This window comes from Aegilops tauschii, chromosome 5 (genome assembly GCF_002575655.3).
Source record: "Aegilops tauschii subsp. strangulata cultivar AL8/78 chromosome 5, Aet v6.0, whole genome shotgun sequence".
Taxonomy (NCBI): Eukaryota; Viridiplantae; Streptophyta; class Magnoliopsida; order Poales; family Poaceae; genus Aegilops; species Aegilops tauschii.
In genome coordinates this window covers 568,613,108-568,681,197 of record NC_053039.3, presented here as the reverse complement: position 1 = coordinate 568,681,197, position 68,090 = coordinate 568,613,108, and the positions used below count along the sequence as shown (strand labels likewise).

Here is a 68,090-nt window from a genome sequence, read left to right as displayed (position 1 = left end):
ACAAGGTAATCTCATAAATCACAACACTTGTATGCAAGAGGAAAAAGAAGTATTGGAGCAAGAGCATGCATGAAGAGTCTAGAATAGAGGATGATAGTAAAATGGGCAACTACATCACACACTAGAATTGGGTCACATCAGATTTTTCTATTCATTCATTGGAAACTTCTAGATAGTAGTACACATGTCACAATCTAATGAATGAATAGGAAATCGAACGGTCATTAACGTTCGGATTTGCCACCTCTGCCATTGGATCTAGTTCATCTGACGATCCCTATTCAAAATTATTCCTACACAATATAGCAGTATAAAAGTATAGATACGACCGATTGCATGCTCTAGATGGTCTTTGCTTGACAATTAATGGCTAACCCTCGCGTGACAGCAAAGCAGGGTGGTGAGTGGGGCTTGCCGGTGACGGTGATGGAGAATGGGATGGAAGAGGACTGGAAGGTCAGGTGAGGTCGCCGTCGACTAGAAACACATACTTTTTCTGGTATATCTGCAGTTACAGCGTGTTGTACGGGGGCCGTTAGCTGCGGGGTCGCTGCCTCCCAGTCTCCAACCAACACCATGCACCACAACCCGGCGTCTCCGATAAGCTGCTTGGCCTCAAACGGCGGCCGGTCAAAGGCAGCGTGCGCGTGGGCGTACGGCGGTGGATCATCGACGCAGAGCAGTTTTTTTACTGGGTTCCGGCGAGGCCTCCTGGCTCCTAGTCAAGGCGTAGAGCGATCGGAACACACCAATCGAGACCTTCTTCTTCGACACGTGAAAGCCAGTGCGAATGGGCCGGCCAAATACTGGCGAGCTTCACCTGTGCGATTCTTTTAAAAAAATACTAGTTGTTGGCTGTTTTCTCATCGGGTTTGTTTTCTTTTTTTCAGCGTACATTAAAAAATAGTTCAACCTGCATTAACAAAGTTAGATTTGTATTAATAAAATATTAATTGTACAGTGAACTTTTTTTAATTGTATAGAAAGCTAGAAAAAAAACTAACCCAACTGGGCAAGCTGGCCTCGCTCGCTTTCAGGATAAAAAATATTTCCCATAAAAATCATGATTTTTTCTGAAAAGTTTGAGTTTTTTTATGAGACTCGTAGATGATCATGAATTTGAAAAACTTGTCACAGATTTGAAAAATGTTCTCTAAGATCAAACTAGTCGTGCATTTGAAAATTGTTTCCGTATTTAAAAAATGATTTTAATTATTTTTCATGAATTTTATAAATGATTTACAGTTTTCAGTTTTTTTGTGAATTTAAAAATTGTTCTGCATTCCCAAAAAAATCAATTTGAATTTAAAACTGTTCTCTATTTCAAAAAATGTTTGAAATTCGAAATAAATCTAACATTCTGAAATATTCCCATTTTTTAGAAATGTTTGCAAAATGGAAATGAGAAAACATAGATAGAAACAAAACAAGAAAAAATGAAAGAAAGAAAACACTGCTGGAAATGATAATGAACACTCTGAAAAAATCAACAATGCTATGTGATGTCGGAAAAAAAAGATACGAAACACTTATATCAATGCCATCCACAGGGCTAAACAAATCTTGGGGTATGGTAAAGAGAATGAAGCGCCGGATATGCTCTCGTTTCTCCGTCAAAAATTCGTAGCGGCACGCAAGTGCATGGACACGCATCTACCAAGCCCTGCCCAGCCGCTCAATTGCCTCGCGATTCACAAAATAGTTGAATGCCACACAAGGGCACAATAAGTTTTGAATATTGGCCGACGCGGAGAGAGGCGTTGTTACCCATCAACATTGGCCGACGTGGAGTGAGCTCGAGCTCAGAAGGGTACTTCCATTCTCTAGGGCTTATGTAGTTGTTTTACCTTTCTCTCGAAAGGCTTTATGAAAGGTTCATAGCAAGTTTTGATGGACGACTATGGGTACGTATCAGATATGATCATTTATGAAAGCCCGCTCCGGTATGGGAGCGGTGACAGCGCCGCATCGGCGGCTCGTTCTGGCGGCGGCAATGGTCATTCGGTTGTCCATGGCCTCGATGTAATTTTTATTATTTAGGGATGCTTTGTACTTCTGATGAATCTTTATAATTGATCTGATATTTTCGTTAAAAAAACCTGTAGATATGTGCCCGCGAATAGATAGACAGAGACAATGGCCACACTTGTCCCCGCCTCCCGCCTCAGCTCACCCTTATCGACGACGTTGCATCTCGGCCTTGGGGAACTCAGGCAAATCGACGCATTTTATAATTCAGGCAACTGACAAATAGCAAAAGCAGAAGAATAATTGTTCGATGCCCGCCCTTTATTTTCGTATACATGAGTACAAAATCAGCACACATGACACCATACAAGTGCACATTGATCTAGGACTTGAAAGAACGAAGCACGTACGGCCTTTTATTTTGGTTATTAGGAATTAATTTTCGCTCGCTGTGTCACGTAGCATCGCGCGTACGTTGGAGGAGGCTAGGCGGCGGTGACGGCGATCTTCATGTCGGACTGGCAGTGGCCGGGGATGCTGCAGATGAAGTAGTTTGTGCTGGAATTTTGTCTATTTTAGGCCTAGCTCAATAGCAGTTTTAGAAATTCCTAATAAATTCTAGAGGCCCATGCAGCCCATTTATGCAAGGCAAGAGGTGGAACTAAAGTTTAGTGCCACATTGCTAGTTTAGAGGGAGTTAGACCTAAAATAGACACTAAACTTTCCCTCGTAAGCCGCCTCCTTCGCACGACGCGTGTCTAGCGTGTGCCTCACCACTCGCAGGCCTCATCACGTGCCTTTCGTTCTCCATCGCAGAAATCTTATCTCCTCTTCCTCTCTTCCTATCGTCTCCTCCCCATCTCACCGAGGCAGCAAGCAATGCAGCATGTGTGTGCACGGAGACGCCGGAGGCGATGCCCAGCCGCGACCCGATGCGAGATCCCGCCACCCTGTCTTATCGACGCTGCGGGAGGAGCCTCCGCTGGCGAGCGGCGCTGGCCGCGGGCACTGCTAGGCAGTGGCTCAGCTGCTGCTAGCCTGCACGAGCTGCTCCATAGGGCAGGCCAGGTTCCAATAGCCCCGAGGCCCCGGCGAGCGTGCGGAATCAAGCTGCCGCAAACCCAGCGTCGACGACCACTGCATCGCAGCTACGGCGGCGTCATTGCCACTGCATAGCAGCTCCAACTGTCGGTGCATCGCAACTCAGTCGCGTCGTGGCCGTTGCATTGCAGCTCCGGCGACGTCGACTTCCGCTGCATTGCAGCTCCGACGACGGCCGCTACATCGCAGCTCTGGCGGCGAAGCTCCGGCAGCATCGACTCCTATGGCCACTACATCACAGCTCTGGCGACGTCGTGTCTGCTGCATAGCAGCTCCGGCAGCGTCGGCGACTGCTGCATCACAGCTCTGGCAGCGTCATGGCCGCTGCAATGCAGCTCTGGCGGCGTTGAGGACCGCAGCTCCGGCAGCATCGACTCCGATGGGCACTACTTCACAGCTCCGACGGCGTCATGGCTGATGCATAGCAGCTCCGACAGCGTCGATGATCGGTGTCGTCGTGGCCGCCGCAATGTAGCTCCGGCGGCGTCGAGGACTGCAGCTCCGGCGGCGGCGTGGCCATTGCATCGCAGCTCCGGCGGCGTCGACGCCTGCTACATCACAACTCCGACGGCCGTTGCATTGAAGCTTCGACGGTGTCGGTCCACTGCGGCCGTGTTGCCGGTGGTAGCTGTGCTTGGAGCGCGACAGGAAGCGCTGCATGGGTGGTGCCTATGTTTGACGGCTACGATGTACTCGATCAGACGGTTATTAAGGCGGCTGATCACTGCGAGATATAAGTCGGCTTACGCCTAGCATCCGCCTGGACCGCTTTAGCTAGATTTCAGTCAGCTGAATTTTTGTTTTGTGGTCAATCGATTTTCTGGGCCTTGGATTGTGCTTTAAGATTTGTGTAGTTTTTTCTTTTTCCTGTGATGTTTTGATGGTGGTATTGGGCTGTTTGGATTCGATTGACACTTATTTTGGGTCAGTGGATTTCGATCTTGGGCTGAATTTTGGTGTGTGCATGCTTTTTCCCCATGTGTTTGCTTTTGTTTTCTGCACGTGTAGATTTTTTTATTTTCCTGTTCAGTTTTTTTCTTTACGTAAATTTTTGGATGTCGAGTGTGTGAAAATGTATACATGCAAGTACTATATGTACAAATTACATTATAGTACGGAAACTTCACTCTTATATATTTATTCTACATATTATAAAAAGTGCATTTTGTGCTAATTGTGTGGAAAATTTTGTTTTTTATTTTCTTTATTCTTTAAGGGTAATATCAATGCTAATTGTTTTGTGCTATTTTTTGTAAATTAAATGCAATTTTCTATTATTATGTGTATGTATGCATTAAAGTACTATAAAATATGTTTGTAAATTATACTAGACTGCTAAAATTGCATTATTATATGTGTATTCGCTGCATATTATAAAAAGTGCAATTTCACTGCAAAGTTGTGTGCAAGTTTTTTCTTTATTTCTTTCTTCTTAAGAGTAATACCAATGTCGTTAATTTATTCCATCTTAGAAAACTTTATTTGTTTTATTATGTTTAGTTTTTAATTCATTTCCTGTTTTTAAGGACGATACCAATGCCATTTATTCGTTCCTTATTTAAAAACTTTGTTTTTATGTAAAATTCACTATTATATGTTTATTCTAAGACTTAAAAACTGCAATTTATGTGTAAATTGTGTGCAAATTGCATCATTATTATTTTTGAATCCCTTTCTTCTTAAAGGGTGGTACCAATGCCACTATACTACATTTCTTCTTAGAAAATTTTACTTGTATTCTTGTGTTTGTAAGTAAGTATACACGCAAGTATGATACACCATGTGTGTAAATTATAGTAGAGGGCAAAAATTGCATTGTATATGCTTATTTTTGGCATATTACGAAAGTGCAATTTCAGGGCATACTTGTGTGCAAGTTATTTTTTATTTTTTTCTTCTTAAAGGGTTTCATTCTTCCATAGAAAATTTAATTATTTTGTTTTTGTTTTTCTTTCTTCTTAAAGGGTTTCATTCTTCCCTAGAAAACTTCATTATTTTGTTTTGTTTGTTTTTTATTTTCTTTCTTCTTAAAGGGTTTCAATCTTCCCTAGAAAGTTTCATTATTTTGTTTTTGATTTATTTTCTTTCTTCTTAAAGGTTTTTATTCTTCTCTAGAAAAGTTTATTATTTTGTTTTCATTTTCATTTCAATTTTATTTAATTTTCTTTCTTTAATGGTAATACCTTTATTTTGCATATTATAACAAAGCGCAATTTCTGTGTAATTGCGTGAAAATTTTGCCATTACTTTTTTTTATTGCCTTTCTTCTTAAAGGGTACAGTCAATATTCAGATTTTTTTATTTTCTTTCTTCTTCAAGGGTAATATTCAATGCCAATGATAGTCTCGCGTATTATACATACACGCAATTTGTGTGTAAATTGTGTGCAAATTGTGTCATTATTTATTTTATTTTCTTTATTCTTAAATGATAAACAAATGACACTAATTCATTCTTTCTTAGAAATTTTCATTATTTTGATTTTATTTTTATTGCAAATTCATTTCTTCTTAGAAAACTTATTTTTTGTAAAAATTTCACTATTATATTTTTAATCTTTCGTATTATAGAAGCGCAATTTGTGTGTAGATTATGTGCAAATTTTGTCATTATTTTGTTTAAGGTGACACCACCGTAATTATTAGAATATTAGGCAACGGACGACTACATTTCTGCATGATTAGTGTGCATGAATGTAGATCAACTGAAACATTTTACGGTCAGTCGACTAGTGCAAATTCCTGTAGTCGGTCCGTATTTCAATTTGGGCATGTGTGTAGCGTTCGTCTCGAGGGTCTTGGTAATCCACCATGCTTTTTACGGGATACTCCCATATGCCTTTTTTTTTTGAGAAATTCCCATATGCATGTACTACACTGGTTTACTTTGAAACTATCCATGTACATTGCTTGTTGGGCCATTATGTTGCTACGTTCGCCCCAATTATTCAGACAGCCATGCATGTGTCTGATAATGCTGGAATTTTATCTATTTATGGGCCTAGCCCAATAACAATTTCAGAAATTCCTAATAAATTCTAAAGGCCCATTTAGCCCATTCGTGCAAGGCAAGGGACACTACTAAAGTTTAGTCCCACATTGCTAGTTTAGAGAGAGTTGGACCTTTTTATAAGGGAGGTTCTTTCCCCATATGTATGAGCATGAGAACAAGAGGGACATCCACGCCCGCTCCTCCTGCGCCGCGCCGCGCTAAGAGGTGGCGCGTGAGAGCAGTCTTATGGTTTCAAACCATGAGTTGCTATGACGCCACTCTTGGCAAACCTGAAGGAGAGCTTGATGCTCAACAGGCACAAGCTTTTCAGAAAATGGATACTCTGTTTAAGACGGCTCTCTTGAGTGAACGGGCTGTGCAACACACGAACTTCAAGAAGAAGAATGACAAGAAGAAAGGTGCTTGTCATGTGTGTGGGGATCCTGATCAGTGGGCTCCTAGTTGCCCTAATCGCTATGACAAGCGTCATCCTGGGAAAGGCGGCAAGACCGCTAATGTTGTCATTGGAGACACTGACATAAAGGTGTTGGGGATCAATCTATGGAGTCATCTAGCAACGAGAGAGAGGAGTGCATCTACATACCCTTGTAGATCGCGAGCGGAAGCGTTCAAGAGAACGGCGTTGATGGAGTCGTACTCGTCGTGATCCAAATCGCCGAACGGACGGCACCTCCGCGTTCAACACACGTACGGTTGGGAGAGATGTCTCCTCTTTCTTGATCCAGCAAGGGGAAGGAGAGGTTGATGGCGATCCAGCAGCACGACGGCCCTCCCTCCCCTCCACTATATATAGGGGTCCTGGGGGGGGGGGGGGGGGCGCCGGCCCCCTGGAGATCCCATCTCAAGGGGGGGCGGCGGCCAAGGGGGGGACTTGCCCCCCAAGTCAGGTGGGGCCCCCCACCCCCAGGGTTTCCAACCCTAGGCGCAGGGGAGGCCCATGGGGGGGGCGCACCAGCCCACCAGGGGCTGGTTCCCTTCCCACTTCAGCCCATGGGGCCCTCCGGGATAGGTGGCCCCACCCGGTGGACCCCCGGGACCCTTCCGGTGGTCCTGGTACAATACCGGTGACCCCCGAAACTTTCCCGATGGCCGAAACTGGACTTCCTATATACAAATCTTTACCTCCGGACCATTCCGGAACTCCTCGTGATGTCCGGGATCTCATCCGGGACTCCGAACAACTTTCGGGTTACCGCATACTAATATCTCTACAACCCTAGCGTCACCGAACCTTAAGTGTGTAGACCCTACGGGTTCGGGAGACATGCAGACATGACCGAGACGACTCTCCGGTCAATAACCAACAGCGGGATCTGGATACCCATGTTGGCTCCCACATGTTCCTCGATGATCTCGTCGGATGAACCACGATGTCGAGGATTCAAGTAATCCTGTATACAATTCCCTTTGTCAATCGGTACTTTACTTGCCCGAGATTCGATCGTCGGTATCCCAATACCTCGTTCAATCTCGTTACCGGCAAGTCACTTTACTCGTTCCGTAATGCATGATCCCATGACTGACTACTTAGTCACATTGAGCTCATTATGATGATGCAATACCGAGTGGGCCCAGAGATACCTCTCCGTCATACGGAGTGACAAATCCCAGTCTCGATCTGTGCCAACCCAACAGACACTTTCGGAGATACCTGTAGTGCACCTTTATAGCCACCCAGTTACGTTGTGACGTTTGGTACACCCAAAGCATTCCTACGGTATCCGGGAGTTGCACGATCTCATGGTCTAAGGAAATGATACTTGACATAAGAAAAGCTTTAGCAAACGAACTACACGATCTAGTGCTATGCTTAGGATTGGGTCTTGTCCATCACATCATTCTCCCAATGATGTGATCCCGTTATCAATGACATCCAATGTCCATGGTCAGGAAACCGTAACCATCTATTGATCAACGAGCTAGTTAACTAGAGGCTCACTAGGGACATGTTATGGTCTATGTGTTCACACATGTATTACGATTTCCGGATAACACAATTATAACATGAACAATAGAAAATTATCATGAACAAGGAAATATAATAATAACCATTTTATTATTGCCTCTAGGGCATATTTCCAACAGTCTCCCACTTGCACTAGAGTCAATAATCTAGTTACATTGTGATGAATCGTACACCCATAGCGTTCTGGTGTTGATCATGTTTCGCTCGTGGAAGAGGTTTAGTCAACGGATCTGCGACATTCATATCCGTATGCACTTTACAAATATCTATGTCTCCATTTTGAACATTTTCGCGAATGGAGTTGAAGCGACGCTTGATGTGCCTAGTCTTCTTGTGAAACCTGGGCTCCTTGGCAAGGGCAATAGCTCCAGTGTTGTCACAGAAGAGAGTCATCGGCCCCGATGCATTGGGAATAACTCTTAGGTCACCAATGAACTCCTTCATCCAGATTGCTTCATGTGCTGCCTCCGAGGCTGCCATATACTCCGCTTCACATGTAGATCCCGCCACGACGCTTTGCTTGCAACTGCACCAGCTGACTGCCCCACCATTCAAAATATACACGTATCCGGTTTGTGACTTAGAGTCATCCAGATCTGTGTCGAAGCTAGCATCGACGTAACCCTTTACGACGAGCTCTTCGTCACCTCCATAAACGAGAAACATATCCTTAGTCCTTTTCAGGTACTTCAGGATATTCTTGACCGCTGTCCAGTGTTCCATGCCGGGATTACTTTGGTACCTTCCTACCAAACTTACGGCAAGGTTTACATCAGGTCTGGTACACAGCATGGCATACATAATAGACCCTATGGCCGAGGCATAGGGGACGACACTCATCTTTTCTCTATCTTCTGCCGTGGTCGGGCATTGAGCCGTGCTCAATCCACACCTTGCAATACAGGCAAGAACCCCTTCTTGGACTGATCCATATTGAACTTCTTCAATATCTTGTCAAGGTATGTGCTTTGTGAAAGACCTATGAGGCGTCTCGATCTATCTCTATAGATCTTGATGCCTAATATGTAAGAAGCTTCTCCAAGGTCCTTCATTGAAAAACACTTATTCAAGTAGGCCTTTATACTTTCCAAGAATTCTATATCATTTCCCATCAATAGTATGTCATCCACATATAATATGAGAAATGCTACAGAGCTCCCACTCACTTTCTTGTAAACACAGGCTCCTCCATAAGTCTGCGTAAACCCAAACGCTTTGATCATCTCATCAAAGCGAATGTTCCAACTCCGAGATGCCTGCACCAGCCCATAGATTGAGCGCTGGAGCTTGCATACTTTGTTAGCATTCTTAGGATCGACAAAAACTTCCGGCTGCATCATATACAATTCTTCCTTAAGGAAGCCGTTAAGGAATGCCGTTTTGACGTCCATTTGCCATATTTCATAATCATAGAATGCGGCAATTGCTAACATGATTCGGACGGAGTTCAGCTTCGCTACGGGTGAGAAGGTCTCATCGTAGTCAACACCTTGAACTTGTCGATAACCCTTAGCGACAAGTCGAGCTTTATAGATGGTAACATTTCCATCCGCGTCCGTCATCTTCTTAAAGATCCATTTATTTTCTATCGCTCGCCGATCATCGGGCAAGTCTGTCAAAGTCCATACTTTGTTTTCATACATGGATCCTATCTCGGATTGCATGGCTTCAAGCCATTTGTTGGAATCTGGACCCGCCATTGCTTCTTCATAGTTCGAAGGTTCACCGTTGTCCAACAACATGATTTCCAGAACAGGGCTGCCGTACCACTCTGGTGCAGAACGTGTCCTCGTGGACCTACGAAGTTCAGTGGCAACTTGATCATGATCGTCATCATTAACTTCCTCTCTAGTCGGTGTAGGCACCACAGAAACATTTTCTTGTGCTGTGCTACTTTCTGGTTCGAGAGGGGTCATCTCATCAAGTTCCACTTTCCTCCCACTTACTTCTTTCGAGAGAAACTCTTTCTCCAGAAAGGACCCATTCTTGGCAACGAAGGTCTTGCCTTCGGATCTGAGGTAGAAGGTATACCCAATGGTTTCCTTAGGGTATCCTATGAAGACGCATTTTTCCGACTTGGGTTCGAGCTTTTCAGGTTGAAGTTTCTTGACATAAGCATCATATCCCCAAACTTTAAGAAACGACAGCTTAGGTTTCTTTCCAAACCATAATTCATACGGTGTCGTCTCAACGGATTTAGACGGAGCCCTATTTAAAGTGAATGCGACAGTCTCTAAAGCATAACCCCAGAATGATAGCGGTAGATCGGTAAGAGACATCATAGATCGCACCATATCCAATAGAGTGCGATTACGACATTCGGACACACCATTACGCTGAGGTGTTCCAGGCGGCGTGAGTTGTGAGACAATTCCACATTTCCTTAAGTGTGTGCCAAATTCGTGACTCAAATATTCCCCTCCACGATCTGATCGTATGAACTTTATTTTCCTGTCACGTTGATTCTCAACCTCACTCTGAAATTCCTTGAACTTTTCAAAGGTCTCAGACTTGTGTTTCATTAAGTAGACATACCCATATCTACTCAAGTCATCAGTGAGGGTGAGAACATAACGATAGCCACCGCGAGCCTCAACGCTCATTGGACCGCACACATCAGTATGTATGATTTCCAATAAGTTGGTTGCTCGCTCGATTGTTCTGGAGAACGGAGTCTTGGTCATTTTGCCCATGAGGCATGGTTCGCACGTGTCAAATGATTCATAATCAAGAGACTCCAAAAGTCCATCTGCATGGAGTTTCTTCATGCGTTTGACACCAATGTGACCAAGTCGGCAGTGCCACAAGTATGTGGGACTATCATTATCAACCTTACATTTCTTGGCATTCACACTATGAATATGTGTAACATCACGTTCGAGATTCATCAAGAATAAACCATTGACCAGCGGGGCATGACCATAAAACATATCTCTCATATAAATAGAACAACCATTATTCTCGGATTTAAATGAGTAGCCATCTCGCATTAAACAAGATCCAGATACAATGTTCATGCTCAAAGCTGGCACTAAATAACAATTATTGAGGTTTAAAACTAATCCCATAGGTAAATGTAGAGGTAGCGTGCCGACGGCGATCACATCGACCTTGGAACCATTCCCGACGCGCATCGTCACCTCGTCCTTCGCCAGTCTCCGCTTATTCCGCAGCTCCTGCTTTGAGTTACAAATATGAGCAACCGCACCGGTATCGAATACCCAGGAGCTACTACGAGCGCTGGTTAGGTACACATCAATAACATGTATATCACATATACCTTTGGTATTGCCGGTCTTCTTATCCGCTAAGTACTTGGGGCAGTTCCGCTTCCAGTGACCGTTTCCCTTGCAATAAAAGCACTCAGTCTCAGGCTTAGGTCCATTCTTTGTCTTCTTCCCGGCAGCTTGCTTACCGGGCGCGGCAACTCCCTTGCCGTCTTTCTTAAAGTTCTTCTTACCCTTGCCTTTCTTGAACTTAGTGGTTTTATTCACCATCAACACTTGATGTTCCTTCTTGATCTCCACCTCCGCTGATTTCAGCATTGAATATACCTCAGGGATGGTCTTTTCCATCCCCTGCATATTGAAGTTCATCACAAAGCTCTTGTAGCTAGGTGGGAGCGATTGAAGGATTCTGTCAACGACTGCGTCATCCGGGAGATTAACTCCCAGCTGAGACAAGCGGTTGTGCAACCCAGACATTTTGAGTATGAGTTCGCTGACGAAACTATTCTCCTCCATCTTACAACTGTAGAACTTGTCGGAGAATTCATATCTCTCGACCCGGGCATGAGCTTGGAAAACCATTTTCAGCTCTTGGAACATCTCATATGCTCCGTGCTGCTCAAAACGCTTTTGGAGCCCCGGTTCTAAGCTGTAAAGCATGCCGCACTGAACCAGGGAGTAATCATCAACACGTGTTTGCCAGGCGTTCATAACGTCTTGGTGTGCTGGGACGGGTGCTTCACCTAGCGGTGCTTCAAGGACATATGCTTTCTTGGCAGCTATGAGGATGATCCTCAAGTTCCGGACCCAGTCCGTATAGTTGCTACCATCGTCTTTCAGCTTGGTTTTCTCTAGGAACGCGTTGAAGTTGAGGTTGACATTAGCATGGGCCATTTGATCTACAAGACATATTGTAAAGATTTTAGACTAAGTTCATGATAATTAAGTTCATCTAATCAAATTATTAATGAACTCCCACTCAGACAGACATCCCTCTAGTCATCTAAGTGATGCATGATCCGAGTCAACTAGGCCGTGTCCGATCATCACTGAGACGGACTAGTCATCATCGGTGAACATCTTCATGTTGATCGTATCTGCTATACGACTCATGTTCGACCTTTCGGTCTCTTGTGTTCCGAGGCCATGTCTGTACATGCTAGGCTCGTCAAGTCAACCTAAGTGTATTGCGTGTGTAAATCTGGCTTACACCCGTTGTATGCGAACGTTAGAACCTATCACACGCGATCATCACGTGGTGCTTCGGGACAACGAACCTTCGCAACGGTGCACAGTTAGGGGGAACACTTTCTTGAAATTTTAGCGAGGGATCATCTTATTTATGCTACCGTCGTTCTAAGCAAATAAGATGTAAAACATGATAAACATCACATGCAATCAAATAGTGACATGATATGGCCAATATCATTTTGCTCCTTTTGATCTCCATCTTCGGGGCGCCATGTTCATCATCGTCACCGGCATGACACCATGATCTCCATCATCGTGTCTTCATGAAGTTGTCTCGCCAACTATTACTTCTACTACTATGGCTAACGGTTAGCAATAAAGTAAAGTAATTACATGACGTTCCAGTTGACACGCAGGTCATAAATAAATTAAGGCAACTCCTATGGCTCCTGCCGGTTGTCATACTCATCGACATGCAAGTCGTGATTCCTATTACAAGAACATGATCAATCTCATACATCACATATATCATTCATCACATCTTCTGGCCATATCACATCACATGACACTTGCTGCAAAAACAAGTTAGACGTCCTCTAATTGTTGTTGCAAACTTTTACGTGGCTGCTATAGGTTTCTAGCAAGAACGATTCTTACCTACGCCAAAACCACAACGTGATATGCCAATTTCTATTTACCCTTCATAAGGACCCTTTTCATCGAATCCGATCCGACTAAAGTGGGAGAGACAGACACCCGCTAGCCACCTTATGCAACTAGTGCATGTCAGTCGGTGGAACCTGTCTCACGTAAGCGTACGTGTAAGGTCGGTCCGGGCCGCTTTATCCCACGATGCCGCTGAATCAGGATAAGACTAGTAACGGCAAGTAAATTTACAAAATCGACGCCCACAACAACTTGTGTTCTACCCGTGCATAGAAACTACGCATAAACCTGGGTCATGATGCCATTGTTGGGGATCGTAGCAGAAATTTAAAATTTTCTACACATCACCAAGATCAATCTATGGAGTCATCTAGCAACGAGAGAGAGGAGTGCATCTACATACCCTTGTAGATCGCGAGCGAAAGCGTTCAAGAGAACGGGGTTGATGGAGTCGTACTCGTCGTGATCCAAATCACCGATGATCCTAGCGCCGAACGGACGGCACCTCCGCGTTCAACACACGTACGGTTGGGAGAGATGTCTCCTCTTTCTTGATCCAGCAAGGGGAAGGAGAGGTTGATGGAGATCCAGCAGCACGACGGCGTGGTGGTGGAAGCAGCGGGGATCTCGGCAGGGCTTCGCCAAGCTCAGCGAGAGGAAGAGGTGTTACGGGAGGGACAGGGAGGCGCCAGGGCTTAGGGTCCGGCTGCCCTCCCTCCCCTCCACTATATATAGGGGTCCTGGGGGGGGGGGGGGCGCCGGGCCCCTGGAGATCCCATCTCAAGGGGGTGGCGGCCAAGGGGGGACTTGCCCCCCAAGTCAGGTGGGGTGCCCCCCACCCCCAGGGTTTCCAACCCTAGGCGCAGGGGAGGCCCATGGGGGGGCGCACCAGCCCACCAGGGGCTGGTTCCCTTCCCACTTCAGCCCATGGGGCCCTCCGGGATAGGTGGACCCACCCGATAGACCCCCGGGACCCTTCCGGTGGTCCTGGTACAATACCGGTGACCCCCGAAACTTTCCCGGTGGCCGAAACTGGACTTCCTATATACAAATCTTTACCTCCGGACCATTCCGGAACTCCTTGTGATGTCCGGGATCTCATCCGGGACTCCGAACAACTTTCGGGTTACCGCATACTAATATCTCTACAACCCTAGCGTCACCGAACCTTAAGTGTGTAGACCCTACGGGTTCGGGAGACATGCAGACATGACCGAGACGACTCTCCGGTCAATAACCAACAACGGGATCTGGATACCCATGTTGGCTCCCACATGTTCCTCGATGATCTCATCGGATGAACCACGATGTCGAGGATTCAAGTAATCCTGTATACAATTCCCTTTGTCAATTGGTACTTTACTTGCCCGAGATTCGATCGTCGGTATCCCGATACCTCGTTCAATCTCGTTACCGGCAAGTCACTTTACTCGTTCCGTAATGCATGATCCCGTGACTAACTACTTAGTCACATTGAGCTCATTATGATGATGCAATACCGAGTGGGCCCAGAGATACCTCTCCGTCATACGGAGTGACAAATCCCAGTCTCGATCTGTGCCAACCCAACAGACACTTTCGGAGATACCTGTAGTGCACCTTTATTGCCACCCAGTTACGTTGTGATGTTTGGTATACCCAAAGCATTCCTACGGTATCCGGGAGTTGCACGATCTCATGGTCTAAGGAAATGATACTTGACATAAGAAAAGCTTTAGCAAACGAACTACACGATCTAGTGCTATGCTTAGGATTGGGTCTTGTCCATCACATCATTGTCCCAATGATGTGATCCCGTTATCAATGACATCCAATGTCCATGGTCAGGAAACCGTAACCATCTATTGATCAACGAGCTAGTTAACTAGAGGCTCACTAGGGACATGTTATGGTCTATGTGTTCACACATGTGTTACGATTTCCGGATAACACAATTATAGCATGAACAATAGACAATTATCATGAACAAGGAAATATAATAATAACCATTTTATTATTGCCTCTAGGGCATATTTCCAACAAAAGGATGCTGGACCGCAGGGACTTCAACCATGCTGATGGGCAACGGTTCAAGTGCTTCTGTTCGTGGTGTTGGCACGGTCGATCTGAAGTTTACTTCGGGGAAGATCGTGCGGCTGAAGAACGTGCATTATGTCCCCTCCGTAAATAAAAATCTTGTTAGCGGATCTCTTCTGTGTAGAGATGGCTACAAGCTTGTCTTTGAGTCGAATAAATTTGTAATATCCAAGTATGACCTTCGTTGGTAAAGGCTATGAGTCAGGAGGCCTGTTTCGTTTATCCTTATCAGACGTTTGCAATAAAGTTGTTAATCATATTTGCAACAATAGTGAATCAAATGTGTGGCATTCACGTCTTTGTCATGTTAACTTTGGTTGCATGTCGCGACTAGCGAAGTTGAACTTAATCCCTAGTTTCACCATTGTCAAGGGATCTAAGTGTCAAGTGTGTGTGCAAGCTAAGCAACCTCGTAAGTCTCACACGACTGCGGAAACGAGAAATCTTGCACCACTCGAGCTCATACATTCAGATCTATGTGAAATGAATGGTGTTTTGACAAAAGGTGGAAAGAAATATTTCATGACATTAATTGACGACTCCACTAGATACTGCCGTGTGTATCTTCTAAAATCTAAGGATGAGGCTTTGAACTTTTTCAAGATCTATAAAGCTGAAGTGGAAAACCAACTTGATCGAAAAATCAAGAGGCTTAGGTCCGACCGTGGTGGAGAGTATTTTTCCAATGAATTTGATGCTTTTTGTGCGGAACATGGTATAATCCATGAGAGGACGCTTCCCTACTCACCTCAGTCAAATGGGGTGGCCGAAAGAAAGAACCGTACTCTAACTGATTTGGTTAACGCCATGTTAGACACATTGGGTCTCTCCAAGGCATGGTGGGGGGAGGCGATATTGACGGCATGTCATGTCCTAAACCGAGTCCCCACAAAGAACAAAGAGATAACTCCATTCGAGGAATGGGAGAAGAAAAGGTTAAAACTCTCTTATCTGCGAATATGGGGTTATTTGGCGAAAGTCAATGTTCCAATTCCAAAGAAGCGGAAGCTTGGACCAAAGACTGTGGATTGTGTTTTCCTGTGATATGCTTTTCATAGCATTGGCTATAGATTCTTGGTTGTAAAATCTGAGGTACCTGACATGCATGTCGGTACGATCATGGAGTCAAATGATGCGACTTTCTTTGAAGATATCTTTCCCATGAAGGATATGTCTACCTCGTCTAATCAGGAGATACCTAGTTCATCGAATCAAGAACTAGTTACAATTACCGAACCTGCCATTTCGATGGAACACTTTGAAAATTCTGTGGAGGAGAACAATGAAGTTCCTACTAGGAGCAAGAGACAGAGGATTGCAAAGTCCTTTGGTGATGATTTTCTTGTGTATTTCATAGATGACACTCCCAGTTCTATTTCAGAGGCCTATGCATCTGAAGATGCTGACTACTGGAAGGAAGCGGTTCGTAGCGAGATGGATTCCATCTTGGCGAATGAAACTTGGGAGATAACTGATCGTCCTTATGGGTGCAAACCTATAGGATGCAAATGAGTATTCAAGAAGAAGCTTAGGCCTGATGGTACTATTGAAAAGTACAAGGCTCGGCTCGTGGCTCAGGGTTATACCCAAAAGGAAGGTGAAGACTTCTTTGATACTTACTCACCTGTGGTTCAACTGACCACTATTCGAGTTCTACTTTCACTAGCTGCCTCACATGGTCTTCTCGTTCATCAAATGGATGTTAAGACTGCTTTCCTAAATGGAGAGTTGGACGAGGAAATTTATATGAAACAACCAGATGGGTTTGTACTAGATGGTCAGGAAGGAAAAATGTGCAAGTTGCTGAAGTCTTTGTATGGACTCAAGCAAGCACCCAAACAGTGGCATGAGAAGTTTGAAAGAACTTTAACCACTGCAGGCTTCGTTGTAAACGAAGCTGATAAATGTGTGTACTATCGCCATGGTGGGGGCGAAGGAGTTATTCTTTGCTTGTATGTTGGTGACATACTGATTTTCGGAACAAATCTGAATGTTATTAAGGAGGTCAAGGATTTCCTATCTCGTTGTTTTGAGATGAAGGATTTTAGAAGTGGCTGATGTCATTTTGAACATCAAGTTGTTGAGAGACGATGATGGTGGGATTACATTGCTTCAATCTCACTATGTGGAAAAGATCTTGAGTCGCTTTGGCTATAGTGACTGCAAGCCCTCTCCAACACCATATGATGCGAGTGTGTTACTTCGAAAGAATCGAAGAATTGCTAGAGATCAATTGAAATATTCTCAGATTATTGGCTCGCTTATGTACTTAGCCAGTGCTACAAGACCTGACATCTCTTTTGCTGTTAGCAAACTGAGTCGGTTTGTCTCAAAACCAGGAGATGTGCATTGGAAAGCTCTAGAGAGAGTTTTGCGTTATTTGAAAGGCACTACGAATTATGGAATTCACTACACTGGGCACCCAAAGGTGCTTGAAGGGTATAGTGACTCAAACTGGATCTCAGATGCTGATGAGATAAAGGCCACGAGCGGTTATGTATTCACTCATGGAGGTGGCGCTGTTTCTTGGAAGTCTTGCAAGCATACCATCTTAACGAGGTCAACAATGGAAGCAGAACTCACAGCACTAGATACAGCTACGGTCGAAGCAGATTGGCTTCACCGGCTCTTGAATGACTTGCCGGTTGTTGAGAAACCTGTACCGGGTATTCTTATGAACTGCGACAATCAAACTGTGATCACGAAAGTGAGCAGCTCAAAGGATAACATGAAGTCATCAAGACACGTTCAGAGAAGGTTAAAGTCTGTCAGGAAAATGAGAAACTCCGGAGTTATTGCATTGGATTATATCCAAACGTCTAAAAATCTGGCAGATTCCTTTTACTAAGGGTCTATCACGTAATGTGATAGATAATGCATCGAGGGAGATGGGTATGAGACCCACAATATGAGTTGTTCACAGTGGTAACCTATTCTTTGTGATCGGAGATCCCGTGAATTAGATGTGGAAGACAAGCTGTTGATCAACTGAGAGGAGAGTATCCTTACTATTAACAATACCACTCCATGAAGATGCAATACTCTCCTAAAACTGTATGGTAGGTTGATGTATATCTTAATGTGTTCTAAGTGGCTCATTTAAGCAGAGATGTTGTCCTGCAGAACATCTTTTGAAGAACACACCTATACGAGTCTGATTGTTAAACGTTGCAATCTATGAGAGTAGGGTTCTCTCTAGTAAACTCATGAAAGGTCTCGGAGTATGACGCATAAGCTCCACCCGCAGGGAAGACCCACGGTAGCCACGTATCGGCCAAGGCTTTATGTGAAGCTAGATTCGCAGAAAACTTGCAGTTCAAGGCCCAGTCCACTGTTCAAGTTGCTTACTAGTGTAGCATAGAGTTCTAGGTGGAAGTTCAACTTAACAGTCTCCACTGCAGTACCGGTATATAAAACAGTGTTTTGGAACTAAAGACAAATTCTATGTGGCTCTAGGATCTGGTGGGGGATTGATGGAATTTTATCTATTTATGGGCCTAGCCCAATAACAATTTTAGAAATTCCTAATAAATCCTAGAGGCCCACTTAGCCCATTCGTGCAAGGCAAGGGACACTACTAAAGTTTAGTCCCACATTGCTAGTTTAGAGGGAGTTGGACCTCTTTATAAGGGAGGTTCTTTCCCCATATGTACGAGCATGAGAACAAGAGGGACATCCACGCGCGCTCCTCCTCCGCCGCCCGCCTCGCCACGCCTCGCCTCGCCTCGTCACGACGCGCCGCGGGTTGCCTTCGGCTGCTATCTGTTCGTTTCATCTCCCTCGTTCCCTTCAGCGCCCGACACAGCCTCTCGCCTCCTTCTCTTGCGCCTATAAAAGGGAGGTCACTCCTCTCAGAGAGTTGTACCAGAACTCATTCTTCCTCTCGCCACCAGTTTCTGAACACTGCGCTGCTGCTACGATCTTCCTCATCCCGGCTTGCGGCGTGCACCGCAGGTCGGGACAGTAGGCCTCCGAAACCGCACCTCTTTGAGTCCTGTACGGGAGAAGGGTGATCAGGTTTTTGGGGAGCGCTCTGCGCGACTACTGACTTCTTCGTCACGGACACCCCGGACTCCGACGACTACTTTCCCGACGTCGACAACCTCCTCCACGACATGGCTACCGAGGACACCGACCCCAAGTCCAGTGCTACTGTTGAAGCTGCTGTCCCGTACGTGTTCTTGTTTTTCCTGTTAGAGGTTCTGCCACAGTTCCTTGTTCTAGTCCTTGCCCTACACATGATAGGTTCTACTTCATATATGCTACTTGGTCTACTGTCTATTCTAGAGATGTTCGGTTCTAGTTTATATTTGCAGATGTTATCTACCTTCTCTTTGTCAGATCGCATGACTTGCTTTATCTCTGTTACTTTAGTCATGCTTTATCTAGTATTTCCGTTAATAAAATCATATGATAAATTGCTCATATTTCCAACAGATAACACGTGTGTATGTGTGTGTGATGGAAACAGATGGCTGAGAAGCCACAGGGTGACGGAAGAAGTGTATGGATGTGCAGGCCATCGTTGGGACTTGGCCCAGGTTTCCGAGAATGAAAAGTGTGATGCAAGTGCGATGTCGAGGGCAGGCTCAATCGACTGAAACAACTTTGGGTCAGTCGACTGACCCAAATTATGTTTTCAGTTGATTGACCTGTAGCCGGTCCCGACATCAAAACAGGGTGGTGTGTAGTGCTTGCTTGCCGATGGATGAAAGTGGAAGACGACCGGCGGAAGGTCGGGTCGCAGGTGAGGTCGCCGTCGACTAGAAACACAAGTACAAAGGTTTCAGGCACGTCTGCACTTCCAACGTGTTGTACGGGCTGGGACAGTTAGCTGCGGGCTCGCTGCCTCCATATCTCCAACCAACACCGAGCACTAGGGTCAGGTCGCAGGCGTGTTTGGTAGGTCGCATAGAGACCAATCAGGGCCGCGCGAAAAGAAAATGAGTAGTTTGATTACCTGCGTTTACTGTTGGATCTGCATCCCAAGAAACTTAAAGCAATTCTTAGCCAGGCCCGCTAGGAACTACTGAATCGGCAGTTTCCAGTCAGCCAGGCTGAATTGAGCCACATAGAGCACACATAGTAGGCCCCCTTCCATGAGAGTATGCTAGTGCACTAAGCTCCTCTCTAATCTCCTTCCTTCCTCGTCCCTTCTAATCTACACAACGGTGCTTTGATTTGAGATAAGTTCTATACGAAAAAGATGCACATCAATGTTATGTTTCTATTCAGACGATCGGTTCGTAGTTTCATCAATCGTAAATGCTCAATTTTGTGTTCATGTATGGAGCTATTTTGGATGAATTTTGTCAAATTCGTCGCGCATGGTCATCCATTTAAAATTTCCTTTGACAACAGTAGCTTCATTTCGCAGTTTCACATGATTTTTCTGTTGAATATTTTCTGTTTCGATGATCATAGACGAGTAGATCTACATCTTCCTCATGAACTGTATATATGCATATGTGCGATATGTTTTAAGGACACTCCTTAGGGCATCTCCAACAAGGACCCTAATTTCATCCAACTATCTGTCTATCTATGTACGGAAAAATGTTGACCATGCATCAATCGAGTGACACATTTAATAATCAATGTTGTTAAATTTCAATCGACCGAGACTTGATTATGTCTCAGTCGATGCTATATTTATAAGACCTTGCTTCGTGCAAAAAATTATTTTTAGATTTTTTCTTTTTTATATGGTATGTCACATAATTGAGATTTTTTTTAACACGGTATAGACGGAAGCGCTCATACATAACCCATATGAATGCACACATGCACACCCTACCCCTATGAGCACCTTCGAGAGACTGAGCCACCATATCATCTTCTGATTTATGAAGTCACCGTAGACGCCTCGTCGTCGACGGGAACGTCTCCTCCCACTAAAAGTTTATCGTCGAAAATCCTGAAATAAGTCCAGAAATAATGCGAGCACCAGGACAGGACTTGAACTCTGGTGGGCTGGGGTACCATGTCTCTCTAACCATCCAACCACAGATAAGTCTCAGTAGTCAAGTGAGAATAATTGTCGATGCCTTTTATTCTTGTATATATGAGTACAAAACTGCACACATGGCACCATACAACAGCAAGTACGATCGGTCGAGTGGAAATCAAACAGTACACATTGATCGAGGACTTGTGAAAGACCGAAGCACGTACGCTCGGCCTTTTATTTTGGTCAGAAATTAAGTTTCGCTCGTCGTGTCACGTAACATCGCGCGTACGATGGAGCAGGCTAGGCGGCGGTGACGGCGATCTTCATGCCGGACTGGCAGTGTCCGGGAATGCTGCATATGAAATAGTTTGTGCCGCGGTTGAGAGTGACGCGGTCGGCGCCGGACTTGTAGACCTTGGCGCCCTTGGCCGGCTTGGCGCAGGCCTTGTACGGTTGTACCCCGCCGCGCTCACGGCCACCACGTCGTGCGCCGTCGCGTCGTACTTGAACACTGCAAGCAACCAGATTCACATGCATCAAAACTTCTTGTCATCTGTCTGCATGCAGAACACTATCCATCCATGCATGCACGTATACAGGTACGTACCTAGGACGTCGCCGGCCTTGAAGCGCTTGCCGGTGGGCCAGGAGTTGGTGTTGAAGGACCAGCCGCCGCGGTCGCCGACGTTGAACACTGCCGCCTCCGCCACCGCCGCGGCGCTCAGCAGCACGCAGACGAGCAGCACGCCCACGACCACGGCTGCACTGCCTCTTCCCTGGGCCGCCATTGCTAGCTAGCTTAGAAGCGCCTACCGATCACTTGTCTCGAAAATGGATGTATCTAGAACTAAAATACATCTAGATACATCCATTTCTGTGACAAGTAATTCCGAACGGAGGGAGTAAGAGAAGAAGCAGAGGAGATATGTGGGAGTGAGGTGCGGTGGTGGTTGGCAATGGAGTAGCCGGTGCGGTTTTATAGGCCCGCCGGAGTGGAGGCGTGAGGGCAAGTAGGCCAAAAGGTATGTGGAAATACTGGTTTTCTCGGCAGTGCAGGAGTATTTTCATGCCGAACTGGCAGTGGCCGGGGATGCTGCAGATGAAGTAGTTTGTGCCGCGTGCGAGGGTGATGCGGTCCGCGCCGGACTTGTACACCTTGGCGCCCTTGGCTGGCTTGGCGCATGCTTTGTACCCCGCCGCGCTCACCGCCACCACGTCGTGCGCCGTCGCGTCGTACTTGAACACTGCAAGCAGCCAGATTCACATGCATCAAAACTTCTTATCCGTTTTGTTTGAGAAAACTTCTTATCCGTTTGCATGCGGAACACTATCGATCCATGCATGCACGTATATAGGTACGTACCTAGGACGTCGCCGGCCTTGAAGCGCTTGCCGGTGGGCCAGGAATTGGTGTTGAAGGACCAGCCGCCGCGGTCGCCGACGTTGAACACCGCCGCCTCCGCCACGAGCGTGCAGAGAAGAAGCACCCCAAGGATCACGGCCACGTTGACACTGCCTCTTCCCCGTGCCGCCATTGCTAGCTAGCTTAGGACCGCCTACCGATCAATTGCCAACTCAAGAGCTAGCACGTACGACAGGCAGGCAGAGGAGATATCTTGAGAGTGAGGTGCGGTGGTGGTTGGCGATGGAGTCGCCGGTGCGGTTTTATAGGCCCGCCGGAGTGGAGGCGTGAGGGCAAGTAGGCCGGGTCGCACGGCAGAAAGGAGTGTGGAAATACTGGTAGTTTTCTCCGGGAGGCAAGAGCACTGGAGACCCAGAAACTTGCGTTCTATGTGATGGTTTAGTTCATAAACTTGCAAAAGGTGATCAACTCATACACAAAGTTGCAAACTATGTGATGGTTTAGTCCACAGCCAATCAGAGACGGACAATTGGCGCCCAGCTGGCTGCTGCATGGCACACCTGGTCGGACCGGCTCTTTTGCGGAAAACCCCTCAATGTTTCAGGAAATCACGTGCGCAGTCCCTGTCTGGCCCTCCCTTGGTTATTTAATATTGCGGCCCCTCCCACCTGGTCGGGAAATCACTTCGCCTCTGTTGCGGGAGCCGCGGGGAGTGGCGCCGGCGCCCGTTCCCCTGACGTCAGCGACGACGGCGACATCGCCGGCCATCGCGGCGGCGATGGAGCCACCAGAATCCGTCAGCTTCGTCCGCGAACCGGGCACATTTCCGCCGGATTACGGTAAGGCCCGCCCTCCTGCACCTCTACTTCCCGTCTGCTTTTTGGCACTCGCCGTGGTTGGTCGCCGGGGTTGATCGGCACTGTTACTCGCCGGGGTTGGTTGCCCGGGTAGATTAGAAGCTTGCTGTGGAGTGGGGTTGGAGGTTCGGTTCGGTTGCTAGGGTTTATGTTGTTGGAGCAGAGGAAAGTAGGGGTTTAGGGCTCTAAAGTTGATGTTTTGTGTCATGAAGTTCAGTTATTTTGCTAGGAAAGATGTGGTTTTAGGCCTGTACTGGTTGTAATGTTGAAGTTGATCACAAACATGTTGATTCTGAAGATTGTGCCATAAAGTTGGGGTTTTGGGACATAAAGTTGGGGTTTTGGGCCATAAAGTTGGGGTTTTGGGGTAGGATAGATGAAAATGTGTGGTTTTGGGTAGGATAGATGAAACTGTGTGATTTTGGGGTAGGGTAGGTCTGGAATCTTTGTAGTTGATGTCACTATTCTGGATATTGTAGTGCTATGGAAGTCCAAATAATGTTGACACTTCTGAATATTTTCATTGTCTGAGTATTGCTGATCATGCCCTGAATTTGTTGTGCAGTGTGTGATGCAGCAATGGGCATGGCTGTGGAATCTACATTCTTCACTTTGCAAATTGAGCATAATGGCATTTTTTGTGGACCAAGTAGTAACCTGGAGTATGCAAGTGCTAGTGTAGAGATTCTGGACTATTGCTCTGCTGCTAATTTCTCATATTCATTTATTGAGAAGCATCTGCAATGGTTGAGCTATCCTGTGTGGGAGCACCACATCCATTGGTGTAGGCCTGGGTGCCTATTGTCAGAAGGGCTGGTGCCAATTAGAGGAGATGTTGATGTCCAGTACATGATCACAGCAAGTGCAGTCCATAAGGTGCTGGAGATATTGATTGACCATTCAGACTTTATTCCGATTTGCAGGAATGATGTCATATATACAATGCCTAGCTCAATGTCCAGATCATTGGTTGAAATATCTCTCTCAGAGCCAGCAGCTAGTGGAAGTCAGCACATGGAAGTTTCAGTTCAAGCAGCTGGCACATCAAGTGCAAACATGCAAATTGTAGTTTCAGAGCAAGCAGAATTGACAGATTCAGACTTTAGTGATAGTGATTTCAGCATTGATGAGGGAGATGATGATTTGTTTGATGAATACATTGATTGTGGTGTGGATGAAGAGAAGCAAGAAGAGATAGATGATGAGTCTGAATATGTACTTGAGGATGAGTACCTTGATTTGTCAAGAGAAGAAGAAGATAACCTGAAATACAAGTTCAGTGCTTTCAATGCAAAGGTGGACATGGACTCTCCTATATTCAGAGTACGCATGGTCTTTGCAGATGTCAAGCAACTGAGGCAAGCTCTGAATGCATATTCAATAAGGAATAGAGTTGAGATCAAGAAGATAAAGAATGAAAAAACCAGATTGGAGGCAATGTACAAGCCTGGTTGTCCATGGCTTCTTAAAGCTAGATTGGACAATAGGACAGGAAGCTTTGTCATAAAGGTTTATGATGCAGTCCACAAGTGTCAGAAGGCATGGGAGTTGAAAGCACTAACAGCCAATTTCCTTACAAAATTTTTCATTGATGAATTCAGGCATGACCAAAAGATGGGCCTTGGCACATTTTCAAGAAAGGTTACAAAGGAGCTTCACATTACGGTCAACAGATAGAAGTTAGCTAGGGCTAGGAAACAAGCTCTGAAGATAATTCATGGGGATGAGGATGAACAGTTTAGTAAGTTGTGGGACTATGGTCAGGAACTGAGGACATGTAACCCTGGCTCCACATTTCTTGTGTCTACTCATGTTGTGACAAATGAATAGTACCCAATGGGCAGAAAATGTTTGAAATCAGTGTATTTGTCTTATGATGCTTGCAAAAGAGGTTGGCTTCATGGATGCAAGCCTATTATATTTGTTGATGAGTGTTATATGAAGACAAAGTACAAAGGGGTGTTGCTGACTGCTGTTGACATAGATCCTAATGACTTGCATATTCCCTCTGGCCATGGGTTGGGTTGAAGTTGAGTGTACTAGTGCTTGGGAACGGTTTTGGACCATTCTTAGAGATGATTTTAATATAATAAACACTTCACCTTTCACAATCATGAGTGACAAGCAGAAGGGATTAATAAATGCAGTGATAAAAGTGTGGCCAGATGCAGAACACAGGTTTTGTGTGAGGCACATTTATCAAAACTTCCATGAGAAGCACAAAGTAGAAGTGCTAAAACAAGACTTATGGGCCATAGCAAGATCTACTAACAAGCAGAAGTGGAGAGCAAATTGTCAGAAGATGGATGGACATAGTGCTGCAGCTTTTAATTGGACTGAGAGATTGAATCCAAAGACTTGGGTGAAAGTTCTTCAGTGAGTTTCCTAAATGTGACATAGTGTTGAACAACAATTCTGAAGTTTTCAACAGTTACATCTTGGATGCTAGGGAGATGTCAGTGCTTTGAATGTTAGAAAATATTTTCTACAAGCTTATGCACAGAATGCAGAGCAAACAATGAGAAGCAATTGAAAAATGGACAGGACATAGAATCTGTCCCAAGATTCTCAAAAAGCTTGAAAAAAATATTGAATATGCAGCTAACTGGCATGTTGCTAGTGCTGGACAGGAAATGTTCAAGGTACATTCAGGTCCTAATAGTTACAATGTGGACCTTGCCTTGTTCAGGTGTGACTGTGGTAGATGGCAGCTGTCAGGAATACCTTCTAGTCATGGAGTTGCATGTATATATGAGAGAGGAGAGGATTGATTCAAAGGAAATGGTCCATGAGTGCTACTCTGTCCAAACATATCTGAAAGCCTATGGATACAATCTGATGCCTCTTAGAGACCCTGAAATGTGGGAGAAGATGGATGGGGATAAAGTGTATCCACCTATCTTCACTAAACAACTAGGAAGGCCCAAAAAAATAGGAAAAAGACACCAGAGGAAAAGATGAAAGGTGGTGTTAGAGTGCTAAACAAAAATGGAGTGACAATGCACTGCTCCATATGTGGCAGACCTGATCACAACAGGAAGGGGCACTACAAGTACCAGGAAGCTCAAATGGGACCTAGAGATCGAATAGAAGATGAGGACTATGATGATCCAACATTTGTAGAAGTACATAACTTATTTCTTGCATTTTACATAAATCTTTCTGAACTTCTTTGCTCATCTCATAACTCATCTCACAAGGCTTATTTCTTGCATTTATTTATTGTGCAGAACATTTTTCCTCACTTGGCAAACCGTAGCATGGATCCAAGCTAGTTGCCAGACAGCATGGTTTCAAGCATGGCCAGGAGGGAGAGATCTCACAGGGCTCCACAAAGGTTCCATGGCCCCCTACTAGAACAATCAGCATTTGTTGCAGCTGCGGGTGCTGCAATTCCCCAGCCAATAGTCACAACACAGATGAACATTGGAAGAACAACAAGAAGAACTGAAAGAGGAGAAGGCTCACAACCTGCTAGCAGAGGAAAAAGAAAGAATGCAGCAGCTGGCACAACTTCAGGTGCAGGGAGGGGCAGAGGAAGAAATGCAGCTGGCACAACTTCAGGTGCAGGGAGGGGCAGAGGAAGAAATGCAGCTGGCACAACTTCAGGTGCAGGGAGGGGCAGAGGAAGAAATGCAGCTGGCACAACTTCAGGTGCAGGGAGGGGCAGAGGAAGAAATGCAGCAGCTGGCACAACTTCAGGTGCAGGGAGGGGCAGAGGAAGAAATGCAGCATTGAAGGATCTTCAAGTGCAGGGAGGGGCAGAGGAAGAAATGCACCATCTTCAGTTGCAGGAACATCTTCAGGTGAAGCAGGGAGGGGCTTCTTATGGTTGTTGTGTAGAGATGACAGACCTACACAGTTTCCAGATCTGAATGCAGCACCTGAAGCATGAATTTTGTTATGTTACATTTTTTGTTTCAAGTTCAGTAATGAACTGTATCTTGGTATTAGTTCATGGGTGAACTTTTTAGGGGCATAAACTTGTAACTTGTTGAATTTGCTGAATTTTGCACCTGAGGCATCTTGTAACTTGTTGATTTTACTGAATTTTGCTATGAATTAATGGGCATTTGCTGCCATGTGCATTTGCTGAATTTTACTGGGGCCAAAAACTGAATTTTGTCATGTGCATTTGCTGAATTTTACTGGGGCCAAAAACTGAATTTGCTGAATGTTTGCACCTCCACTTTACTGAATTTGCTCATGAAGCACATGTGTACTAACTGAATTAACTGAATTTTATTGAACTAACTGAATATGCTGATGAAGCACATTTGCTCCATTTTACTGAACTAACTGAATTTGGGTGAACTAAATATGTTGAACTCCATTTATTGTGCGCTGGAGATGCCCAAAAAAATGTTTGGCTTGGGTCTCAAACCCAGGACCTGTGGTTAGGGAAGTAGAGTGCAATGCCAGTGCGGTAAGAGTAGGAACTTGTTAGTTGTAGATGCAGAAAGTTAGTTGTACTCTTCACAGAGACGCCAACTCCCACTCGCCCACTCCACTCTGGAAGGTCCGCGTTCCCACCCACCGCATCAATAAAACGCCCACCCACCGCGCCGCCCACCACTCACCACTCACCACTCCCCACCCACCGACCGCGTCGCCTCCACTCCCCACTCCACTCCTCACTCACCACCGCAGGCCACCACCGCCGTGGTGAACATCGAGGGTTGGAAGCTCGCACTGGAGGATCTGGCCGGCAACGACCAGTCGTTCTGCGTGCAGATCAGAGAGGTGTGCACCTGGTTCCCGAGCGCAAAGCTCATGCTCAGTCACGCGCGCGGGTTGGCCAAGCAGCTGAAGGACGGCGAGAAGGTGCGTGCCTTCCCCAGAGGCCTCACAGTGCCGCCGCCGTCCTTGCTCATTGCGCCGGTCGCCGTTGAGGGTGGCAGAAACATGCCCATCAACGTCGAGCTCCTGCCAGATGAGGTGAAGGTCGAAGAAGCAGAAGAGGTGAAGGAGCCAGAGCAAAAGAAGAAGAAGGGAGCAGTGAAGAAGGAGCTGAAGAAGGAGCCAGTGCGCCGCTCCATCCGCCTGCAACAACTGAAGAAGTGAAGATGTCTGCAACTGAAGAAGGGAGAAGTGAAGAAGATGTAGTTAGGTATGCTGATCTATATATTGGCATATAAGTTACCAACTATTTTGAGCTACTGCTGATCTATCTATGTTGAACTGCTGTTATCTATGTTGCTATGTTGAACTGCTGGTATCAGTTATGCCCTATGTTGAACGGAAGATGTAGTTTATGGCCTATGTTGCAGTGTTTCTTGTTGTGTGTTGTTATGTGTGTTGCATGTTTTCTGCCCATGGTGTGCCCATGTGCACACATTCAAAAATAGAATGTACCAGGCGCTCACTTTCTGCCAAATATGCAACATTCCAAACTGTACTACCTGAAGATCCCTGGGCCCCTTCCAAATAAAGTGGTCTGAATTTTGCTTACAGTTATCTGAATTTAACTTAACTGAAATTTGCTTGCAATATCTGCATTTTTTTGCACTGTTAAGTTAATTGAAATTTGCTTGATCTGAATTTTGCTTACAGTTAAGTTAACTGAAATTTGCTTGCATTATCTGAATTTTGCTGCAACTATCTGAATTTTGGTACAATGCACACTTTCAGTTCTCTGAAAATCTATTTCATCATCATTTCTTCATGAGGCAAAAACAATTTCATCATCATCACTATGTGCACAATTTCAGTTGTCTAAAAAACAATTTCAGTTCATCATTTCTTCATTTGGTCACTACTACATCAACATTTCTCAGCACACTAAAAACACCCTACTTGCTAACAATGGCAGCTATCAGAATGGCAAACAGGCCAACATACAGAAGAGCTCCAAAAAGAAAATCTTATCCCTAAATTGCTCTCTTTCCTTCTGCATCTTAACAATTGCTCTCTTTTCTTTCTCATTCCTTTTAGTTTCTGCTTCAAGTACTTTAATCCTGGCCTCCAACTCCATGTTCTTCATGGCTAGATCCTTAATCACTGACTTGGTTCTGCCATCCCACTCCCCAGCCCACGGCTGGAAAAATGATGAGCAATTCAAGTCCCCAAAGTCAAGAACTGCAGTGATCCAATGGCCTTGATCATCCTATAAAAATGGAATTTTTCATACACCCAAAGTCAAGTGATTTATGTACTTACCTTCTTGCCACTGAAGTCAAGAACTGCAGTGACCCTGGCGCTAGGTTCTCCCGGCCCGCCGCCGCCCAGGAACCCGTCGGCGTCGGCACCTACTCCATGGGATCGGAAGCCACTACCACCCCCGCTCTTCTTCTTCTCCATGGGACCGGACGCTCTCATTCTCTCGCCGTTAGGACAGGGGAAAGGGGATTTGGGCAGGGGAAAGGGGAAATGGGAGAGAGCTAGGGATTTGGACAGGGATAAAGAAGACAAGGGAAACAGGGACCGCGGGTGTGATTTCCTGAAACATTGAGGGGTTTTCCGCAAAAGAGCCGGTCCGACCAGGTGTGCCACGCAGCAGCCAGCTGGGCGCCAATTTTCTGTCTCTGATTGGCTGTGGACTAAACCATCACATAGTTTGCAAGTTTGTGGATGAGTTGATCACCTTTTACAAATTTATGGACTAAATCATCACATACAACGCAAGTTTCTGGGTCTCTAGTACTCTTGCCTCTTTCTTCAGAGTTCTCCATTGCTGTATTCCTCTTCCAAGAAGGCGTGGAGTAGAGTGGAATGGGGTAGGCCAACGACCCACAGCAATGGAGGCGCCATTAAATTGCTTAACTTTGGACCCTTCGACCAATATTCATGCATCACTTGATGCAGAGGCCATGGATGATCCTCCTTTTTTTAAAAAATGTTTTGCTGGACGGGGACAAGTCGTACATGAGTTGAATTACAAGTGAACGCTGGACAAAAGGATGTGGGACGTGACGATGCCAACCCGGCCACTAAACATGTGAAGTTGGCAAAGGTGTGGAAAACAACACACCACGCGCGCAAAGGTGGAGTCCAAGTACAATTGGACTGCGCACCGCACGTATAATCAAAGATCAAATCTCCCAAGTCCCTCTCAACACCTTCAGATTAATCTTAACAACAACTTTGCATTGGAGAACTGTGTGTATACATATTCAGTTGGCGTGTGAAACTCGACGTGTATATGATACTCGATCCGTAACTCATACGCAGTAGTGACTAGCGCTAATTAATGACCCTATCTGGCCGCTGGCGTAGCATCAAAGCTGGGTAGCGACTAGCGAGTGGGGCTTGGCGATGGATGGACCGGAAGAGGAAGCCGACAGGAAGGTCGGATCGCAGGTGAGGTCGCCGTCGACTAGAAACACATGCAAGTACATAGGTTTCTGGTGCATCTGCACTTCCGTGTTCCGTCATCCAACGTGCTGTGCGGGAGCCGGTAGCTGTGGGGTCGCCACTCGCCAACCAACAGCAAGGACCATAAACCTAAAGTGGCAAGAAAGTGGCGAGGAAGGGGCCCTTAACACATCTAAAAACTTGAAATTAAAGTGAAGAAAGCGGATCTTCACCACTTCCTCGCCGGCCCTTTCCTCTTCCGATCAACAACGCAGCTGTAGGCGTCGGCGGGTGGTGGAGGATCATTCGAGTCGTCGAACGAGGCGCCATGGTCGTCGCCGTCGTCGTCGTCGGAGGAGCCGATGATGTTCCCTTTGAGACGTCGGATGACCCTGTCGTACTGCCGCTTGAGCTTCGCCAGCCGAGCCGCCTCCGCTGCCTCACGCTCGGACTGCTCAATGGCAAGCCAGAGCGCCTTGGCGTTCTTCCGACAGAGCCGCCGAGCGTCCGTCTCCGCCGACGTAAGCGACCGGCAGTAGACCCAAGTGAGGAGCCAATTGTCCTCGTCGGGCTCCGTCGGGAACCCGTGGTGGTGGCGCACAAATTTCTCCACTGCGTCCCTCTCCCTTGCCCGCTGCCTCTCAGGTGGGCGGCGGCGCCTCCGATTCCGGCATGCGCGTCCGGGCCGATGGGGCGGGCAGAAGCACCCACCACTGCCCACGTGGGGGAGTAGTAGCCGACGGGGGAAGAGACGGCGTGGGGGGGGGGGGGGGGGAGGCGTGGACTGCGCAGCCCTCGCGGAGCTATGCGCTGGCCGGGAGGGGCCAGCACTGGCGGGAGAAAGGCGAGACGGCAGATGCGGAACTACTCCCCGTGTCCATCTTGGACCTCTCGAGGGCAATGCGGAGGGCCAGCTGATGAAGCTATGTACCTAGGGTAGAGTCATTGGCCTGACTTAGACACCCTCCCCTAGGACATCACCCTAAAGTCAGAAGCATTCAAAGGATAGCATCATCCACTCGGAAGATTCAATGTCACTCGACCGTAACAGAAACCATTCGACAGACAGAAGATCTAAAGTCACTCTGCATAGCAACGGTCGGACGTTTACTCCATAAACTTAATGGTCATTTATGTCACTTTATTATAGGCGTTACCTGTAACGCCCTCTCTTTATGTACATTGAACCCCTTGTGACGTGGGCTGGCTGGGGTCCTGGCGCACTCTATATAAGCCACCCCCCTCCACTGGCGCAGGGGTTCGGACCCCCTGTAACATCCACACGCATAATCCAGTCGACCGCCTCCGGGCTCCGAGACGTAGGGCTATTACTTCCTCCGCGAAGGGCCTGAACTCGTAAAACTCGTGTGTACAATTTCGCCATAGCTAGGATCTTGCCTCCTCATACATACCCCCCATTCTACTGTCAGTCTTAGAACCACGACAGTTGGCGCCCACCTTGGGGCAGGTGTCATAGCGACTTTTTGGTGAAGTTGCGTTTTTCTCGATTCCCATCATCATGGTTTCTGGCGGTGGATTGGCTGAGGGCCGCGAGATCCGTCTCGGCGCGCTCGTCTTTGTTGCCGACGACTCCGCCTGGCTCCAGGAAGCTCCACTCGACGTCGAGGCGCTCCCCGTCCGCGGGGCGACGCACTTTCGCGCGTGCGTCCGCGGCGTCCTTCTCCGGCAGCCGTCGACCTAGTATCGGTCGGCTCCCGTGGTGTCCTCACTCCCCGCTGTACGCCGGCGTAAGTGATCCGGTCGGTCGCGGCTTCAGCGATGGGTGAGACATGCGGTGGCCCGTCAGTCGGCCACCCCACAAGTCGCGGAAATCGAGCCCGACGAAACTCTCTACGGCCTGTTCGACTGGCTCCGTCGAGACCGCATCTGAGTGCGATAGCAGCGATCCCGCGGCTGAAGTCTTGATGGTCGATGGACCACGCAGTCCTCGTGGCTTCCCCCGCGATGACGGCGGTGATGGTGGCGGCGATCCGTCACGCGTTCACGAGGAGTACCGCCCCGAGCCCCTTTCTTCGCAGCAGAGGGAAGAGCTTCGCCGCCGCAATAAGGATGCACTTCACACTCCCATCATTGGAGAAACCTCCGAGGCCCGGGCCTTGGAGGAGGCGCGCCTGGCCAACTTGGCTGAGCACACTCGACTGGAGAACCTCTAGCACGCTCTCGATGAGTGTGCTCGGCAGCGGATTCCTGAATCCAGTCGACGACAACTTGTTCCACCTCAACCGCAGGTATACCGCACTCCGATTCAAAATCTCACTGCTGCAGCCCGTATAGCAGAGTCAATTCAGCCTTCCCAGTCGGAGGCTGGCCGAGGTTTGATGCAGATTCGGGCCTTACTCCGGGCAGCAGGAGAACAGAACACAACAGTATCTCAGTCGCGGAATAGGATTCCGTTGATTTTATTGATATGAAAGAAGGAAACATTAGAGTTCAATTTCCGTTAAGGAAGGGCATGGAACACTTTCCATGAAAGAAAATTAAGTTTCCATATAAATCTATTATGAGAGCTACATATGGATTGCATACCAAAGATGACAATACCTAGATCTATGTTCAACAATAGTGCTTATTGGGAGGCAACCCAATTTTATTTTTATGGTTTTTGTTTTTGGTACTGTTCTTGAATAAATACACATTCCTCTGTACTAATTGTGTCTTGGTGTTTTTAGTTAGTGTTTGAGCCAAGTAAATCCTTTGGGATAATTTGGTGTATCGTTGATTTGATCTTGCTGAAAAACAGAAACTTTTGCGCCCATTGCCAGAATTGTTAAAAATCACAGAAGCCTGATAAAATCCTGATTTTGCCACACAAGCGTTTTTTTGACATCGTATGCAAAAGATATGGTTGTTTTACTTTTTCCTAACACTTTTTTGCAAAACATGTCGAAATTTATGTTTCTAAATTTCCCTAACTACTCGATGTAGTAACATAACTACATCTCGAATGATTTTAATTTTTGAAGTTTTTATCAAATTTTTTAGGTTTTTTTTAACAGAAAAGGCAATAGGGGGGGGGGGTAGAGTTTGAAAATTGCCCTTTAGTCCCGGTTTGTGTCTCTAACCGGGACTAAAGGTTAGACTATAGGTTGGCCCACAAACCGGGACTAAAGGGGCTCGTGGGGCCCCAGCCTGACGCCAGCCTGCCACCACCCCTTTAGTCCCGGTTTGTGATACAAACCGGGACTATAGGTCACAACTGAACCGGCACTAATGCATAGCCGTTCGAACCGGCACTAATGGTCACATTAGTGCCAGTTCATTTACAAACCGGGACTAAAGGGCTGAACATCAGACCCTTTTTCTACTAGTGATTCATAATAGATATAATTACACTGGCTATAATTCGAACGGCTACTTTCCAATCTCGTTATTTTCAATGATAGAATTCCCTTGTCTATATAGCATATACCCTCACTCCCATCCTACTACAAGTCTACAACAAATATATAGCACGGAAATACAGCTTATGATGCATCCAATGAAATACAGCTTACAGATAGTAGATGTTAACATCTTTTTTCATATATTTCATCCAACTTCAAAAAGTTTGACTTGAGACAAAGGTACAATTTCATTTAATTTAGAATAGAGATCTGAAGTGGAATCTAGGTGGGGGAATTGACTAGCCGGCCTTCTGCAGAAATATTTCTTCATTCCTTGCATGAAATTTTTTGTGCCACAGAAACTGGAAGAGAAATAGAATCTGACAAGACAATGTAACTGGCGGAGAGGGTTAAAAAAACAGACTGAGTACCCGAGACGTACAAATTGACCCAAAGATTAGTCTCTGTACCAAAACATAGTTTTTAAAGCACTGTACAAATTTATGTAGGGATCCAATTCCGGATACATCTATCATTCACAATATGTAATTCTTCAATTTTTTTTCTTGCTAGCATCCTCCTAAATCAGTTGATTTCCATGATGGCAAATCCATCATCAAATCCGATGACCAGGCTGCACATATAAGATAATCAGGTGAGGCATTTGAACTGTCGGAAACAGTTCCAGTATATAAAAATATAGAGCAAATTCCATATAACGTCAATCTTTAAAGAAAAGGGAATACATATTAAAGAACCTTAAATCTTAAAATTATCTGCATCAAGTTTGTGGGACCCGTATGAAAGAAACCCCAATTCTGTCACCTGTCTACTATTACTGTTGTTATTTCAAGCAAAGCTCAGCCGGACCACTTCTTTGCTAAACTAAATACTATACTAATAAGCGCTCATCTTCAATTTATCTATATATGCGCTCTGTCACAACTCTTGGCCACGAAGGCAACAACAACTCCTGCTCGTCTGCTGCACCCTCACCTTTGTATCCACCACTTCGTCCATGCTCTCGTCACTGCTTGTATCACGCTACCTCATCTTGTAGGTGGGCGGAAAGTCGAGGAAGACATGTTGCTCACCATTGCTTGCATCCACGTGGTAAAGGCAGCATAGAGTGCAACTCAGATCTCTATCTACTATCCCATTTCCTTCACCTGATTGACTTTCATCTGATTTGTGCAAGGCTTGACGTATGCATATTTCTTATCTTGGTGTTGATGTTTTCGGACTTTATTTACTGTTCTTTTACATATATATACTTTGATGTGTTCTTCAAAAAGAGTAGCCAAAGCAATTGAATAGTAACGAGAAAATTATTCATTACATACCTCCTTATGCGCTCAAGGTATGCAAAACCACCGCGAACCATGTCGAGCTTAAAGTCAAATGTGCGTTCATACCTGCAAAATATTCAAACCTCACATAATTTCTAAAAATTAGACAATCTTTAGAATACATACTCTCCGCCACAAAACATGGTTGAAGTCTTCGCCAATGTCATTTATGGCAATGCATGGCAGCACTTAACCCGACAGGAGGACTGCTCCCAAGGAAGCAGACTTGTGGAGTTTTACTCCCTCCGTCCCATAATGTACTAGAGTCAAAAAACGTCTTACATTATGGATAGGAGGGAGTAGTGTTTGTCATCATGTAAGATGACATGTGGATCGAGTAGCAGAATAGAGAAAATGGCACAAAAGGAACAATTGTGATTGTATCTACCACGATAAAAGATCAATGGGAGGGCAGCACGGTGTACGAGAGCATTAGGATGTAAAGGCACACCTTAGAGCTCACTAATCAAAAGAGACATATGAGGTCTAGATGGTCGTGGCCTGTCTAAATTTGGTTCTTTTTTTTAGTATAACTGAGTAGTGATATTAAGGTTCTCTCCTCCCTACTATGCTATGAGCCGGCACTTATAAACACATTTGTCCCAGTCGGTTTTCCTACTATAAGATTGTTGTTTAGCTATCAAGGTGCGTCACACATGTTTACATAACCATGATTACATGAGATTGGTTACACGGGGAACTCACACTCTGATATGTACTATATGTATTACCTATTATATTATATTAACCCACATCATCATAAGTATTGTTGAATATATTGTGCATGTATATTATGTCGTAGGCTCACCTCCTAGTTTTCCTGTATAGTTGAGGTTGTGGCCCCCAGCTTGTACATCATATATACGTGCCCAGTGCAGCAATCAATGCAATTGTGTTGCACGGACTAAACCTTGTCTTCCACATGATATCTATGGCAGGTCGACCCTAGCCCTACCCTAGCCGCCGCCGCCGCTAACCCCGCCCGCCGCCGCCGCCGCCCTCCTCACCCGACGCCGCCGCCACCCGCCGCCGCCGCCGGCTCCTCTTTAGCCGCCGCCACCGGTCGCCACCGTCTCCTTCCTTCCCGCTTCTCCACCCCCACCCGCGCCGCCCCACCCCGCCCTAGCCGCGCCACCCCCACTCCCTAGCCACGCCACCTCCTAGCCACGCCCCCCCTAAACCCTAATCGGCCGCCGCCACCTCTCTCATTCCCCGCCACCACCATGAGCTCCACGGGATCCTCTACCGCCACTAATCCCTTTGTCGGTCCGGACGTCATCCTCGTCCGCGATCTGAACATCCACGAACGTGTCTTGGTGGTTCTTGATCAATCCACCGTCTCCTACTCTGCTTGGAAGCGATACTTTTCCTTGGTGTTTCGCGAGTACCTGCTCCACGGCCACGTCGATGGCACCGTGGACTCCAGCCTCATGGTGAACAACGAGGAGTGGATGACACTCGACACCACCATCATCCGCTGGTTCTACCTCACCATCTCCAAGGACCTCTTCGACACGGTGGTGGATGATGATGACGACGCCTACGCCGTCTGGACCAAGCTCAAGGGCCTCTTCACCGACAACAAACTGCAGCTCAAGGTCCTCCTCCACGACGAGTTTTATGGCTGCCAGCAGCTTGACTCGTCCATCGATGATTTTTTGCATGCGGCTCAAAAAGCATGCCGATGAGCTCCGCGATCTCGGCGAGACGGTCGGCGGCGAGCTTCTCATCAGCACCCTCACCGCCGGTCTCAACGAGGATTTTGGGAACGCCGCCTCCAACCTTACCCTCATCCCGGGGCTCACCTTTGCCAAGGTGGTGGCGTATCTCAAGTTGGAGGAGAGGCGGATGAAGATGGCCCGGACTCGAGCGACCCACACCACCCTCATCGCCGGCACTCGTGGGGGCTCGGCGCCGCCTCCGCCGCATTTCGTGTCGGCCCTCCCGCCCCCGTCGGCCTTCCCACAGGCGTCGGCCGCACCCTTCCCACCACCCCCGCCGGCCGCTAACGGGGGTCAGCACGGTGGCCGCCGCGGTGGTCGCAAGCAGCAGCAGGGCAACGGGGCTCAGGGAGGAGGAGCCCGCCCCCAGCAGTGGCACCAGCCGGCCCCGTAGTACGTCGGCCAGAACCCGTGGACTAGCATTGTGCACGCTTACTCCATGTCGGTTCCCCGCGCCCCTGCCCCAGGTGTCCTCGACGCGCGGCCTCCCTCCCATCAGGTGTTTTACGCCGTGCTGCAGCCATACGCGGCGCCCTACGGGCCTCTCTCCTACGGACAGCCACCACAGCCAGGAGGGCTGCCGCCGCTGCCCCTGACGGCCCCGCCCCAGCAGTCCGCGCTCCCGCCCGCGTCGTGGAACCCAGCTCTCTTGGCCACTCTGCACTCCGGCCCCACTCCAACCACCTACACCAAAGGCGGCGACTGGTACGTGGACACTGGAGCTACCGCGCATATGGCGGCCCATCCCGGTAACCTCCACTCCTCCTATCCTGTCCACACTTCCGCTCGCATCACTGTCGGCGATGGTTCCTCACTTCCCATTACTCACATAGGGCATGCATCTTTTTCGTCTACATCTACTCCTTGTCATTATCTAACATCTTAGTTTCTCCTGATCTTATTAAAAATCTTGTTTCTGTTCATTCTTTTACACGTGAAAATCCCGTTACCGTTGAGTTTGACGAGTGTGGTTTTTCTGTTAAGGACGCTCGTACCCGGATGGTACTCCACTGATGTGAAAGCCCCGATGAGTTCTACCCGGTCCACTCCACGCCCACCACCACCTTCGCCGCTCCTGTTGCCTCGGCAAACATGCTCATCTTCCATTTAGGGCTTCTTCTCATGTTGCATCGTACCCGTTTGAGTTAATTCATTGTGATGTGTGGACCCCTCCAGTTGCCAGTACCACGGGCTTTCTTTATTATCTCGTCATTCTTGATGATTTTTTGCACTATGTGTGGACCTTCCTGTTGCGGCGTAAGTCCGATGTTATCTCCACGCTCGCCGCATTTTACTCCTATGTTTTCACGCGGTTTGGTCGTCCCATCCTTGCGTTCCAAACAGATAACGGGAAGGAGTTCAACAACTTAGCTGTTCGCACTCTCCCCACCACACATGGCAAGACTTTTTGTCTCACATGCCCGTACACTTCGCAAGAAAACGGTTGCGCTGAGCGCGTCATTCGCACTCTTGACGACTGCGTTCGTACGCTTCTTTTTCATGCCAATGTGCCTCCGCGCTTTCGGCCTAATGCTCTCACCACCGCATCACTCCTCTTTAACCTCCGTCCGTGTCGTATTCGCGAGAACTTTGCACCCCATCATCTTACCTTTGGTGCACCACCCTCTTATGATGAGCTTCGCATTTTCGGCTGTCTCTGCTATCCTTGCATCGCCGCTACCGCGCCTCATAAGCTTGTAGCTCGGTCCGTCTCTTGCATCTTCCTCGGTTACCCACATAACACTCAAGGATAGCGCTGCTACGACCCCGTCTAACATCGTGTATTCACCTCCCGGCACGTTAACTTTGATGAGAAGGTATTTCCGTTTCAGCACGTACCTCCCGTCGCCCCGTCGCCGCCGGCCACCGCCGGCCCTCCGGCGACGCCGTCAGGTGGACGGCCCCGCTCGGTTCTTGGACCGCCTTCGGGCTTCGGCGGTCCTCATGTCGTTAGACGAGCTGCGCCTTACACCCCCACGACGCCCTCGCCTACTCTGTTAGGGGCCTCGGCATCGCCCGCCTTGCGGGCCGCCAACTCGCGGGCCGCCGACTCGCTGGCCTCTTCGCTGGCATCTTCGCCGACCGCCCCGTCGCCAGTATATTCACCGGCCGCCTCGGGCGCCGCCCCGTCGCCGGCCGCCTCAGGCATGGCCTCGGCTGCCTCCGCGGGCGCGACCCTTTCGAGCTCCACCTTGGGCACGGCCTCCCCCTCGGGAGGGGCCGCCCCCTCGGGCTCCACCTCGGCCTCGGCCGGCTCGTCATCGCCGCCTATGCCCGGCGTGGTCCCGGCGCTGCCGTCTCGCCCCGTCAGTCGGGCCAGCGCCGGCGTCCACCGTCCGAGTCTGCGGTACTCTACCGACGAGTATCTCCTCGCTGCCTCCACCACTGAGCCGTCACCGATTCCTGCATCCGCCAGAGCATCCCTACGTGATCCTACTAGCTCGCTGCGATGCAGGAAGAGTTTGACGCTCTTGAGTGGAATCGTACCTAGACATTGGTTCCCCGGCCTCCTCCGCCAACATCATCAGCGGCAAGTGGGTCTTTCGTCATAAGACCCACTCGGATGGCACACTTTAGCGCTATAAGGCTCGTTGGGTGGTCCGTGGGGTTCGACAGCGTGCTGGCGTTGACTTCACTGAGAGGTTTGCACCGGTTGCCAAACCGGGCACGATCCGCACCGTCCTTCAGCTGGCGATCTCCCGTGGCTTGCCAGTTCATCAGATGGATGTCCCCAACGCCTTTCTTCATGGCCACCTTGAGGAGCAGGTTTACTGTGAGCAACCCTCTGGTTTCATCGACGACTCTCATCCTGGCCATGTGTGCTTGTTGTCTCGGTCTCTCTATGGCCTCAAGCAAGCACATCGCGCCTGGTACCAGGGCATCGCCGGTTTTCTTCAGACACTTGGCTTCTGTGTCACCCGCTTGGATGCCTCGTTGTTTTTCTATCACTGCGGTGACATGACTGCTTACTTGCTGCTCTATGTCGATGACATATCCTGACGGCCTCCTCCGCAGCCCTCATTCAGCAGATCACTCACCGGCTGCGTGACGAGTTTGCCATCAAGGATTTGGGTGCTCTCCATTATTTCCTTGGCATTGAGGTCGTTCGGCGACCCGGCGGCTTCTTTCTTCATCAACAAAAGTACGCGCATGAGCTACTTGAGCGTGCCGACATGCTCAACTGTCATCCTGTCGCTACTCCTGTTGAGACGAAGGCCAAGGTTTCTGCTCTCGAGGGCTCGCCCGCGTCGGATGCTCCATTCTACCGGTCCATCGTTGGTGCTCTCCAATGTCTGACACTCACTCGACTAGATCTGTAGTATGCTGTCCAGCAGGTGTGTCTCCAGATGCACGCCCCTCGTGACTCTGATTGGACCCTCGTAAAACAGATTCTCCGATACACCCATGGCACGATGTTCCTTGGGCTCACTCTCATGGCGTCCACCTCTCTAGATATGGTGGCCTATTTCTGATGCTGATGGGGCTGGTTACTGCGTCTACTTTTGGTTATTGCGTCTACCTCGGTACCTTCCTCGTCTCGTGGTCGTCCAAGCGACAACCCATAGTTTGGCACTCCAGCGCGGAGGCCGAGTACCGAGCAGTGGCTAACGCAGTTGCTGAGTGCACCTTGCTACGACAGCTACTCCAGGAGTTGCATCGCGACGTCTCACAAGCCACGGTTGTCTACTGTGACAACGTCTCTACGGTGTATCTTTCCGCCAACCCCGTTCATCATTGCTGGACGAAGCACATCGAGCTGGACATACATTTTGTGCGCGAATAGGTAGACCTTGGACGCATTCGGGTTCTCCATGTTCGGACTGCACAACAGTTAGCCGTTGTGATTACTAAGGGACTGCCTACTTCCACCTTCGAGGAGTTTCATTCCAGTCTCTGTGTCTCTGGCAATGCGTTGAATATATTGTGCATGTATATTATGTCGTAGGCTCACCTCCTAGTTTTCTTGTATAGTTGAGGTTGTGGCCCCCAACTTGTACATCATATATACGTGCCCAGTGCATCAATCAATGCAATTGTGTTGCACGGCCTAAACCTTGTCTTCCACACGTATTATGGCAATAAATTGTGGTATTTTTTGGTCAATACTAAAAAGTGGGAAATAGTTTGTCCTTGGGAAAGTCATGTGAAAGACAAAAGAGTACAACAAAAGAAGAAGACCAAAGAGTCCATGAGGGACACCTTAAGCATGTGCTAATTGGATGAAAAAAACATTTCTATCAAGCGAGGCATAGAGTTTGCCGTCGAGGGTTACACGTGTTAGATATAAACCATAGATTCAACCGTAGAGATGATCATAATTCATTGTATCCCTGATTTATTGAATGTTGGTTGAATAATATCATTTGTATTAATTAACTTGTTTTGAGACTATGTACTTGAATAATTTTCTATGTTGGTCCATAGTCAAATTCATGTGGGGACACATCTGGATAATAGATTATTATGGCTTTGCTATTGGGGGCTATACCCTACACCCCCCCCCCCCCCCCCCCCCCACCCTCCCACTCTAGCTTCCATCTGTTCTAGTTTTTAGATCCGTGTAGCATTTTGTAGGTTTGCACTTGATTAGTCTTTCATTTTTCTAATTTCACAGAGTGAGACTAGTTCATTACCACCTGACACCCTTGTACTGCACACTACACTTAAAGTCGACTAGTCATGCATGGTGCCCATGATGAGTAGTAACAAAATTAAATGTTTATACCCTATACACACACATCCATTTCTGGGACCAGCAGACCCGACCCTCGCGTCGTCTCCCCAGGGACGCTAGGGGCGAACGCTCGCGCCGCCAGAGACCCTCGCGCTGATGCTTCCCCATCCGCCACTGCCGCCGGGATCTGGATGCGGCGGTGATCTCCTGGTGCGGCTGGAGCGTGCCGGGAGGGAGTTGTGCGCATCAGCAAGGGCGGCACCCCTGGTCGTGCGGCGGCCGCGCTACCCTCCATGACCCGCAGGATCCAAGATCTCCGGCGATGGTGGGCATGGCGGCGGCCGCGAATCTGGATCCCACCCATAATTAATAAAATGGCTGCATACATCGCCTAGATACAGAGGCCGGGGGTATATCCTCCTTTTCTAAAAGAAACCTTTTCTTAAAAAAAAAGAAAACATCCATGTATGGGAAATCATTTTTTTAGTTCACGGGGCATTTTGTTAGGGAATCTTTTTCTTACTCACCAACAAACATTTTTAAATATTATAGACACTTCTGATTCAGTACACCCCTAAATACATCAATAGTCAAGATTGGTTCTCTTCTTAGAAGCTGAATCGCATCTTCTCTGCCCATCTGAATTTTATTATTGCATCTTCTTTCGTTTATAACTTGTTTTATTTCATCTTCTTTTGTACTCTATAAATATCATATAGCTGATTATATCAGTATATTCACAATATGATGTTGTGTTGACCAGCAAAAGGGTCCAGAATGGAAACTAAGGCACTCTAAGTGCGAGCATGTGTTTCATGTAAGCAACTGGCCTTCGGTGTTTTGAATGAAGAAGGGCGTGGCGAACCAGGCGACGGGCGCGTGTGCCCCCGGTCCGGCCGATCGTCAGCAGGCCGGCGGGCGTTTCTGGGCCCTCGTGGATGGATCCACCGACAACGATGAGGAGGACGACGGGTCATCCTACCCTTGTTCCATATAGTCCAAAGTAAAGCGCATACTCCTATCCGAATCCAAAGTTTTAAAAAGCCAAAGTTACTTGATTCTTTTTTTAATTAAAAGTTACTTAACCTTAGGAGAAGGATTTACCTGTAGGTAGTGGGGTCACGGAAAGAAACAGCATAGTCCGCTGAAACGGTAACCAGAGTCGGATGGTCTGGGAGGAAATGGACCACACCAACAGTGCAGCCACATACGGTATGTTGTAGTCCCTTAAGTTGTCGGACACATTTCTTTGCTTCTAGGTTCCAGATCTGATAATTTTAAATATAAAGCTTTATAAAAATATATATGATTTGCAGTACTAAACTATTGTGATGCCGTGTAAACAATATAAATATGAGTAATGTTGTACATACTCGTGCAGTTCCATCGACGGATCCAGTAATCATATACTGGCAATTACCACTTGGAGGAAAAAAATCAACACAGACTTGTTGTGATTTACTGCTCAATGTGGCCAAAGAATCACCAGAAGTAATGCTCCAGACCTGTGTGGATGCCAAGATTCAATTAAGCCGATGTATTGCGATGATCGATCAGTTTCTTTCCAATCATCAAATAGCTATCTTTTCTGTAGTTTTTACTTCATCTTTTTGCTTTTTGGCACGATCTATGGGGTTATATGAGTATTTTTTGCCCACGGGGGACAATAAAACAATATTACATGGGTGTAATTTTCAACCTTCGTGAAGTGTTGTGTATCACCGGTTTTCCTTATTCATAGACCTGGGGTGTTTTCCGCAAAAGAAAAGGATACACATACAGACTATTTTAAGCGCGAGCATAGAATGCTTATAATATGCCTCTAGTAATGCTATATACAATATTTAGGAAAACAGTGTATAAAATTTAGTAATTTTGAAATGATTTTTTTACCATCCAAGTCACTAATTTACTATTTCCCTCCGTTCGGAGATAATTGACTTGGTTTTAGTTAAAAAATTACTATATTTGTATACTATGTTACTAAACTCACGCTTATATTAACAGTGTATGATCGCAAGGGAATCCAAACTACGGGTAAATTTACCTTTGCGGTGCAATCCTTTGAAACACTGCCAAAAGTGTTGGTTTCCCACGGGTTGAACATGACTTGCTGCACATTGTCTGAGTGTTCACTGAATGTTCGAACGCACGTCCAGTCATTCTCCCAGTCCCAAAGCTTGATCAAGCAGTCGGCAGATGCTGACAGCACAAATGGCTGGCTTGGGTGAATAGCCAGTGATTCGACCCAACTAGAGTGAGCTTTAAAAGCCGTGAGCTCGTCCATTGTCATACACGTAAACACCTGGATGTATCCGTTGCCACCACCAGTGACAAACCATTGCCTTCGTGGGATGAATTTTATTGAAAGAATCCAGTGTGAATCATGAACTCGTCCTGACTCTTTTGTGGCTCTCATTGATATTACTCTTTCCTGTACAGAAAAGAAAATCTCTAGTCAATACATGGACATGGTACTCCATCTCTTCAAAAAGCGGTTTTGCTATTTGATGCCCAATCTTTTTTGTTTTAGTCAACAAGCATGGTGGTCCACGCAAAAAATGTGCCGGGAGCATCCTCAGTTTGTTATATTGTTGAGAGTAATGAAGTTGTAATAATTTAGTTATAGATATCTAATATAAGTTGTTCCAATATGTATGACTCATGAAAGCAATTGTAAAGTAACTACTTTTCATTATAGCGACATTTCGGCTCCCAGGCCCTAGGAAGCGCAGAATTTACAAAAGTCAAAAATGCTATTTAAAGAAAAAACTGTTTTTTCATATGGACACATATAGATGTCCTTTATGTATCTATTAAATTTCACTAAAAAATAAACTAACTTGTAGGCCACAGAAAGGAAGACAAAATTCCGGTTCAAAAAAAGAAAAACAAAGAAGCCCATTTTGATACATGCATTTGTTTTTTGTATAGAACACACATAAATACATATATTAATATAAATTTGCACACAAATACTACACATTTATATGTATAAGTACAAATGTTTTCAGAAATTTTCTGGGTATAAAAACTCATGTTTTTCACATTTTTTTAAAGGGCTACCTAGAGCTTGAGCTTCGAACGCTCTTCATAGCATAAGCGAATAAAAATTCATTTAGTTTTCTCACTTAAGTACAAATAAAAATGTAATGTGGTATCTTCATAAATGTTACGTTGTGTTCATTAGCAAAATCTCTAAAATGTTATATTTCCCCTTAATTTCCTATTAACTTAGTATTTTAATACCTACTAAAATTGTGACGATATGAAAGCATTTATAGAGAGATATCTGTATTTTTTTTTGTAGACTCCAATCAATATATAGAAAAAAAAATCGTGGTGCTCAAAATTTGTATTTTTCCCCAAAGGAAAAAGAAAGATATTCTTCGAAAAACTTTGCTTTGTAGACTAGAAGCATAAAAAATGAATTAGGACATGAAACATAAAGAAGTCGAGCCATACAAAACTCTTATGCTTCGTGAATTTTATCTTCTATGTTTCTCTTTTGAGCCTCCTAAATACTTTTCTTCTATATTAATCTTGTTTTGCTTGGCTGTTTGATTGGGGGCAAACTCTATTGTTAACAGGTTTTCTGTGTGCAATATATTTGGTTGTTGGTTTGGCAGATCTGATGTGTTTCTAGGTCGCACCTTGCTATTGTAGATAGATGTCCCAGATTAGCTCCACCTGCGCCTATTGCCGGCAAGGCCGAGTACCCAAGTCCCTATTCAACTACTCTCTTCCCATTCTTTGTGTGGTTTGTGTGTGAGGATTTAGCTTTTTTTACAGAAGGTCAGGTGCGAGTTCATTGAGCTAGATCCTACTCGTTGTTGGACTACAATCTCGGAGGCTGGGACTCTCTGTTTCCTATATGTAGCACTCTAATTTTTTGGTGAACTGGCAATTTTTCACAAAATAATTCAATAGGTTGAAACATGTGCAAAAGTAAGAAGTTCGGCTGGGTTTCCACAAATTTGAATTTGATTTTTGACCCCTTCTGGTTGTTATATTTGTACAACATACAAATATCACTTTTTATTTTCTGAAACTTTTGCGAGGGTAAAGAACATCCATGTATGCATGCATTTTTATACTTTTTTGGCTGCTAGGATTATGTGAAAATATTTTCGCGCACCAGGAGCACTAGTAAGATATTTATGTGGCATGGTGTATAAAGAGTTGTTATAATATGAGCTTTTAAAGTGGATTTTTGTTATTTTCATTAATTCTTATTCCATATTTTATATTATTATATTTTCCTCATACGATTTGAATGGTACTTCTGATAAGGTTGTATGGTACTTTTCACTCACTCCCCGCTTGAAGCGTCTGTACACAAACAAGAAGCACACAAAGCTTATGCGTTAGCACAACAAACGAAGAACAAAACTGATGAAGTGTTAGACACCATGCAGATGATCGCCAGTTGAAAACACTCTACTACCAATACCCATATTTCATAGGAGATTATAGGAATGTCAGGTTGGGTTATAGCATCGATGGCTTGAATCCTTTTGGCAACCAAAGTAGCATGAAGAACACCTGGCTTGTGGTTTTATGCATCTACAACTTCCCATCGTGGGTCTGCATGAAGCGGAAGTACTTACACATGATTATGCTAACTCAAGTGCCAACCCAGTGGAGCAACGACCTTAACATATATCTGCAGCTATTTAAGGAGGAGCTAGACATATTATGGGCTGATGAAGGGGTCGAGACATGAGGCACTTTAACAGGAGAATATTTCCCTCTGAGAGGTGTGCTACTGATGGCCGTGCAAAATTATCCGACATATGGGTATCAATCCGGCGTTTCCCACAAAAACTAGGCATGTTTTAGGTGTATGGATGACACACATTATCTCTATCAGAAGGCATCTCATAAAACTATGTACATGGGGCATCAGGATGGTTGGAAAAAATGAAGAATTGTTCGACAAGACAAAAGAAAAGTGAGAGAATCCACGTAAGAGGAGAGGACATGGAATCAAAGACATGTCGCACAGCTGGAAAGAGTGCCCTGAAACTGGAAAGAAGCAAAAGAGAATCGAGCCTCTCTTGAAATTATGGAAACCGTGAAGTACATTTTGGGACATGGACTATGACAAGTTTGTCTCCACGCTTCAGTGTATCAGTGTCATGCATATGACGAAGAATGTTACTGAGAGTTTGTTTGGTACCCTGCTGAACATACCAAAAGAGATAAAAGATACCAGAGCTCAGGAAAAGACTTGGAAGGCCTCAAAATTAGGGATGACTTGTTGGCTGATGTGGACAACAGCATCGTTGGCAAGGTACATAAAACGGTGTAAAAACTCCCCTCTGCTTGCTACAGTCTGTCTCTTGCGGAGCTTGATAAAATATCCGAACGCTTCAAAGGTGTCTGAGATAGTTCCGGGGACTCATCAAACATACATAGATATGAAAATATATCCAGGTTGAAGTCGCGTGACTGTCAAGTGATGATCACAAAGATACTTCTGGTTGTAATTAGAGGGATAATGAATCCGCATGTTTGACAGACAATTCTTGACCTCTATAACTTTGCGTTGTCATCTAGAATAAACCTGTCATACTATGTGAGCTTGAGATATAGTTCCCGCCCTCAGTCTTTGACATCATGGTACATCTACTGATCCATGTTATCAGGGGCATTACACACCTAGGCCCGGTGTTCCTGTAAAATATGTTCTCATATGAAAGATTAAATGGGATTCTCGAGCGATACATTCATAATAGGTCCCATCCGGACAAAATCATTGTTTAGGGTTTTCTGACCATATAGGTAATCTTATTTTGCATGGACTACATGGAAGTCGATGAACCTATAGGTTTGGCCAAGAATAAGCACATTGGCGGGCTTCAAAGCATAGGTCACAAGGTCAAGAAGAAGAATTTTCATGTGAATTCTTAGACCTTCCCAAATGAGAGGCCGTCTTCATTAGATCGCACACAGTAGCATTACAACACATTCATGTGGCCACCTCATATGCGAGAATAACATGACATAATTGAGAAGAAAATATAGACTCCTTGGGAAAAACAAGTCCGACGATCAATTCATGAAAGAGCACAACAGAGAGTTTGCCGCTTGGTTCAAGGTGTACATGCAAGCTAATCAATTTCCAGATAGTAATGACAAATCATCAACATTGTTACCCTTGGCGGCGGGAACCAACATGAGTGTCCAGACATACCAATCACATTAACAGATACACAGTATATACGAAGGGTAGAGACAAGGCTGAAAGTGTACCGGAACTCAGGGTTTATGAATGACGCTTTTACGGGCCAGGTAAAGCATAGGCACTAAAGCAGGATTGAAGAAATTGGGAACTTGAGTATGTGGTGGTGGCGTTATTCTGCATGTTCATTGTCAGATGGGCAAAGAAAATACATCACGAAGACTACACTACCATGCTTATACCACCATCAAAGGAGTTAGTGAAGGTGCAAGTAGTTGGCGACCTAAATAAGTCATGGGTAATGGTGGGTGATGTGTCCCGATGCCTCTACATAACCGACCCAATTAGCCTTATCCATGTGGTCTACCGGAGAGGCAAGCGGAGTATTTCCGGAATGGACGAAGTCATTGATGAGGAGGACTCTGTCCAATTGAACGACCCAATGGAAGAACAAATGAACAAGAATGTCCCCTGAAGGAAAAGAACTACATTATCTAATGACGGCATTTTACCCTTGAAAATACGGAGCCACACAAAGATAATAGTGCATAACATGAAGAGGATCAAACAAACCATTTTGAAGGTTGTCCATGAGTGACATGTATTGATTAATTTGGTCTTCCTTTGTATTGAAGACTAATTTAATTATGTACTATGAGGTTATATGTCTTTTTAATGCACATTAACGACTACTATGTACTTGAGTATTATGTTGAGTTCGGTTAAGTCTTGCAACTATGGCATCATGACCATGGTTAAGTCTTAAATCTTTGCCACACCATACAGAGGTGATAACATGACACCATGCCAAGTTTCATCATTTTTAGACTTAGTTTACATCTTTTTCAAATCATACTAATTTACAACCACTAAATATACCTAAAAATTATTGAATGTAATAAATATAGAAAACTGACCCAAAAAGGTGCCAAATGACTAAATGGAACTTAAAATGTGTAGATTCAACATACAAATTTTTTTAAGGCCAAGTTATAAAAAAGAGTTCGCCTTCAAACCTCACACACTCCCTCTGAAACTCTGATATTCACCTAGAGACTCGTCCATTTCTAAGAGAGGTACATCACAAGTTTTCCATAACCCTCTCAAAATTTTACCACAACATATAGAGGTTATACCGCGACACCATGCTATGTTTCATCCTTTTCAGACTACATTTACATGTTTTTCAAATTATATAAAATTTATAGACACTAAATTGCTAGAAATTCATTTGATGCATTAAATATAGATAATTAGCCCAAATCAGTTCCAAAATTCAACATGAAACTTCTACTAGTCTACCTTCAACTCAAGACAAAATTGGACCATAACTCTAAACATAAATTGATATGGCTTCAAAAAAACACAACTAAAAAAATGGTGGTGGGTGCTAGATACACCCGCCATTAATGGTTATGACAGTCGTGCGCACGAGAAACCACCCTCCACTTTTAATTACCGAGCAGTGGCGGGCTTGGATAGCGCCCACCATTGCTAACTCATCCCCCCCCCCCCCCCCCCCGCCCAAATCAAAAGCAGTACATAGTAAAATTTTGGTGCCTGATCCATTCATCTTCCCACTCCACATGGGCCACACGCACACATGCCCCACTTCCACCGAGCTCTACCTTTGACACGCGCCCAAGTTCACAGTCGCCGCCGTAGCTCGGCCAGGCCTCCACCGGCCCTGCCCCAAGCTCCACCGTCTGGTCCAAAATCCACCTGCGCCTAGGCTACCCAAGCTCCGCTGCCCAGCCCGGCTAGTCGGCTCCCCTCCACAATGCCTCACCCTGATCTCGACCGGCCTCTTCTCACCTGAGATCCATTGATGACCCCGAGCATCCACAGCCGCTGGCTCATATTCCTCTATGATCCCGACATCAGCTACAAACCATATCGGTGAGCTCCTTCTCCTCCTCCTATTTAGCATGGATACAAATTGGTATGATTTGTGTGGCGATGGTGGTCATCTGACCATCTTGCATATATATTTGGTTGTTTGGTGCTGGCATGAAGCAACATTTGGCTACTCGTGCATTTCTCGTCTTCTTTTTCAGGGAATAGAAATAAGTTCCAAGGTTTTGATCAAATGTTGATTCATTTCCATTCCATTGAATTTCTAGCACTCAATATGTCAGTTTTTTAGCAAAGGTCTTGACAAAAATTTTCAGGAACTTTTTAATCAATTACATAATCAGTTATTATACACCCCATTATTATTATTATTATTATTATTTATTTGGTCTAAGATGGTTAGAGACAACCCCCCACACACACATCTTCCGAGCAGGCATGGACGATTGATCAGTCGATGCCTTCATGTCAGGAAGATCCTCGGAATAGGTCATGCACATCAAGATATGATGACGTTGATGCCAAAGATTATTCGAGCGGTGCGGAAGAAGAAGCATAAGATGAGGGACAGGAGTGTGGCGAGGCGACAATTGTTGTCAAGAGGGCCATGGAAGCCTAGGTCATGGAACAAGGTGCTTATCACTACATACGCAATAACTCGACTTAATAAGGTTGGGAAACCTGTTAATCTATCCGTGAAACCTGCCACATCAACCTAAGTCCATAAGGGGCCGTAAAAACAAGCACGAGGCACGCGTGACCTACTATTAGTGAACATGAAAGATAGTTTGAAGTTCGGCAAGCACATAGGCCCCACACAGAAAGATATGCCTGATCATGTTCACCACGTCCTCGAGTCCAAGGAAATACCATGCAAACAGACTTTAAAATAAGAAAGAGGATTCGATACGGTTATCAAACCCCAATATCCTTTGACTACCGATGAAGATTAGGATGAATTCATTGCTTACCAAAAGACCAATGAATACGAGATGACCGAAATCAAGGGGATAGCTGTCGTCCAAAATGCATCGGAACCACACACCTGGCAACTGTGGTTACGAAGGGAAGGAGCTGGTCTGGAAAGTGAAGGACGCCGAGTTTGCTTCACAAGGTAAACCCATGCCCTTCGATGATCGTTGAGACAACCACAAAGAATTATTTTAGGTCCCTCTTGATCTATGATGAAAAGACTATACTCTACTACTTCAAAGACTCAAAGGTGGACAAGGTGTCCAAAAGAGCGGTAGTTAGCCACTAGAACCTGTTTCAATCCTATATTTTTACTGAGTATATACATATATTTATAAATGTTACGAGTTCATATTGCAGCTACAGATTACCTAGAGCCTAGAAAGCTCGCAGGATTCAATAGATGGCAATAGGTGGGTAGTCGACCCAATTCATTTGGCCCTTCAAAGGAAGAGAGACATGACTAGAGGTCCTATGTTGGGCGATGTCCTTGCTCTCTGGGATGAAATTCTATCCCTCCATGAAGAAGCTGACTAAAGAGGAAAAGAAAAAGAAGGATGGTGAGAAACTCAATGACTTAGTCTAGGCAATGTTTCGACAACTATACCATATATAAAATAATCGCATAGATTAAAGCTAGTCTTGAAGGGACAATGAGGTTGACAAATTAATGGTGGTACCTAGTTGGCGGTGCCGTAGAGGAAGGTGACACAGATGCTGCCACCCATTGCTCCCACGAATAGTACCATCCCCTCAGTATCTAATGTAAAGGGCCAGAAACAACTTCCATGCACTCTCCTCACCCTAGTGGGCAACAAGATGAAGGAGGTTGCAAATGGTCGAGTCCTTCCAAGGAACGTCATGCACAACTATGAGTTACAAACAAGCATGACGAGGGTCTGCTTGCTTAGGGTGATCCCGAAATATGAGCGGTTGATTCTACCTCAAAACATTTATGAAGAGGATGAGGATCCACGTGCTCTTGAAGATTGCACTATGGGTTACCTCAAGTGGTCGGCGGTGGATATTAGCTTTGGCAAGTCCTCCCCAAACATAACATCAACTCCAAACATTGTCGGTCTAGGAGGGTCTTCACGACTATCGGCTACGAATGTGCCGGTTAACATTCATCAAGATTCCCACATCCTGATTATGACAAACATGCCCTTTTGTCGAGAACATACTAGTTAATGAGGATATTCCGCCAGCCAATCCCGATACACAATCTTGCAAGAAAGACAAGATTACTCCAAAACACTTTCAATAATGTGTCCAAATCTGCGATGTCATGTATGATCGCCTCCTTTGAACCGGTAAAACAAAGGACACGACGGAGGAATGTGTAAGTGAATAGTAAGGAAAAGGTTGTCAACACCGATAAAAATGAAAAAGCACCGCCTCATAACGGCTCGACAAGGAAGTCATTGGCATACGAACAATGTGCTAACCCGCCAAGATTACTACATGTCTATATCCTAGGTCCATAAATGTAATTGCATCATGTGTATGGTGACTTCAGGATTGAGACGAAGATTCTACATGACAACATCATGGTTCGGAGCCAGCCAATCGTAAGTCAGGTTCCATCGTTAACCGAATACATTACATGGCGAACGTTCCAACGGGTTACGGTTTCTATGAAGAGTGTTCCATGTGGACAAAATACTTGTGGATATCCAAGAAATCTTCTATCTGTTCAGCTTCTATAAACTCAAAATTTTCCTGATTAGGCTAATGGGCGCTTTTCAAGCCAGAGGGGCCATGCGCATGAATGTTATAAATGTCACGATATCCGACCCTTTTCTCATGAATAGTGAGAACATTCTCGATGAGACTACTAATAAGTCCATGAAGGATTGCCTTCTGTGTTTCAACATAAAAGAACAAAGGCTACTACTCGTGGCCTTCCAAACCAAGTAAGCGCTTGTCTTGTTTATGCATTCGTAGTTTTTTTACTTTATATATGTTTTGACATAACGAACTTCTAAACTTGGTCATATTCATGGTATTTTCACATGTTTGCGCAGGGACCACTAGATTCTGGTAGTTCTATAACCACAAAGGTCCAATTATTACTTCATGGATTCCACGAAGAGCCCAAATTAATAAATATTGGTCGCTACAGGCAAACTTTCTGGATGGTTGTCTATTTAGTTGGAATTTGAGCGAAGTGATCATCCCGAGGAGGAACTACAGAAATGGTAAGATATGCTTCAAGAACAGCACTCAATTGTGTCGCAAGCAGTAACCGGAGCTTAGTCTGAGATGTGGCTTTTATGTTTGCCTTCACATCGAAGACTTCCTGCAGTTGGTCAAACCGTTCAAGAAGCAAGAAGACGTCGTCAAATGGGGACAATACCTACAATTCACGCTGCTTGAAGCGGGCATAGTGTCCGAACATATCCAGAGCTTGTTCGTATATGTCAAAAACAAGGAGGGCATCTTGTCAACCTGGTTCTTTCGTAACAACGCCGGCGAAGATGAGTCAAACGAACGAAAGAGGCATGCTTGATGTGTGTGTAGAGGAGAGCAGAACCAGCAAGGCAAGCGGTCTACCAAGATATTACATGACTACACACTTCCCGATTGTATTATTTATGTAGACAAACACTTAATTTGTTGACTATGTATTGTCTGTTACTCGTTTATTGTTCACTTATCTTTTATTGTTATAAGTTACTCTCGTTAGTTTTATGTGATGTGGTCCTATTTATTGATAGTAACTTGCATCACATTTGTTGTGGCATCGTGTTGCTTGCGTCCTGGAGACTGTACCAGAGTAGGGAGGGAAAAAGTGCCTGCCTCTAGTACCAATCCTTATCAGTAGCTGGTAAATAAACACATCCACCACTGGTACCCAGCCTAACCAGTGGCGGGTGAATACGGGCGCCCATCACAGGTAGCAAAATTACCAGTAGCAGGCGTGATGCCACTGGTAGGCCTTTTTCGCCTGCCACTGCTAACCTGTTTTGCAGTACTGTTATTAGAGTTATGCCCATATCTGGACCAAATTATACTATTTGTAGTGTATCTTTCGCAAATTTTGGTTCGATATAATCAAATTATGTTGTTCATTTTGCTGGACAAATATGTGCATTATGTGCTTCTACGAACAATAATACTATAAAGGCACACACACACACACACACACACACACACACACACACACACACACACACACACACACACACACACACACACACACACACTTCTAGTTGTTCATTTTCCTGTACTAATATGTGCATTATGTGCTTTGTACGAACTGCAATACTGTATAGGTATACTTCTAGTTGAAATATCTATATATTTATGCATACGAGAGTTATGAACTGCAAGAATTATTTAATCATGTAAAAATGAAAGAAAAAGAAAAAGAAGAACATACGTGCAGGCAACTACATGGAAGAATCATGCAAAAAATATAACGCTACAAAGAAGGAAAAACCACTGAAGGAAACTCGACCAACAACACGTACGGATATTCTTTTCGCATCGAACAAAGAAAAAGAAGAATGGACAAATAAAACTGGAACAAGAACCACACGACTGCAATTGGTCGCACTTGATGGGCTGGACACAAAAAATTAAACATAAAGAAGCAATAAAACCATATACAGCCTTTGCCGCAAATAAAAAAACCATATACAGCCTAGAAAAATATGTTTGTGAAGCAGGCTTTAAAATCTTGTTGCTAGACCTTATTCCACACAAAATGTTGAATATCCAATTGGCAGTTTTATCTCTCCTTTGTTGTTTGAATGAAAAAATGAATGCCAGTTAGAAACGTATGTACCTGGGTCTCGTAGTTCCAAATGGACACGTATCCATTACAATGACCTCCCAAAATCCTGTGTGACATAGAAGGATAGTTCAGCACTAAAACCATAACTCAACTTTTAACAACGGTAGTGTCACTACTCCGAAATTTTAATCTAGTACCGATTAACTACCATGTATTTTTTTCCGGGTAACTACCATATACATTAAAAGGCATTTGATCCTGAGTGTGTATGAAACATAATGAATAAACTCTGTTACATATCTGATATCATATTTTTAAGTATGAAAAAAATGAATTTTTTATGGAAAAATGAAGTTTTGGGAAATTACGCGTCGTGAGCTTGGCAATTACTTTCAGCAAGCATGAAAATTGCAGATACGTTTAGTATTTTTGCTAGGATTTATCATGCTTGATGAAGAAAATTGCCATGCTCGGGACATATGCCATAAAGAAAGTTTAATTTACCATGCTTAAAAAGCCAACCTGAAATTTTTAACATTTCCTTTAAACTTCCCTCCTCGGAACATAGCCACATTAGGATATGATCCTACTATACCCCATCCATTCCAAAATATAAGATGTATTAATTTTTTACATAAAACATCTCTATCTTTGATAAAGTTTATTGAGAAAAGGACTACACTAACTGCAAAACGGTTGGCAGGTAGGGGTAGATCTAAATGATCTCTTTTCCCACTAATTACATTCATAGATGCATTAGAATGATTCTCTCTCCCTTGTAATTACAAGAATGCATGTACAATAATAACTCTCTCCTCTCATGTGCACCTCTTTCTCTTATTATATCCATGCATGCATACACTAGAGTACAAAAACTGATGTTTTGAAGCTTAAACCGCCGGTCAGATTCAAAAGATGTTTTCAAATAAAAATCATGGAGCGAGACCTTTAAAACTAGATCCTACGTTTATGTTCTAGCGATTTTTTGGGTCAAATTTTACCAGGCCTAGATTTTTGTAAGTTATCACACATGTGGTACATAAGTTACCATGTTGTTTGTACAGAAATTACTGGGGTATAAAAGTGGTTCCTCCAACCTTCTATCCACATGCACATGCATGCATGCACTATAGAACAAAAGATGATGTCATCATATATTCTCCCTAATTTGAAATTCAAAATGTTTTCTAGCTCAAACCATTGGTCTGGTTTAAAATCCGTTAACACATAAAAATTTCATTGCGATGAGATCTTAGAAACTAGATCCCATGATGGTATGTTCCGACGACTTTTTCTCGTGTAGAAGTTTACCACACTTGGGCTAAGTACGTTAGGACGCTTACGGTGTGTACATTACCATGTTGCTTGCACAAAAATTATCGGGGGTATGTTTTCAAAATCTTTTTCCCTTGATCGAAGTTACAGTGTTTGTGTATAAGTTATCATCCGTGCAGTGTGTATCTTACCCTGCCATTTATACATATATTACGAGGGTATGTGTTCAACTACATTTTTCTCTAGTCAAAAATGTTACAGCGGTGTTTGTGCATGTGTTATCAGGTCAGCGGTGCATATTTGACCATGTTATTTACACAAAAACTACCGTGAGTATATTTTCAACATCTGTTTTCCTAGTCAAAATTTACCATGGTGTTTTGTGCGTAACTTGTTAGTTAGGTTGTCCGTAAATTATCATACTATTTACACAGAAGTTATGGAGATATGTTTTCAATAACTATTTCCCATTCAAAAATTATCATGGTGTTTGTACATGTCTAATCAGCTCTGTGCAGCGTAATTGATCATGCTATTTACAAAAAACCCAGCGTGGGTATATTTTTCAACAACTGTTTTCCCTGGTCAAAGTTAACACGATATTTGTGCCCAATTTGTTAGGTTTGTTGTGCGTATATTAGCACACCATTTATACAACAGTTAGCAGGGGTACGTTTTCAACAACTTCTTTTCCCAGGTCAAAAGTTACCAAGGTGTTTATACGTAGTTTATCAGCTCTGCGGTGCGTAAATTATCATACCTAGTTGGGTGACTCATGCATTTGCGTGCCTAGATTTACTATGTATTGCTATGTTCTCTATTGCAAACTACCCTTGGATTTATATTTTGATGCTATATTATTATCGAAATAGTTGAGAATAAAAAAAGAAATCGTAAAATCCTATGCAACCTTTGGTATTTGATGGAGTGTGCATTTTGTTGTTGACACTGATATTTTATTATCTAACAACAACAATGCAAGAACGATGGGATGGAGATCCACATCAATCCATTCAAAATCATCGATTTTATAATAATGTTTTGACTTTTTTTTACTTTACTCCTGGTCATTTCTATTTATGTTTGCTACTACACTCTCTCCATTCTGGTTTATAGGGATCAATTCAAAAATCTCACCAACCAAGGTAGATGGTGAGTGGTGGAATGATTTTTTTAGTTTGCAAAAGTACTCAATTAATGCACTTGTTTTTCTTGAAAATTGTGTTTACCAATGCATTAATTCCAATACATGCATGTGTGCCCAATAAATGACCAAGAAGCTTTACATGCATTGGTGTGTTTTATCTTAATTTTTCATGCAGAGATTTAAATGTACCTTCAAATCTGAACATGTGATGGAAAGTAATAAAAATGAGACTTATAAAACAGAAAAACTGAAATCTTACGATGAGCCCCGTAAACCGGAAGGGAGACAGTAGCCTTTAGACGAATTTTCCTCATAATTAAATCTTAATATTGATGATGCATATCTTTTTTTGTTCTTGTCCCGCATTGAGCTCATTTCTTATCAATTTTAAAGGAAATACTGAATTTAAATATTGACTGATTATACTATACTTTATGTTATATTTGTACATGCACCATTACTTCTAGATGCTTCAAGGCATGATGTCTTACTCGAATTGCCTTATAGACATACCCAACAATGTAATTATCAGATGAAGTTCTTAGATAACACTTAGTATCATCCTAATATTCCCTTTATTGTCATGCATGTTTTTTATGGGGATTGATTTATCTATTTTTAACATAACTCAAACAACTTGCTACATAGTTCACATGATATGTTGCTTTCAACTTCTTCTCTTGCAGACAAAATGCAGTTTTGCTTCCTTAACTTGCTTTATGTTCACATGATATGTTTTATACGCAGTTTTACACATGTGTAGCTGGTTGGCATCGAACACCGATTTTTCTTGCATGATGATTTATACCAATGAAAGTGATCTCTACCTATTTACACGTATCTACCATATTTAGTGTAAGTACTAACTTTTAGCTTCTGGATAGAACCCGTCAAGTACAAACTCATTTGATCTTTGCATTGGATTTCTTGGAAAGCTCTCGCATCGCCAAAAGTTCAGGGGGGAATGGGTTTTCGTGACATGGGGTTGTTCAACCTAGCACTCCTTGGGAAGCATGGGTGGAGGCTTATGGTTATCCCAGATTCATTATGCGCCCGGGTGTTGAAGGGTCGACACTTTCTAGATTCAGATTTTTTGCACGCTACAGTGCCGAAGTCAGCCTCTCCAGTTTGGCGGGCAATTGTGGCGGGACGCGAGGCTCTTCAGGCGGGTCTGCTCATGCGTGTTGGTAATGGAAGATCTATCTCTATTTGGGAGGATAAGTGGATTCCAGGTACCATTAGCATGTCTCCTATGTCCATTATTACTCCCACTACTTTACATACTGTCAATGAACTCATTGATGAAGAAAATTGGACATGGAAGACGGATCTTGTTCGACAAAATTTTCTCGCTCAGGATGCAGAAACTATCTTGAATATACCATTGCGTACCGGAGGTGGGGATGATTTCTTTGCTTGGGCTTTTGAAAACTTGGGTGTGTACACTGTCAAGTCGGCGTACCGTGCTCTCATGAATCAGAAAGAGCGTAAAGCTCTAGAGGAAGGGACGGCTACCGGTGCCCCAAAATCTGAACAACAGATGTGGACATCTCTGTGGAAGCTCAAAGTTGTGCCTAAGGTCAGAGTTTTTTGGTGGAGAGTTCTTCGCGGGATCCTCCCTGACGAAGCAACCCTTAAGCACAAACATATCAAACCTACAAGCCTATGCAATGTATGCTTGGCCAAAGAGGAGGATCTTATGCTGCACTGGTGACTTGCTCCCATGCACGCAGATTCTGGGATGAAGCGCAAACATGGTTCGACCTTCGACTTCCACGCCTACATCCAGCAACATGGGCGCGCGACATCCTATGCGATGATCATTTTTCGGATCATGTGAGAGGACAGATTGTGTCGGTGATGTGGGCTATCTGGCATTCGCGGAATCGTTGGACTCATGAGAAGGAGCACGTGGATCCAGTGTACTATACTCGACGCATTCGAGAGGACTTGGCCTTGCTCGACATCCCAAAAAAGCAAGCTACACTGTTGCCAGGTCATGGTTGGCGACCTCCAGAAGCAGGGTTTGTCAAGATAAATGTTGACCGTGCAATCAACTCCGAAGCAGGACTAGCTGGAGTGGGTGGTGTAGCTCGCTCTGCCACGGCGCTGCTTGCTTCCTGGTGTAAACCGCACATCGGTGTTACGGATCCTCTCATTGCTGAGGCCTTGTCACTACGAGATGGAGCCCTATTTGCTCGTCTACGAGGCTACTCACATGTTATATTGGAATCCGACTGCCTGGAGATTGTGAATATCTGGAACACTCGTCACGGCTCTCGTTCGGTCGTGGCTCCGTTACTAGTAGAGATTGGAGAGCATGCTTTGTCTTTTGACTCTTTTGTAATTCAGCATGTAAACAGGTCTGCTAATCTCCCGGCCCATCTTTGTGCAAGGCACGCCAGCACACTGAGGATGACCGAGAATTGGTTCGACTCTGCACCTTCGTTCCTGATCAATAGCCTTATGGCGGATGATCCTAGGAGCGTTTTTGTTTGAATAAAGCTCTCACAATTCCCCGCAAAAAAAAGTACAAACTCATTTGGTGTTTATATGCTGTACTCCCGCAGTCCTTTCACCCAAAATATGGAGCGCATACTACTTGATATGTTGCTGACCTCACTTACGCACGCAGTCTAGCCCTACTTGTTGGATTCAAGTACAATAAACTGCACAACTTGGCTGGAAAAAAGTAGTATTCTTTATTTTCTTTTTGATATCTCAGCTCAAAAAATAAATCGTGGCAAAGTCTGCAACCTTGTGTACTGATAGTATTTTGGGCAATAGTCTAGCAAAATTCCTGTATTGCCCTTTCTAAAGAACCCGCCTATATTGCCGATGTCAATTTTCTTTCTTCCTTCGTGTTCCTTGAAATCTCTATCTCGTGTGCTGCGTACTGCTGGACTTTTTTTTGCTAAGTGTGTACTGCCTAGACTTGTGATATATAGTACTCGTATATATAAGTGTTGTATTATTCGTTTGCATGCATGTTATCACAACACGGGAAAGGGACCACTTCAATTCATGGATGCATCTATCCTTCTCCTAAATACGTACATGCTTGTACACCAGCACACGTCTTCGGTCTTCTTTTTACGAAATGTTGCATCTTTTTGGCTCATCAGAGCCTTGCAACTCTAGGTAATCGAAAGTATTCGTATGCATCTCCTTAATGTACATGCTTATACACATGTTCGGTATTGTTTTTCCGAAAGAAAACACTGCATCCTTTTGTCACGTACAACTCTAGTAATCTGGGCCATTCGCTAGCTATTACTTACCTAATCTAAATTGTTCCTTTTCTATCGTTTTAATAATATAATAGATATTTACATAGAGTTTACAGGGGTATGTTCCAACAACTATTTCCCTGGGAGAAAATTACCATGCTGTTCTGCACGTATGTTATCAAATATACGTGGATAAAATTATCATGTTATATACATAGAAGTTACAGGGATATGTTCCAATACAATTTTTCTCTGGTCAAATTTGGTGTAGATACAAAAGTCTCAGTTTTGTATACATGTGTTAGTTTCCCTCAATTAAAAATTTATTATTCCATCTAATGAACACAAAATATAAAGTTGGGTTAGTTGGTTAATGGGTGTCACCACATGAATAGCAGCATTTTTGCTGACAGGAAAGTAAAGAGGCTTCAAATTTCTAGCTTCCATGTGCTAGACATGCATTATAGTTGGATTTGTTGGCTACTTTATTGGGTATTTGAAGCTACCATAGGGTCGTGGGTTTCATCCCACCATCATTTTATTAATTTTCTCGGCCTAACAGTTTGATCATTCATCTATTGAAAACAATGGTTCCCCTCAAATCAGCACTAATTTCTCTCGGCCCAACAGCTTGATCAACACTAATGGTTGTAAGATGTGGTGCTTAATGGGCCTCAACTAATGCAGCAAAAAAAGTCCTGGATTCAATTCCTTTAGCATCATTGTATACAATAACAAATTAGTATAATTATATCCACCATCAAGTATACATTTTATATTGTTTATTTCGTATTATAGATGTTCATATTTTTCACCTTAAACTTGGTCAAACACAGGAATATTTTACTTGTGAAAAAAATTATTGCACCTTATATTTTAGAAAGGAGGGGGTATTAGAATTTGTGAGTTAGACGTTAGCTGTGACAACCATGATTGCAGGAAGAGTGAATTTCATCAGAACCAAATTCTGGAGAGGATATAGCATGTCTGGGCAGTTGATTGCAGAAAGAAAAAAAAAGTTCCTTCAAATCACGTTAAGTGGGATCTGCATCTCAGGTTTTTCTTCCCTTATGCTGCATTCGGTATTGCATGGATTAACATAATCCTGTTTTCCAAACAAATATTTCTCTATTAATAGGATTTAACAGAAATAAATAGTTTTCTCAAATTAACAGCCTCGAAAATTGTGGATATGTTCAAGAAATTTCAAAAGATGGGTTTCATTCTTGCCTACTTCAATTTTTTGGTTTTTTCAAATGTACACATAATGGAGTTTTCAAAATTGACACTATCAAATTTATAGTTTGATACTAGTTTTTGGGACCAGTAAAATTTCGTCATCCCAACTTCAGCACCAACTAAAAATACATATAGCTAAAATTGTTAAGTGGGCGAGAAGTAATAAAATATAATAAATTGAAAACATTCAATTAATTTTTCTTTGAACAAAATATTCTAAAAAATTGTAGGTAGTGTCACTTTTTAGACCATATCAAAATAAAAGGATATAAATTGACTAGAAGAAGTGTATATCATATAAAATTGTTGAATACAAGAAGAAGTAGAACAATAAAGGGAAAAGGCTAGCGATAATTGTTGATCATGTTTTATATGAAGGATATATTTGTTTTCAAGTTAGTTAAAGTAACTCCCACTTCAATACGCGTGGGGACTAAGGTGCAGCTCTCTCCTCTGTTTTCTTCACCATCGGCTTCATCTACTCCACCTATAGAGGGCACCGGCACGTTGTTGCTGCCGACATCACTCCCCAAACCACTGAGACGCAGCGGTCGTCACCCCATCAGTGCTCATGGTGTGACAGCCACTTGATGAGGACTTGATGACCAGGGCCAAGCGTACGACAACATCTCGCATCCTCGGCATCGAAGGTTATTCATGGATGTATGTGATGGCTCCGTACTTAGTATAGCCTGCAAAGGCTGGAGAATACAGACCTTTTTATGATGGCATCTACCCAACTGGAGCATATACGACGAGAGAGATTTTCTCCCTTCATGGATGGTATGTAATCTCTGGATAGGATCTATCCCATCTTTATTTTTTGGTTGTGCTGGACGTGTTGGCTGTACGCATCGTGCTATGAAGAGGAGAACATTCCTTCATTGTGGTTATATCATTTTGATATATCAATTGAATGAAATGTTCTTTATCAAAGAAAAGTACCAAATGCAGACTAAGGCCTTGCCTAATGGTGGAAAGTGGTCGATGCTTTCCCACCCATTCAGGTTCAAGGCATGGTACTTGTAATTTAAATTTGTTACAACAATTATACTGTAGGGGCCTTTCTTACAGTCTTTCTGTCAAAAACTGATGTACGAAATGAAAGTAAATAAGTGAAACTGAGTTAAAACCGAGTCACTCACCAAGGCTCCGTTGGATGCACGTCCATTGATAATGTTTCCCGAAACTCATCCCTGCAGTATATGATCTGAAGAACACAATTGGTTAGAAGCATTTAGCACAAGTAAAATATATGCAAAATGCAAGCAACATATAAGTTTATTACACCTTTATTCGTGGTCGGATAGGCTGCTTGGTAACGAGCACACACCATTCGCCATGCCAAAAACAAAGTATGAGAACGAGGAAGAATATCACATAAAATCAATACTAGCATACGTTAAGTTCAAGTTAGTTGCTTAGCCTAAAGGAACTATAATAACTAACCTCGGAGATTACAGTCTTGCCTGCTGGACCACAAATGGCCATCAATCTTACCGCGTGCCCTGGACCTTGTCTAGACATGTAGTCATCTATGTCCCCTATGTCCTGGGGAACTACACAACTCTCTAGAATCAAGGAAAGGGCATCCATGTTCGTCGGCGGATGTTGTTGCATTTCCATTGTTAGAACATAGGTGCAAGTGGACCTTGGCGGGAGAACGCCTTGGAATTGCGACAGTCCATCCAGATAAATCTCTGGTGTTTTTGGGACACATCTAAATGCGACATGCTGGTCACCTAAGTTGTTAGTTAGGCGCAGTGGACACGAGATCAACTTGTTTGGCTCAAACAGGAAGTCGAGCTGGCAGGGGTGGATATCCAGTAACCCACCCTCTATATTTGGAGATGCATGCAGACACCCACTCTCTATTTTTGGAGATGCATCCAGTAAGCCACTCCCAGTAGGCATGTCAGGGCTTATCTACATGTAAGAAGAAATCACAAATCAAATAAAAATGTTAATCTTGGTAGAAAATAAGAATAGAAAGCAGGCAAAGTGCATGCATAGTAAACACCGAATTGTGCCCTTAGTTATCACACCTGGTCCAAGGATGACCCTGCATCAATACTTAATGCATGTTGTAACTGAATCAACATCTCAGTCTCATCCAGCTTGTTGACAATATACCCTATATCCGGCCTTTTTTGCCGATCGGCCTCGACACAGCTTAAAGCTATTTCAATGCATGTCTTCACTTGTTCCAAATATGATTGCACCATGTTTAATGATGTGGAATGAAACCTACTCCTCCAGTTTTTATTCACCTATTTTTTTTAAATGTAGAGTGTTAGAAAAGTTGAAGTACAATTTGTGAACGATGTGCAGTAATTGATCTCAATAAAGAAAAGATTTTTTTATTACAAGCTCACTAAATTGATGGGAAAGCATTTCAGCACTTCTGGAGTAGCCCTTAGGTCCTGTCATTATCTTTATGATTACAACACCTAAGCTGAATATGTCAAACTTATTTGAGATCACACCCCTCTCTATGTATTCTGGCGGTAAGTACCCCCTGCATAATACACCATATATTTTATTGATATCATTCATAATTGATACAAATATAATTTCATATCATATGAGCGGAAATTTTAGCACGCAATAAGATTTAATCTTACAATGTCCCCATAGAAGTTTTTGTAACCTGTGTTTGTTCTTCTCCGAAGAAGAACCTGGACAAGCCAAAATCTGCGATTTTCGGTGTCATATCCTCATCCAATAATACATTAGCTGGTTTCAAATCCAGATGATAAATAGGAGATTCCAATTCCTCGTGAAGGTATTTCAAACCCTTGCATATCCCCCTGATTATTGCATAGCGTGTGTTCCAGCCATGCCCACTACACTCATCTGTAGTAACAAAAGGATGACTATTCTGGAAATGCAAATTTTGAAATGATTCATCAGGATACTAACTAAAACAAAAGGAGAATCATCATACCAGAAAGATACTTGTCAAGGCTTCCTTTCTGCATGTACTCAAAGCAGAGCACCCTACGTATATCTTCAGCAAAAATATTTCTTCCATTGTAGTCTACATATCGTTTCTGAATTTCATAGCAATAGCCAACTAAATGCACGATGTTTTGGTGTCGAAGCTTTACAAGGTTGTCAAACTCATTCTGAAATTGTTGATCACTGTCTTCGAGTCCCGGCAACGGATGAAGCAGCTTCACTGCAATCTTTTCCCCATCTTTAAGAACGCCCTGGAAACATTTAATACATATTACAAAAAATATTTTCCTAATATTTGATGACCCATATCTTATACTTTCTGCATCACAATATATATGCATCTGCGTTTTGCATGCAATAAACTTATCAACTTTTACTGAGTTAGAAGAAAATAATAATAACATATGCAAGACAGACTATCATAAAAAATGTATTTTATAATATATAGCAGTGTGGTTTTGCAAATGTTGGTACATTTTTTTGTTAACTTGGTCAAACCTAAATGAACATATGTGTTGTGAAACAGATGGAGTACTAGTATAATTCGTTGTATGTATTAAAGAAACGTTTTTTTATGCCCTTGCCATTAGTGAGGGCTGAAAGTATGAGAATGCCATCAGGGGACGTGCTCATAATTGTTCCCTCACCACTGGTAGTACCAAGGAATTGAGAATCCCCTGAAAAAAACATCATAAAGCAAGATGGGTATGCCAGTTAAACATCCTTATTGTTGTAGCCCATAAACTTGCGCAGCATGGTAATTAAAATATTAGCAACATTCCTCCCAGTACTGCTTCTCGTCGTTTGAGCCACATAATAATAACTCACAGACCTTGAGGCAAATCAAAATATGAATACAGAAAGCTATACACAGATCTGTAATCATACCATGTAAACTTTTCCAAACCCACCGCTTCCAAGTTTCCGTTCTTCAGAGAAACCATCTGTTATTTCTTCCAATAAATGGAACGACAGATCTCTTGGCTCCACACTCACAAGATCCATTTAACCTTTCTCCTGGTAGAACAAAAACAGCAGAACCGTTGTACGATAGACTAAAGATGTGGCTATATTTTACTGGTACAATAAGTGGCATACAAATTAATGAGCAACCATGGTCAGAGAGAGAGAGAGAGCGAGATAGAGAGAGACTCCGGTTAGCTAATGGAGATATGGTGATTTCTGCTGATTTATAAAATTTAACTGCAGATCTGCCAATAAACAGAGATGTATACAATAATATATATAAGGAACAGGTTAGCAGACTAGCTCGGAGGAGGGCAGTGGGAGTCATAAGTCTGAAGATGAAAATAAGATATAAAGCACAACAAGATACAAACAGGTGAAGAATAGGATCAAACAACCACATCCCTAGCTGAAAGTCTAGTCGGATTACCACCAGAACCGCAAATCGATGCACAGCGTACGTAGCTAAGAGAACACCTCCGACCCGAATCACCAAACAGCGGCCGGAAAAAATTAAGGAGGACAACTCACGTACCGTCCTTCCGGCGCCGCGGTGGGAGCGAGATCTGCGCGGGCGGCTGCACTGACCTTGCAAGTAGGACGAACAACGGCGGTCTTTGGCTAAAAAAGGGTCAAAGTTTCTAGGTGGCGATCACATGATGGAGCCGGAACAAATTACACAGTTAACTAGATTAAGTGTACTTTATTAATTGCACGGCAGCCAAGGTGAGCCCATGTGATCTGTCCCGACAAATTATATCGAGATGAGGCAAGTGGCGCACTCCACCCACCGGTCCTGTCCTTCCTCGCTCCTGCGTTGATCCATATGTGATCGTTACTCACTACGACGTAGGTCAGGAAACGTTTAGTTACTGGATCTATCCGATGGGAGATGGTAGCACGGGCTATTTTCAACCGGTTTGGATGGCGGTCATGTAATAGAATAGGCAATTAGTTTTTCTATATTTCTTTTGCTAGCCGGTTGTGGCTTTACTTTTACCCTTCTGCTCTTTGCGAGCTTTTCTGGTTCGTTCGTTTGAGACTTCAAGATCTGTGTTGAACTTATTTACTTTTTAATAAATGTGGCTATATGCGTTGCTCTGATGCAGAGGCCCGGGATCTCCCCCTTTTCCAAACAAAAAATCTGGACACAAGCCGAGGCCAGCCGAGTTCGATCCGAGTCACGCTTAGCTCGCCATTTTGGGAGAGGTCTCGGCTCGGCCCGCAGCTGCCAAAGAGCCCTATTTGAGAGGCTGGGCTTGCATAGACCCATGCTCGGTCCAACATGAATTGCTTGCTAGCCCAGCCGCCAGAACATTACAATGCGCTGCAAAGAAGACGAAATCGGGTAGCCAGGAAGCGGCAGCGGGCCATGGCGAAGACTACCCCCTCCTTCACTTTCGAGGAAGCTCTCTCTTACCGGTCACCTTCACCTGTGTCTTAAAATAGGCTTTCGCCCTGCTATATTAATATAGCAAACCACCCGATATACCATAGAGTCCAACATTGGGGCAAACAGCACAATCATGCCTAAGAAAAAAAAATGGCAAAAGCACCGGCTCAACGAAAGCTGTAGTATCCTGCAACCGATGCGCCCTCCGAAGAATTCCATCACACTCCCATGCCCCCCCAAATCGCCGCGAACCAAGCAACACCTTTAAGAAGGAGTGCGACGATGACGACGCTGCCCGGCCCTGAGCCCCCCCCCCCCCCCCCCCCCGCGCCCTCGCCCGAAATCAGGGGGCCCCCATTTTATGTATGCGTGCCATGTATATTACTAGTCGATTTGGCCCAGCGCACAACCCAAACGGGAGGTGGGCAGGCGGCAAGACGCACAGACCTCTGATGACGCATAGATTAGATCGTGTCCGGCGTTTGATCTCCTGAAATCGTGGCAGCAGTCGTCCATCGCCGGCCACGCCGATAAGCAGAGCCGCGAGGTCCGGCGTCAACAGACAACAAGCCCCACGATTGTTCTGGGCGTACCTCGGCCACGCAGCCGCCGAGACATCCCTTGTCCGCAAACCTTGCCTTCATCCGGTAATGCATCTCTCTTATTTCCCCTTTCTGAAAAAAGGAACCCACCTCCGTGGTACTTCTCTAGACAGTTGTTTCTTGTATTAGCGATCAAGTTGGATGGTACATTGAAACGACAAAGGAGGATTTCTTAAGTACAAAGGAGGATTTCTTAAGTATTGTGATTGTTAGGGTTCAGTTTTGACACCGATTATGTGTAACTGCTCACAATTTTGGGGATATGATTGTGTAACTTTACATTCTACAGACATTGTCAAGGATATCTTGATTCTGAATAATGCCCACAAACAGACGAACTTTTTTTTAGGCTAACTATATGCATATGATTTATGAGTCTCCCAATTAGTCCAGAAATTTCCACATTGTGTTCCGGACTGACCACGTTTGTGGGCCACTATATAGGAGATTTACGTCAATGGAAGTTTCAGAGGCCAAGTGTATTCCTATTTGATTTGAATTTCTATGTTTATGCCTACTATTTTAGTAGACAATAACTAGCTTATAAAGATAAATCTCCATTATTGAAATCAAGTTCATGGCTGTGACACCGCGTCAATGGAAGTTTTAGAGGCCCATGTGCATTCCTAATTGATTTGAACTTCTATGTATATACGTACTATTTTAGTAACCAAGAACTAGCTTCTATAAATTTTCATTCTTGCATCACGTTCATGGCTGTGATACCAGACATTTTCAGGCATTTAAGCAGGATTCAATTCCA

At 44.6% G+C, this 68,090-nt stretch overlaps 2 protein-coding genes and 1 pseudogene across 3 annotated transcripts; all 3 read right to left on the bottom strand.

Moving 5' to 3' along the window:
* Positions 1-20,903: 20,903 nt before the first annotated feature.
* Positions 20,904-21,945, bottom strand: LOC109770511 (chemocyanin-like; annotated as a pseudogene).
* On the bottom strand, positions 21,816-22,785 carry LOC109770510 (basic blue protein). The gene is made up of 2 exons (XM_020329213.2): positions 22,521-22,785; positions 21,816-22,401 (listed from the first exon to the last, which is right to left on the bottom strand). The coding sequence occupies exons 1-2, from the start codon at positions 22,690-22,692 to the stop codon at positions 22,016-22,018; spliced, it is 558 nt and encodes a 185-aa protein (XP_020184802.1). The 5' UTR covers positions 22,693-22,785; the 3' UTR covers positions 21,816-22,015.
* An 11,257-nt stretch (positions 22,786-34,042) lies between these two features.
* On the bottom strand, positions 34,043-66,064 carry LOC109770508 (uncharacterized). 2 transcript variants are annotated; one of them, XM_020329211.4, is made up of 15 exons: positions 65,868-66,064; positions 65,255-65,383; positions 64,353-64,617; positions 64,030-64,261; positions 63,773-63,923; positions 63,451-63,675; positions 62,855-63,331; positions 62,696-62,716; positions 62,551-62,615; positions 54,566-54,620; positions 43,807-44,193; positions 43,133-43,264; positions 42,864-43,027; positions 35,358-35,429; positions 34,043-34,648 (listed from the first exon to the last, which is right to left on the bottom strand). In XM_020329211.4, exons 2-15 carry the CDS (start codon positions 65,369-65,371, stop codon positions 34,600-34,602), a joined length of 2,412 nt encoding a protein of 803 aa, XP_020184800.1. In that variant the 5' UTR covers positions 65,372-65,383; positions 65,868-66,064; the 3' UTR covers positions 34,043-34,599. The 2 variants fall into 2 exon arrangements, with proteins under 2 accessions (XP_020184800.1, XP_045085308.1); XM_045229373.2 differs by lacking the exons at positions 34,043-34,648; positions 35,358-35,429 and adding an exon at positions 41,894-42,777.
* Between the last annotated feature and the right edge of the window lie 2,026 nt (positions 66,065-68,090).

Excerpts from the sequence above, each read along its gene's own strand:
- LOC109770508 (XM_020329211.4), bottom strand. The coding sequence starts at position 65,371 with ATGGATCTTGTGAGTGTGGAGCCAAGAGATCTGTCGTTCCATTTATTG. Across the intron at positions 63,676-63,772 it reads CCCATCAATTTAGTGAGCTT|GTGAATAAAAACTGGAGGAG; the intron begins GTAATAAAAAAA and ends TAAAAAAAATAG. Across the intron at positions 62,616-62,695 it reads CTATCCGACCACGAATAAAG|ATCATATACTGCAGGGATGA; the intron begins GTGTAATAAACT and ends TGTGTTCTTCAG.
- LOC109770510 (XM_020329213.2), bottom strand. The coding sequence starts at position 22,692 with ATGGCGGCACGGGGAAGAGGCAGTGTCAACGTGGCCGTGATCCTTGGG. Across the intron at positions 22,402-22,520 it reads CAAGGCCGGCGACGTCCTAG|TGTTCAAGTACGACGCGACG; the intron begins GTACGTACCTAT and ends GGCTGCTTGCAG.